Below are 72089 nucleotides of genomic sequence, written 5' to 3' on the forward strand. Positions count from 1 at the left end.
TGGCACACAATGAGAGACAGATACCACACACAGCAATGGCACGGAGGCAGACTTGCCAATATTTATCTCCCACTAATTTTTTTTTGGGAAAAGGGAGAATGTACCCCCCCCAAAAAAAAATGGCCAAGTATTACACAGTGTTTTCGGTGCCACACAATGACAGACAGATGCCACACACAGCAATGGCAGGGAGGCAGACTTGCCAATATTTATCTCCCACTAATTTTTTTTTGGGAAAAGGGAGAATGTACCCCAAAAAAATAAAAATGTCCAATTATTACACAGTGTTTTCGGTGCCACACAATGAGAGACAGATGCCACACACAGCAATGGCACGGAGGCAGACTTGCCAATATTTATCTCCCACTAATTTTTTTTTTGGAAAAGGGAGAATGTACCCCCCCCCCAAAAAAAAAATGGCCAAGTATTACACAGTGTTTTCGGTGCCACACAATGACAGACAGATGCCACACACAGCAATGGCACGGAGGCAGACTTGCCAATATTTATCTCCCACTAATTTTTTTTTTGGAAAAGGGAGAATTTAGCAAAAAAAAAAAAAAATGGCCAAGTATTACACAGTGTTTTCGGTGGCACACAATGAGAGACAGATACCACACACAGCAATGGCACGGAGGCAGATTTGCCAATATTTATCTCCCACTAATTTTTTTTTTGGAAAAGGGAGAATTTAGCAAAAAAAAAAAAAATGGCCAAGTATTACACAGTGTTTTCAGTGGCACACAATGAGAGACAGATACCACACACAGCAATGGCACGGAGGCAGACTTGCCAATATTTATCTCCCACTAATTTTTTTTTTGGAAAAGGGAGAATGTACCCCCCCCAAAAAAAAAAATGGCCAAGTATTACACAGTGTTTTCGGTGCCACACAATGACAGACAGATGCCAAACACAGCAATGGCACAGAGGTAGACTTGCCAATATTTATCTCCCACTAATTTGTTTTTTGGAAAAGGGAGAATGTACCCAAAAAAAATAAAAATGTCCAAGTATTACACAGTGTTTTCGGTGCCACACAATGAGAGACAGATGCCACACACAGCAATGGCACGGAAGCAGACTTGCCAATATTTATCTCCCACTAATTTTTTTTTTGGAAAAGGGAGAATGTACCCCCCCCAAAAAAAAATGGCTAATTATTACACAGTGTTTTCGGTGCCACACAATGACAAACAGATGCCACACACAGCAATGGCACGGAGGCAGACTTGCCAATATTTATCTCCCACTAATTTTTTTTGGGGAAAAGGGAGAATTTAGCAAAAAAAAAAAAAAATGGCCAAGTATTACACAGTGTTTTCGGTGGCACACAATGAGAGGCAGATGCCACACACAGCAATGGCACGGAGGCAGACTTGCCAATATTTATCTCCCACTAATTTTTTTTTTGGAAAAGGGAGAATTTAGCAAAAAAAAAAAAGGGCCAAGTATTACACAGTGTTTTCGGTGGCACACAATGAGAGACAGATACCACACACAGCAATGGCACGGAGGCAGACTTGCCAATATTTATCTCCCACTAATGTTTTTTTTTGGGAAAAGGGAGCATGTACCGCCCCCCCAAAAAAATGGCCAAGTATTACACAGTGTTTTCGGTGCCACACAATGAGAGACAGATGCCACACACAGCAATGGCACGGAGGCAGACTTGCCAATATTTATCTCCCACTAATTTTTTTTTTGGAAAAGGGAGAATTTAGCAAAAAAAAATAAAAATGGCCAAGTATTACACAGTGTTTTCGGTGGCACACAATGAGAGACAGATACCACACACAGCAATGGCACGGAGGCAGACTTGCCAATATTTATCTCCCACTAATTTTTTTTTTGGAAAAGGGAGCATGTACCCCCCCCAAAAAAAATGGCCAAGTATTACACAGTGTTTTCGGTGCCACACAATGACAGACAGATGCCACACACAGCAATGGCACGGAGGCAGACTTGCCAATATTTATCTCCCACTAATTTTTTTTTTGAAAAGGGAGAATGTACCCAAAAAAAATAAAAATGTCCAAGTATTACACAGTGTTTTCGGTGCCACACAATGACAGACAGATGCCACACACAGCAATGGCACGGAGGCAGACTTGCCAATATTTATCTCCCACTAATTTTTTTTTTGGAAAAGGGAGAATGTACCCCCCCCAAAAAAATGGCCAAGTATTACACAGTGTTTTCGGTGCCACACAATGACAGACAGATGCCACACACAGCAATGGCACGGAGGCAGACTTGCCAATATTTATCTCCCACTAATTTTTTTTTTGGAAAAGGGAGAATGTACCCCCCCCCAAAAAATGGCCAAGTATTACACAGTGTTTTCGGTGCCACACAATGACAGACAGATGCCGCACACAGCAATGGCACGGAGGCAGACTTGCCAATATTTATCTCCCACTAATTTTTTTTTTTGGAAAAGGGAGAATGTACCCCCCCCAAAAAAAAATGGCCAAGTATTACACAGTGTTTTCGGTGGCGCACAATGAGAGACAGATACCACACACATCAATGGCACGGAGGCAGACTTGCCAATATTTATCTCCCACTAATTTTTTTTTTGGAAAAGGGGGAATGTACCCAAAAAAAATAAAAATGGCCAAGTATTACACAGTGTTTTCGGTGCCACACAATGACAGACAGATGCAACACACAGCAATGGCACGGAGGCAGACTTGCCAATATTTATCTCCCACTAATTTTTTTTTTGGAAGAGGGAGAATGTACCCCCCCCCCAAAAAAAAATGGCCAAGTATTACACAGTGGTTTTCGGTGGCACACAATGAGAGACAGATGCCACACACAGCAATGGCACAGAGGCAGACTTGCCAATATTTATCTCCCACTAATTTTTTTTTGGGAAAAGGGAGAATGTACCCCCCCCCAAAAAAAAATGGCCAAGTATTACACAGTGTTTTCGGTGCCACACAATGACAGACAGATGCCACACACAGCAATGGCACGGAGGCAGACTTGCCAATATTTATCTCCCAATAATTTTCTTTTTGGAAAAGGGAGAATTTAGCAAAAAAAAAAAAAAAAGGCCAAGTATTACACAGTGTTTTCGGTGGCACACAATGAGAGACAGATACCACACACAGCAATGGCACGGAGGCAGACTTGCCAATATTTATCTCCCTGCAGTTATCTCAGAAAAGTATGGCAGGCAGCTATAAAAAGGACTGCTGCACACAAAAGTGTGGACAAACACACAAGATAGCTGTGCAGAAAGGAAGGAAAAACAGGATTTGTGCTTTGAAAAAAGCAGTTGGTTTGCACAGCGGCGTACACACAGGCACAGCAACGCAGCTATCAAGGTCAGGGAGCCTTCTAGGGCAGCCCAATGAGCTACAGCGCTGAGGAAAAAAAAATGTAGCTTCCACTGTCCCTGCAATCAAAAGGTGGTGTTGGACAGTGGAAATCGCTACAGCACAAGCGGTTTGTAGCTTTATGTACCCTGCCTATCACTATCCCTGCTTCTGAAGAAGCTGCAGCAACCTCTCCCTACGCTCAGATCAGCAGCAGTAAGATGGCGGTCGGCAGGAACGCCCCTTTATAGCCCCTGTGACGCCACAGAAAGCAAGCCAATCACTGCAATGCCTTTCTCTAAGATGGTGGGGACTGAGATCTATGTCATCACGCTGCCCACACTCTGCGTCCACCTTCATTGGCTGAGAAATGGCGCTTTTAGCGTAATTGAAACGCGACTTTGGCACGAAAGTCGCGTACCGCATGGCAGACCCCACACAGGGATCGGCTCGGTTTCATGAGACGCCGACTTTGCCAAAAGTTGGCGACTTATGAAAATGAACGATCCGTTTCGCTCAACCCTACTGGTGACTACAACTGGTCACTACAGTGTACTGGTCACTTCAATGACAGTTTGCAATTTTCACTCGGCAACATTCATTGCTGCTTGTTTCTGCAAAATACGCAAGTCAAAATCGTCACTACACCTGTTGATAAATTTCCCAAGGGATATTATTTCCAAAATGGGGTCACTTGAGAGGGGATTCTGCTCTTCTAGCAATTAGCGACTCTGTATATCCCTCCTACACCCTTCACAGTCCGGTTTCTGCCCCCTACATTCTACAGAAACTGCACTCATCAAAGTGACCAATGACCTTCTGACAGCAAAACGTAATGGTGACCACTCTCATTCGACCCCCCGAGGAAGCCTAACGCGAAACGCGCGTCGGGGCCGCCGGACAACCACTGGCACTGACTTTATTGGGTAAGACAGATTCAGTCCTTTGTGTTACTTTTAAAGTGATCATACTTTTCGGCCTGATGTATCAAGTATAGGTGGCACCCATCTGCACTATATATTATATGGGAAAACTTTACTTGTCACCTCTAACTGACCTTTGTGTCTGTTATACAGATAGGTATGGTGATTTACCAGGCTTAAGTGGTACTTATCAGCACTATGCACTTTAAGGACATATTATTAATTTATGATACTTACCTGTCCTGGTTATTTATTGGCTATTCTCTGTCCCCCTGGTGCTATTTACAGTGGCTTTTGTCCGCCATACATGAACTATTTGTGTACCCTGTATGTCTAGTTTTGTATATATTTGTTTAATAATATTTCTAATAAAGAGTTGTCACTATTTTTACCTAGTAGTTTTTGGCGTATCCTTACTCCGTGGTTTGTTGTAGGAGATAATTAGTAGTGGAGTTCACGCCTCGTCATTTGTTTGACGTCCATGATAGGGTGCATCCCTATGATAGGTCTGCATTGATATGCATCAGTGTTATTTGTATAAAGCTATAAAGCTGTTAGTTCTTGATAGATAAGGTATAGTGTGGCATTATGGACATGGGGCAGTGGCAATTCACCCTTACCCTGGTATCCCGAACAGATCCCTTTAGGGGGTTAGTTTCAAACACCAATTGGCTCAGTGGGGGACAAAAAGACACCCCTCTGGGTATCTATGCCCTTACCATAGAAACCATAAAGGTAAACCTGGGTGTACATAGTGCCCATCAACATCCCAATCTAGCCCCATGCTGCAAATCATAAAGAAATTATTTAAGTAATGCTGTTTATTGGCTGACAAGCTACAGTGACAGACAAAAGGTATTTTTAATAAGGAAAATATTTTTCACAAAAACAGTTTTTTTGAAAAAAGTTTTTCTTAGTATAGCAGTGCAGCTTCCCAGACGAGTATGTATCCTCATAATGGGTTTTCATACGAAGGTGATCTGTGAAAAAAAAATATGCATTTTAAAATTCTTAAAATTCTTTTAAAAAAAGGAACATGGATACTTTATAAAAGATGTTACCAATATTCTTGGGGATCCTATGATCCCCATTATCCTACTGAGGGTGGGATAGAGGAAACTGGAGAGACCAAAGAGAATCTCATAATCTTCACATTACTGGGTTCATTTGACATTTAACATTTAAGCCCGCTGGTTTAAGTGAGTTTAGTTTGAGTATCCACCCCAGCTCTTTCCGATTCAAGAGACGAACTCTACCCCCCCCATTCTCTGTGGAGGGACTATATCAATAATTCTAAATTTCAGCTGTTTTCAGAGTGGTTCATTTCTACAAAATGTTTAGATACGGGGAGGTCCAGTCTCTTCTTCTGGATTGTATAGCGGTGGTGATTTATGCCGATCTTAAAATCACAGGTGGTTTCACCGACATACAACAGGGAACACGGACATTGTAGGAAGTAAACAACGCATTCTGCATTACAGGTTTAGTAATGTTCAATTTTGTAGTCGGATGGTAAAATGTCTAACCTTTCCACATTAAAGGACAATTCACACAGGCCAAACATGGGAAACAACCTTTTCTTTACAACCCTGTTAGGTATCTTTGTGATGACTTCTTAAAAGGGCCAATATCTGATTGTATCAACTGAAATTTAAGGTGGGTTAACAGTGGGGGGTGTTTAAACTCAACTTTTGGTAGGCATTTGGTTGCCATATTCCAGTGTTTTCTTATTACTTCCGCTATACTTTTACTCTCTTCTATTTAGGTCATTACTACTGGTATTCTCAAGAGTTCTTTTTTACTATTTTTATTATGTAGCAATGAATTCCTATTTTTACCTTATTTTTTTGTAGTGTCAACAATTTCTTAGGATATCCTCTGTCCCTAATTTTTTTCTACCAGTGTGCCCAAGGTTCTATGTAAGTTTTTTTCTTCAATTCTTATTCGTCTTATTCTGAGAAACTGGCTCAATGGTCAGTGGCGTAACTACAAAGTTATGGGCCCCGGTGCAAACTTTCAAATGGGCTCCCCCCATGCCAAAATATTTTCCACCCAAATTCACATTTTCACCAAATTCATTTTGCACACTATAGTTTTTTTGCAATGTTGTATATTCAGACCTAATACTGCACTGTAATCGCTGAGAAAAATGATTTTATACCTTACATGTCCCTATGCTAATTAGGGTGATGGCTTCGGAAGTGCAGACACTCTAGGCGTTCATGTCCTCCCTCGCTCCTATTCCAAGCATGAAGCGATGGCCGGGGGACCACCACGGTGCAGGAAGACTACTGTACACAAGATGAGGTGCAAACAACAAAGGGTAGATATATTGGAAGGCAAGGGATGAAGTGAATGAGGAAGATGCAAACAGGGGTATACAATGCAAAAGACAATTTACAAGAGTTATAAACTTTATATTTCCCGTAAAATAGCACGGTGCTCCAACTATTACAGACTCAAAATATGTCTAACCAGCAAATGCAAACAATAAACAAGTGATGATGCTACTCTACGTATAACCTCCCTGGCCTTTACTAAGCAGGCCACACGGCTCCCGTGTACTGACTACTGAAGTCTACACTAGGCCCTAACAGGTGCACCAAACAGGAACAAACTCACGGTGATGTTGGAGAATCAGCTCCAGTCCCAGGGAGGCCCCCAGCAGTCTAATATGGTGGTGTGCATGGCTTTCTGTCAGCTCTGTGAAGCGTGGTCTTCTCCTTGCTTCTGGATCCTAGGGATGCTCCGGGAAACTGTAAATCCCTTTCTCTGTATCTTCGTGGCTCTTTTGCAGCTATGTCAGGATACAGTTCTTCTCTCTTTCCGCTATCAGCACAAAAAGTCCTCTCTGCAGCAGCTGCTCCAGCTCCACACCTGCACTCTGCCAGACTAGTTCATCACACCGACTATTGCAGGGGAGAAGCAGAACATTCCATCACGCCAGACAAGGGGGTGCAGCCTCTTAAAGTGACAGCGTGTTCCTTACTGTCCATAACAGCACCACCCTCTTACATGCCTCCCTTCTTAATGATGGTCGTCCTCCACCATCACAGCATCAGGGTCAAAGTGTAATGGAGGAACATTCAATGCGGAAACAGCACCTATAGAGGAGGCAATAGAGTTGCAAAAACAGACAGAGCACACTTTTCTACATATCGGACTGGTGGAACCCCTGCATTAGACCTCTGGGATCTCCGAAGCTCTTGGCTGTCAGGCAAGGCTTGACTATCTTCCAGAGGAACACTTGTTGCAGGAGACATTGTGAGCTCTTGTCTGGTCTCATCCTCGCATGGCAGTACTGGTACATCCATGGGATTTCTGTCTCTGTGCGGCTGGGGACCCCCTCCTGTGTCAGGGACGGTCCACCACTCATCATCGATTTCACCATCAGGCATGACAGATTCAGGAAGTGGAGTAGCACCTTCAGGCGACAATGGCGTAGAACAGACCTCAGACCGGCAAGGCCGCAGCATATTTCTGTGAAGTACTCTAGGGGCAGATGCCCCAGTCTCAGTCTGTACCTGGTAGACTGGGCCGTTAGCATACACTCGCTCGATAACTTTGTACGGCTGTACTTCCCATCTCTCACTTAGTTTTCCCTTCGGGCGTTTCTCTCTGACTAATACTCGGTCTCCAGGTTGGAGGGGTAACTCTTGAGTCGGATTGCGGCCCGTATGTTCTTTTTCTTGCAGCTGCTGACCTGCCAACCGCCATATCGTTTGCAATCGTTGCTGATGCTCTTCCACCCATGAGGTGACAGTTCGCTCCATCAGCTCCTCTGGCTGTTCCAAATTCAGCTCAATGATCTCTTGTCCAGCTCTTCCAAACAACAGTAGATTGGGGGTATAACCCGTGGTGGAGTGGACCAGATTGTTGTAGGTCCAGACCAATTCCGGCAGATAGTCTGGCCAACACGCCTTCTTATCCTCCTCCAACGTTCTCAGCATTTGAAGTAAGGTTCGGTTGAAGCGTTCACAAGCTCCGTTGCCTTGAGGGTGGTAAGGGGTTGTCCGGGACCGCTCGATGCCATACATACGATACAATTCTTCCATCACCTTGCCTTGGAAACATGCGCCTTGGTCGGAGTGGATGCGCTTTGGGCACCCATACACCCGGATGAAGTCTTGACAGATGGCTCGCGCCGCCGATTCCACAGTCTGATCTCTAGTCGGAGTGACTACTGTGAACTTAGAGAAATGATCGGTCATCACCAAACATTATTGCAGCCCCCGGGCCGAGTGTCCCACGAGGAGATAGTTGATCATCAAGACTTCTAGCGGTTCCTTAGTTTGTATGGTTTGGATGGGTGCCCTCTGTTCGGTACTCTTAATGAGGTCACATACTCGACATTGCCGGCAAACCTCTTCCACCACAAACTCCAACCGGGGGCAATACACATACCGCTGTAACCATAGGTAGGTCTTTGTGGGGCCAAAGTGCGCTCCAAATTCGTGGGCTTCTTTAGCTACTTCTTGAGCCATTCTTCCTGGGATGACCACTTGCCACCTTAGTTCCATATCTTTTGGCTGTTGCCTCTTACGATATAGCACTGACTCTTGCACTTCCAGTCTATCCCACTGGTGTAACACACTCCGCATTTCAGAGTCCAGATCATCTCTCTCTTGTTTGCCAGGCTTCCGCTTTTGAGTTACCCACCATTTCATCTGTCTCAGCCCTTCGTCTTCATCCTGAACGTGTCCCCATTCCTCATTGGTTCTCCCCAGGGACCGGGGTAATGCGCAGGCCTCCCTTCTTGACTGGGCCACAACCATTGGGGGCTTAAACTTACGAAAGTCTGGGGTTTCTTCCTCTTAGAGTTGCTCATCAAGATCTCCCACTGGAGTCTCCACAGTCACTCTTGACAGCCCATCAGCATTTGCGTTTGCGGTAGCAGAGCGATAACGGATGGTAAAGTCGAACTTGGCTAGGCGAGCCACCCACCCTTGTTCCAAGGCCCCCAATTTAGCATTCTCAAGGTGGGCCAGGGGATTATTGTCTGTTCGAACTTGAACCTTGGTACCTGTCAGGAAGCCTGCAAACTTTTCTGTCATGGCCCACACCAGGGCCAGGAGCTCTAACCGGAAGGAGCTGTATTTGTGAGGGTTTCTTTCGCGGTCTCGCAGGGACCTGCTAGCATACCCGATGACTCTCTCATGTCCATCCTGTATCTGAGAAAGTACTGCACCGAGTCCATGAAGGCTACCATCTGTGTACAACAGGAATGGTTGATCAAAGTCTGCGTAGGCCAAAATCGGGGCTGAGGTAAGGGCATTCTTTATAGCCTAGAAGGCCTCGTCTTGTCCCTGTGCCCAGGGGATTTGGGTCTTCGGCCCTCCAGCGGTCCCCCTCAACAACTCATTAAGAGGACCCGCCACCTTCGCGAAGTCTTTAACAAACCGGCGGTAGTACGCAGCGAGTCCCAGGAAGGCCTGGAGTTCTCTCACTGCTCGAGGGACTGGCCACTTCTGGATAGCAGCCACTTTTTCTGGCGAGGGTAGAACTCCATCTTTTGACACTATGTGGCCCAGGTACTTGAAGAGGTGGCACTTCTTTGGCTTCACCTTCAGGTTATGAGCCCGCAGTCTTCCAAGTACCTGTCCAAGCCAGGCAAGGTGTACTTCAAATGAGGCCGAAAACACAATGATGTCATTCAGATAGATCAGGGTAGCCTCAAAATTTAAGTCTCCCAAACACTTTTCCATCAGCCGTTGAAATGTGCCTGGAGCATTGGAGAGCCAGAAGGGCATCCGGTTAAACTCGAACAGCCCCATAGGGAGGATGAAGGCGGTTTTCTCTTTGTCTTTCTCTGCCACGGCTACTTGCCAGTATCCGCTTGCTAGGTCCAGGGTGGAGAAGTACTTGGCTTTCCCCAACGCTGTCAAGGATTCCTCGATGCGGGGCAACGGGTACGAGTCTCGAACAGTGCAGGCATTGAGTTTCCTGTAACCTACACAGAACCGGATGGTCCCATCCTTTTTTTGACGAGCACCACCGGGGCTGCCCAAGGGCTCTGACTACTCTGCACCACTCCTGAATCCAGCATCTGCCTCAGTAATGTTTTCACCTCTTGATACATCTTGGGCGGGATCTGCCGGTATCGTTCTCGAATTGGACGAGCTTCCCCAGTCGGTATCTCATGCGTGATGGCTTCAGTACAGCCAAAATCTTCGGCGTGATGGGCGAATGCGGCCTGATTTTCCCACAGCGTAGTTTCTATTGCTTTCACATGCTCAGGGCCCAGAGCCTTTACATCCACTTCCATTTGATCAAGGATGACCCATCCACTCCACTCCGGGGATAGCGTCTCTTCATCCCCTGCAGCAACTGCTAGGGTCCACCCCGCACCTTCTTTCGGTGATAAAGACATCTCCTTCTGACTCACCACTTCACCCTTATGTAGGTACACCAGGGCCAGATCTGTCCCTCGTGGCAAGGTGACCTCCCCGGGGCCCACATTCAAAGCTCTTATGGGGGCATGTCCTCGCTGGACCACAGCTATTGTACGAGCTATCATGACTTCTTGGTCCACTCCTCCGCCTACCATGGACTGAACAACCACTTCCAACCCGTCAAGGTTGCGGTGAGTCCCCACTGGAAGGTATACTATAGTTTCTCGCTCGGGAGGTAGGATTACAGGTTCTTTGCCAGGGGCCCTGATGACCCTTACCGTCTGATAAGATGGCACATTCTTCTGCGTCCCACAGATGCGGATCAGTCGTTGAAGGGCTTCTTGAGTGGGCTTATGTGTAGTAGCCTTCTTCCAATATCCAGGTCCCCGTTTGGTAAACATAATCTGATCGAGTTCACGTAGGATATTCATTCCCAGTACTACAGGCACATCTTCCTTGATAGGCTCAGGGACTAGCAGGATCCCTTTTCTCCCAACTTCTTGCCCACAGATTCGAATATTCATCCACACGACCCCTGTGACCGGGATCGGTTGTTGGTTGACAGCAGACAACCGGATCAATGTCTCTTTTTCTGGCTTGGCCAGGTCCTGGAAATGCTGCATGAAATAGGCTTCTGGCATCGTTGTCACTAGGGTTGAGCGAAACGGGTCGATCATTTTCAAAAGTCGCCGACTTTTGGCTAAGTCGGCGTCTCATGAAACCCGATCCGACCCCTGTGCTTGTCGGCCATGCGGTACGCGACTTTCGCGCCAAAGTCGCGTTTCAATGACGCGAAAAGCGCCATTTCTCAGCCAATGAAGGTGAACGCAGAGTGTGGGCAGCGTGATGACATAGATCCTGGTCCCCACCATCTTAGAGAAGGGCATTGCAGTGATTGGCTTGCTGTCTGCGGCGTCACAGGGGCTATAAAGGGGCGTTCCCGCCGACCGCCATCTTACTGCTGCTGATCTGAGCTTAGGGAGAGGTTGCTGCCACTTCGTCAGAAGCAGGGAGAGCGTTAGGCAGGGTCCACTAACCACCAAACCGCTTGTGCTGTAGCGATTTCCACTGTCCAACACCACCTTCGGTGTGCAGGAACAGTGGAAGCTATTTTTTTTTTTTTTTCCTCAGCGCTGTAGCTCATTGGGCTGCCCTAGAAGGCTCCGTGATAGCTGTATTGCTGTGTGTACGCCACTGTGGAAACCAACTGCTTTTTTCAAAGCACATATCCTCTTGTTCCTTTCTGCACAGCTATCTTTTTTGTTTGTCCACACTTTTTATTTAATTTGTGCATCAGTCCACTCCTATTGCTGCCTGCCATACCTGGCTTAGATTACTGCAGGGAGATAGTAATTGTAGGACAGTCCCTGTTTTTTTTTTTTTTTTTTTGTGGGAGATTAAGATTGGCATTTCTGCTACAGTGCCATCCCTGTGTGTGCCATCTCTCACTGAGTGGGCCATAGAAAGCCTATTTATTTTTTCCGTGATTTGTGTTCTAAATTCTACCTCAACACAAAAACACTACATCAATCAGTGGTAGAAAAATATTGGCCTCAGTCAGGGCTTGTGTGCCACTGCTGTGTGTGCTATCTCTTATTCAGTGGGCTATAGAAAGCCTATTTATTTATTTATTTTTTTTCTTATTATTTGGTTTCTAAAGTCTCCCTGAAAAAAAAAAAAATAAATAAAAAAACAGTGGGAGAGTAATATTGCCCTTTCAGCTTGTGTGCCAGTCTTGACTCCTGGGTGTGCCACCTCTCTCTCTAATTGTGGGCCATAGAAAGCCTTTTTTTTTTTTTTTTTTTAAATATTATTGGGTTTCTAAAGTCTCCCTTAAAAAACAAAAAATACATAAAAAAACAGTGGGAGAGTAATATTGCCCTTTCAGCTTGTGTGCCAGTCTTGACTCCTGGGTGTGCCACCTCTCTCTCTCATTCAGTGGGCCATAGAAAGCCTTTTTTTTTTTTTTTTTTTTAAATATTATTGGGTTTCTAAAGTCTCCCTTAAAAAACAAAAAATACATAAAAAAACAGTGGGAGAGTAATATTGCCCTTTCAGCTTGTGTGCCAGTCTTGACTCCTGGGTGTGCCACCTCTCTCTCTCATTCAGTGGGCCATAGAAAGGCTATTTATTTTTTTGGTTTTTTTAATATTATTTGGTTTCTAAAGTCTCCCTGAAAAAAAAAAAAACATAAAAAAACAGTGGGAGAGTAATATTGCCCTTTCAGCTTGTGTGCCAGTCTTGACTCCTGGGTGTGCCACCTCTCTCTCTCATTCAGTGGGCCATAGAAAGGCTATTTATTTTTTTGGTTTTTTTAATATTATTTGGTTTCTAAAGTCTCCCTGAAAAAAAAAAAAACATAAAAAAACAGTGGGAGAGTAATATTGCCCTTTCAGCTTGTGTGCCAGTCTTGACTCCTGGGTGTGCCACCTCTCTCTCTCATTCAGTGGGCCATAGAAAGGCTATTTATTTTTTTGGTTTTTTTAATATTATTTGGTTTCTAAAGTCTCCCTGAAAAAAAAAAAAACATAAAAAAACAGTGGGAGAGTAATATTGCCCTTTCAGCTTGTGCGCCAGTCTTGACTCCTGGGTGTGCCACCTCTCTCTCTCATTCAGTGGGCCATAGAAAGGCTATTTATTTTTTTGGTTTTTTTAATATTATTTGGTTTCTAAAGTCTCCCTGAAAAAAAAAAAACATAAAAAAACAGTGGGAGAGTAATATTGCCCTTTCAGCTTGTGTGCCAGTCTTGACTCCTGGGTGTGCCACCTCTCTCTCTCATTCAGTGGGCCATAGAAAGGCTATTTATTTTTTTGGTTTTTTTAATATTATTTGGTTTCTAAAGTCTCCCTGAAAAAAAAAAAAACATAAAAAAACAGTGGGAGAGTAATATTGCCCTTTCAGCTTGTGTGCCAGTCTTGACTCCTGGGTGTGCCACCTCTCTCTCTCATTCAGTGGGCCATAGAAAGGCTATTTATTTTTTTGGTTTTTTTAATATTATTTGGTTTCTAAAGTCTCCCTGAAAAAAAAAAAAACATAAAAAAACAGTGGGAGAGTAATATTGCCCTTTCAGCTTGTGCGCCAGTCTTGACTCCTGGGTGTGCCACCTCTCTCTCTCTAATTGTGGGGCATAGAAAGCCTTTTTTTGTTTGTTTTTTTTAAAATATTATTTGGTTTCTAAAGTCTCCCTTAAAAAACAAAAAATACATAAAAAAACAGTGGGAGAGTAATATTGCCCTTTCAGCTTGTGTGCCAGTCTTGACTCCTGGGTGTGCCACCTCTCTCTCTAATTGTGGGCCATAGAAAGCCTTTTTTTTTTTTTTTTTTAAATATTATTGGGTTTCTAAAGTCTCCCTTAAAAAACAAAAAATACATAAAAAAACAGTGGGAGAGTAATATTGCCCTTTCAGCTTGTGTGCCAGTCTTGACTCCTGGGTGTGCCACCTCTCTCTCTCATTCAGTGGGCCATAGAAAGGCTATTTATTTTTTTGGTTTTTTTAATATTATTTGGTTTCTAAAGTCTCCCTGAAAAAAAAAAAAACATAAAAAAACAGTGGGAGAGTAATATTGCCCTTTCAGCTTGTGTGCCAGTCTTGACTCCTGGGTGTGCCACCTCTCTCTCTCATTCAGTGGGCCATAGAAAGGCTATTTATTTTTTTGGTTTTTTTAATATTATTTGGTTTCTAAAGTCTCCCTGAAAAAAAAAAAAACATAAAAAAACAGTGGGAGAGTAATATTGCCCTTTCAGCTTGTGTGCCAGTCTTGACTCCTGGGTGTGCCACCTCTCTCTCTCATTCAGTGGGCCATAGAAAGGCTATTTATTTTTTTGGTTTTTTTAATATTATTTGGTTTCTAAAGTCTCCCTGAAAAAAAAAAAAACATAAAAAAACAGTGGGAGAGTAATATTGCCCTTTCAGCTTGTGCGCCAGTCTTGACTCCTGGGTGTGCCACCTCTCTCTCTCTAATTGTGGGGCATAGAAAGCCTTTTTTTGTTTGTTTTTTTTTAAATATTATTTGGTTTCTAAAGTCTCCCTTAAAAAACAAAAAATACATAAAAAAACAGTGGGAGAGTAATATTGCCCTTTCAGCTTGTGTGCCAGTCTTGACTCCTGGGTGTGCCACCTCTCTCTCTAATTGTGGGCCATAGAAAGCCTTTTTTTTTTTTTTTTTTAAATATTATTGGGTTTCTAAAGTCTCCCTTAAAAAACAAAAAATACATAAAAAAACAGTGGGAGAGTAATATTGCCCTTTCAGCTTGTGTGCCAGTCTTGACTCCTGGGTGTGCCACCTCTCTCTCTCATTCAGTGGGCCATAGAAAGCCTTTTTTTTTTTTTTTTTTTAAATATTATTGGGTTTCTAAAGTCTCCCTTAAAAAACAAAAAATACATAAAAAAACAGTGGGAGAGTAATATTGCCCTTTCAGCTTGTGTGCCAGTCTTGACTCCTGGGTGTGCCACCTCTCTCTCTCATTCAGTGGGCCATAGAAAGGCTATTTATTTTTTTGTTTTTTTTAATATTATTTGGTTTCTAAAGTCTCCCTGAAAAAAAAAAAACATAAAAAAACAGTGGGAGAGTAATATTGCCCTTTCAGCTTGTGTGCCAGTCTTGACTCCTGGGTGTGCCCCCACTCTCTCTCATTCAGTGGGCCATAGAAAGGCTATTTATTTTTTTGGTTTTTTTAATATTATTTGGTTTCTAAAGTCTCCCTGAAAAAAAAAAAAACATAAAAAAACAGTGGGAGAGTAATATTGCCCTTTCAGCTTGTGTGCCAGTCTTGACTCCTGGGTGTGCCACCTCTCTCTCTCATTCAGTGGGCCATAGAAAGGCTATTTATTTTTTTGGTTTTTTTAATATTATTTGGTTTCTAAAGTCTCCCTGAAAAAAAAAAAAACATAAAAAAACAGTGGGAGAGTAATATTGCCCTTTCAGCTTGTGCGCCAGTCTTGACTCCTGGGTGTGCCACCTCTCTCTCTCTAATTGTGGGGCATAGAAAGCCTTTTTTTGTTTGTTTTTTTTTAAATATTATTTGGTTTCTAAAGTCTCCCTTAAAAAACAAAAAATACATAAAAAAACAGTGGGAGAGTAATATTGCCCTTTCAGCTTGTGTGCCAGTCTTGACTCCTGGGTGTGCCACCTCTCTCTCTAATTGTGGGCCATAGAAAGCCTTTTTTTTTTTTTTTTTTTAAATATTATTGGGTTTCTAAAGTCTCCCTTAAAAAACAAAAAATACATAAAAAAAACAGTGGGAGAGTAATATTGCCCTTTCAGCTTGTGTGCCAGTCTTGACTCCTGGGTGTGCCACCTCTCTCTCTCATTCAGTGGGCCATAGAAAGGCTATTTATTTTTTTGGTTTTTTTAATATTATTTGGTTTCTAAAGTCTCCCTGAAAAAAAAAAAAACATAAAAAAACAGTGGGAGAGTAATATTGCCCTTTCAGCTTGTGTGCCAGTCTTGACTCCTGGGTGTGCCACCTCTCTCTCTCATTCAGTGGGCCATAGAAAGGCTATTTATTTTTTTGGTTTTTTTAATATTATTTGGTTTCTAAAGTCTCCCTGAAAAAAAAAAAAACATAAAAAAACAGTGGGAGAGTAATATTGCCCTTTCAGCTTGTGTGCCAGTCTTGACTCCTGGGTGTGCCACCTCTCTCTCTCATTCAGTGGGCCATAGAAAGGCTATTTATTTTTTTGGTTTTTTTAATATTATTTGGTTTCTAAAGTCTCCCTGAAAAAAAAAAAAACATAAAAAAACAGTGGGAGAGTAATATTGCCCTTTCAGCTTGTGCGCCAGTCTTGACTCCTGGGTGTGCCACCTCTCTCTCTCTAATTGTGGGGCATAGAAAGCCTTTTTTTGTTTGTTTTTTTTTAAATATTATTTGGTTTCTAAAGTCTCCCTTAAAAAACAAAAAATACATAAAAAAACAGTGGGAGAGTAATATTGCCCTTTCAGCTTGTGTGCCAGTCTTGACTCCTGGGTGTGCCACCTCTCTCTCTAATTGTGGGCCATAGAAAGCCTTTTTTTTTTTTTTTTTTAAATATTATTGGGTTTCTAAAGTCTCCCTTAAAAAACAAAAAATACATAAAAAAACAGTGGGAGAGTAATATTGCCCTTTCAGCTTGTGTGCCAGTCTTGACTCCTGGGTGTGCCACCTCTCTCTCTCATTCAGTGGGCCATAGAAAGCCTTTTTTTTTTTTTTTTTTTAAATATTATTGGGTTTCTAAAGTCTCCCTTAAAAAACAAAAAATACATAAAAAAACAGTGGGAGAGTAATATTGCCCTTTCAGCTTGTGTGCCAGTCTTGACTCCTGGGTGTGCCACCTCTCTCTCTCATTCAGTGGGCCATAGAAAGGCTATTTATTTTTTTGTTTTTTTTAATATTATTTGGTTTCTAAAGTCTCCCTGAAAAAAAAAAAAACATAAAAAAACAGTGGGAGAGTAATATTGCCCTTTCAGCTTGTGTGCCAGTCTTGACTCCTGGGTGTGCCCCCACTCTCTCTCATTCAGTGGGCCATAGAAAGGCTATTTATTTTTTTGGTTTTTTTAATATTATTTGGTTTCTAAAGTCTCCCTGAAAAAAAAAAAAACATAAAAAAACAGTGGGAGAGTAATATTGCCCTTTCAGCTTGTGTGCCAGTCTTGACTCCTGGGTGTGCCACCTCTCTCTCTCATTCAGTGGGCCATAGAAAGGCTATTTATTTTTTTGGTTTTTTTAATATTATTTGGTTTCTAAAGTCTCCCTGAAAAAAAAAAAAACATAAAAAAACAGTGGGAGAGTAATATTGCCCTTTCAGCTTGTGCGCCAGTCTTGACTCCTGGGTGTGCCACCTCTCTCTCTCTAATTGTGGGGCATAGAAAGCCTTTTTTTGTTTGTTTTTTTTTAAATATTATTTGGTTTCTAAAGTCTCCCTTAAAAAACAAAAAATACATAAAAAAACAGTGGGAGAGTAATATTGCCCTTTCAGCTTGTGTGCCAGTCTTGACTCCTGGGTGTGCCACCTCTCTCTCTAATTGTGGGCCATAGAAAGCCTTTTTTTTTTTTTTTTTTTTAAATATTATTGGGTTTCTAAAGTCTCCCTTAAAAAACAAAAAATACATAAAAAAACAGTGGGAGAGTAATATTGCCCTTTCAGCTTGTGTGCCAGTCTTGACTCCTGGGTGTGCCACCTCTCTCTCTCATTCAGTGGGCCATAGAAAGGCTATTTATTTTTTTGGTTTTTTTAATATTATTTGGTTTCTAAAGTCTCCCTGAAAAAAAAAAAAAACATAAAAAAACAGTGGGAGAGTAATATTGCCCTTTCAGCTTGTGTGCCAGTCTTGACTCCTGGGTGTGCCACCTCTCTCTCTCATTCAGTGGGCCATAGAAAGGCTATTTATTTTTTTGGTTTTTTTAATATTATTTGGTTTCTAAAGTCTCCCTGAAAAAAAAAAAAACATAAAAAAACAGTGGGAGAGTAATATTGCCCTTTCAGCTTGTGTGCCAGTCTTGACTCCTGGGTGTGCCACCTCTCTCTCTCATTCAGTGGGCCATAGAAAGGCTATTTATTTTTTTGGTTTTTTTAATATTATTTGGTTTCTAAAGTCTCCCTGAAAATAAAAAAAAAAAAACTTAAAAAAACAGTGGGAGAGTAATATTGCCCTTTCAGCTTGTGTGCCAGTCTTGACTCCTGGGTGTGCCACCTCTCTCTCTCATTCAGTGGGCCATAGAAAGGCTATTTATTTTTTTGGTTTTTTTAATATTATTTGGTTTCTAAAGTCTCCCTGAAAAAAAAAAAAACATAAAAAAACAGTGGGAGAGTAATATTGCCCTTTCAGCTTGTGCGCCAGTCTTGACTCCTGGGTGTGCCACCTCTCTCTCTCTAATTGTGGGGCATAGAAAGCCTTTTTTTGTTTGTTTTTTTTTAAATATTATTTGGTTTCTAAAGTCTCCCTTAAAAAACAAAAAATACATAAAAAAACAGTGGGAGAGTAATATTGCCCTTTCAGCTTGTGTGCCAGTCTTGACTCCTGGGTGTGCCACCTCTCTCTCTAATTGTGGGCCATAGAAAGCCTTTTTTTTTTTTTTTTTTTAAATATTATTGGGTTTCTAAAGTCTCCCTTAAAAAACAAAAAATACATAAAAAAACAGTGGGAGAGTAATATTGCCCTTTCAGCTTGTGTGCCAGTCTTGACTCCTGGGTGTGCCACCTCTCTCTCTCATTCAGTGGGCCATAGAAAGGCTATTTATTTTTTTGGTTTTTTTAATATTATTTGGTTTCTAAAGTCTCCCTGAAAAAAAAAAAAAACATAAAAAAACAGTGGGAGAGTAATATTGCCCTTTCAGCTTGTGTGCCAGTCTTGACTCCTGGGTGTGCCACCTCTCTCTCTCATTCAGTGGGCCATAGAAAGGCTATTTATTTTTTTGGTTTTTTTAATATTATTTGGTTTCTAAAGTCTCCCTGAAAAAAAAAAAAACATAAAAAAACAGTGGGAGAGTAATATTGCCCTTTCAGCTTGTGTGCCAGTCTTGACTCCTGGGTGTGCCACCTCTCTCTCTCATTCAGTGGGCCATAGAAAGGCTATTTATTTTTTTGGTTTTTTTAATATTATTTGGTTTCTAAAGTCTCCCTGAAAATAAAAAAAAAAAAACTTAAAAAAACAGTGGGAGAGTAATATTGCCCTTTCAGCTTGTGTGCCAGTCTTGACTCCTGGGTGTGCCACCTCTCTCTCTCATTCAGTGGGCCATAGAAAGGCTATTTATTTTTTTGGTTTTTTTAATATTATTTGGTTTCTAAAGTCTCCCTGAAAATAAAAAAAAAAAAACTTAAAAAAACAGTGGGAGAGTAATATTGCCCTTTCAGCTTGTGTGCCAGTCTTGACTCCTGGGTGTGCCACCTCTCTCTCTCATTCAGTGGGCCATAGAAAGGCTATTTATTTTTTTGTTTTTTTTAATATTATTTGGTTTCTAAAGTCTCCCTGAAAATAAAAAAATAAAAACTTAAAAAAACAGTGGGAGAGTAATATTGCCCTTTCAGCTTGTGCGCCAGTCTTGACTCCTGGGTGTGCCACCTCTCTCTCTCATTCAGTGGGCCATAGAAAGCCTTTTTTTTTTTTTTTTTTTTTTAAATATTATTGGGTTTCTAAAGTCTCCCTTAAAAAACAAAAAATACATAAAAAAACAGTGGGAGAGTAATATTGCCCTTTCAGCTTGTGTGCCAGTCTTGACTCCTGGGTGTGCCACCTCTCTCTCTCATTCAGTGGGCCATAGAAAGCCTTTTTTTTTTTTTTTTTTTAAATATTATTGGGTTTCTAAAGTCTCCCTTAAAAAACAAAAAATACATAAAAAAACAGTGGGAGAGTAATATTGCCCTTTCAGCTTGTGTGCCAGTCTTGACTCCTGGGTGTGCCACCTCTCTCTCTCATTCAGTGGGCCATAGAAAGGCTATTTATTTTTTTGGTTTTTTTAATATTATTTGGTTTCTAAAGTCTCCCTGAAAATAATAAAAAAAAAACTTAAAAAAACAGTGGGAGAGTAATATTGCCCTTTCAGCTTGTGCGCCAGTCTTGACTCCTGGGTGTGCCACCTCTCTCTCACATTCAGTGGGCCATAGAAAGCCTTTTTTTTTTTTTTTTTTTAAATATTATTGGGTTTCTAAAGTCTCCCTTAAAAAACAAAAAATACATAAAAAAACAGTGGGAGAGTAATATTGCCCTTTCAGCTTGTGTGCCAGTCTTGACTCCTGGGTGTGCCACCTCTCTCTCTCATTCAGTGGGCCATAGAAAGCCTTTTTTTTTTTTTTTTTTAAATATTATTGGGTTTCTAAAGTCTCCCTTAAAAAACAAAAAATACATAAAAAAACAGTGGGAGAGTAATATTGCCCTTTCAGCTTGTGTGCCAGTCTTGACTCCAGGGTGTGCCACCTCTCTCTCTCATTCAGTGGGCCATAGAAAGGCTATTTATTTTTTTGGTTTTTTTAATATTATTTGGTTTCTAAAGTCTCCCTGAAAATAAAAAAAAAAAAACTTAAAAAAACAGTGGGAGAGTAATATTGCCCTTTCAGCTTGTGTGCCAGTCTTGACTCCTGGGTGTGCCACCTCTCTCTCTCATTCAGTGGGCCATAGAAAGGCTATTTATTTTTTTGGTTTTTTTAATATTATTTGGTTTCTAAAGTCTCCCTGAAAATAATTAAAAAAAAACTTAAAAAAACAGTGGGAGAGTAATATTGCCCTTTCAGCTTGTGCGCCAGTCTTGACTCCTGGGTGTGCCACCTCTCTCTCTCTAATTGTGGGCCATAGAAAGCCTTTTTTTTGTTGTTTTTTTTTTGTTTTTTTTTAAATATTATTTGGTTTCTAAAGTCTCCCTGAGAAAAAAAAATAAATAAATTAGGTGGGAGATTAATATTGACATTAGTGCTTGAGTGACAGTCCTGCGTGTGTGTCATCTCTGTGATTTTGTGCCACAGAAAACAGAGTGTGTAACATTGTGCCTGATTTTCCTTGTGGTCTCACCAACCTGTTAAGGGATATTGAAATCATACTGAAGTTATAGCTCACCGTGTAAGTTGTTTGACAGCAACAAATAAAGTTACTTTGGTTAAGATTTTAAAACAATGAGGAAGTCTGGTGCAAGAGGTCGTCGTGGGCGTTCATTGTCAGCTGGTAATGATGGTAGTGGTAGTGGAGCATCAGGTGGTCGTGGGGATAAAAATATTCCACCTAAGTCTGGAGCTGTGGAGCCAGTTTCGTCGTCAGGCTACACAAGGCCTCGAACGCTCTCTTTTCTGGGAGTAGGAAAACCGCTTTTAAAGGCGGAGCAGCAACAGCAAGTTTTGGCTTACATTGCAGACTCAGCCTCTAGCTCTTTTGCCTCCTCTTCCGAAACTGGTAAATGTAAAAGCAGCGCGTCGCTTGTGGATGTTCACGGTCAGGGACAAGTCGCTTCCTTGTCCTCCTCAGCAAAAACTACAACAAGAGAGAAGGATGCAGCAGGCGACACAACGGGTCACTCCATGGAGCTCTTTCCACATACCGTCCCTGGCTTAGAAAGTGAAACATTTAACAGGCCATGCCCATTACAAGTATATTCTGACATGGAGTGCACTGATGCACAGCCACAGCCAGAGTACTATGCTGCTCCTTTGACTCAGACCACCACATTGCCCTCTCAGGGTACAGATCCACAATCAGACCCTGATGAGACTATGTTGCCCCGCCACGAACGCTATACCACCGACCGACACAGTGACACAGACGAAGTTGCACACGAGCTCGAAGAGGAGGTAATAGATGACCCAGTTATTGACCCCGATTGGCAGCCATTGGGGGAACAGGGTGCAGGCGGCAGTAGTTCAGAAGCGGAGGTGGAGGAGGGGCCGCAGCAGGCATCAACATCGCAACAGGTTCCATCTGCCGGGCCCATATCTGGCCCAAAACGCGTGTCAAAGCCAAAACCTGTTGGAGGACAGCGTGGCCATCCGGTTAAAGCTCAGTCTGCAATCCCTGAAAAGGGATCTGAGTCTAGGAAGAGTGCAGTCTGGCATTTTTTTAAACCACATCCAACTGATCAGCGCAAAGTCATCTGTCAAAAATGTTCAACTAGCTTAAGCAGAGGTCAGAATCTGAAAAGTCTAAATACTAGTTGCATGCATAGACACTTAACCACCATGCATTTTCAAGCCTGGACTAACTACCAAACGTCCCTTAAGGTTGTAGCACCCTCGGCCAATGAAGCTAGTCAGCAACGCAACATCCCTTCCGTCACTGTAAGGCCACCATTTTCCGCACCACCGGCAGTATCTGTGCAGGTTTCTTTGCCAGCCAAAAGCAGTCAGGGTCAGGGAACCACCAGTTTTGTAGGAGGAAATATTGCATCTAGGGCACCAGCGGAAACAATACCGTCTCCAACCGTCTCTCAGTCTGCCATGTACACCGGCACACCCGAAAGTTCCACGATCTCCAGCTCTCCAGTCCAGCTCACCCTACATGAGACTCTGGTTAGAAAAAGGAAGTACTTATCCTCGCATCCGCGTACACAGGGTTTTAACGCCCACATAGCTAGACTAATCTCGTTAGAGATGATGCCCTACCGGTTAGTTGAAAGCGAAGCTTTCAAAGCCCTGATGGAGTACGCTGAACCACGATACGAGCTACCCAGTCGACACTTTTTTTCCAGAAAAGCCATCCCAGCCCTGCACCAGCATGTTAAACAGCGCATCGTCCATGCACTCAGGCAATCTGTGAGTACAAAGGTGCACCTGACAACAGATGCATGGACCAGTAGGCATGGCCAGGGACGTTATGTGTCCATCACGGCACACTGGGTGAATGTGGTGGATGCAGGGTCCACAGGCGACATCAATTTAGGGACAGTTGTGCCTAGCCCACGGTCTAGGAAACAGTTGGCTGTAGGCGTTCGCACCCCCTCCTCCTCCTTCTCCTCGTCCTCCTGCAGAAGCTAGAGCTCTTCCACAGAACGCAGTCTGCCAACCACTCCATCGGCAGATGACACTGTTGCACACCAGTTGTCCCATTATGGGCCAGCTACTGCCAAGCGTCAGCAGGCTGTATTGGCTATGAAGTGTTTGGGCGACAACAGACACACCGCGGAAGTTCTGTCCGAGTTCTTGCAACAAGAAACGCAGTCGTGGCTGGGCACAGTAGATCTTGAGGCAGGCAAGGTAGTGAGTGATAACGGAAGGAATTTCATGGCTGCCATCTCCCTTTCCCAACTGAAACACATTCCTTGCCTGGCTCACACCTTAAACCTGGTGGTGCAGTGCTTATTGAAAACTTATCCTGGGTTCTCCGACCTGCTCCTCAAAGTGCGTGCACTTTGCTCACATATCCGACGTTCGCCTGTACACGCCAGCCGTATGCAGACCTATCAGCGGTCTTTGAACCTTCCCCAGCATCGCCTCATCATAGACGTTGCAACAAGGTGGAACTCAACACTGCACATGCTTCAGAGACTGTGCGAACAGAGGCGTGCTGTTATTTATTTGTGGGAGGATACACGGGCAGGCAGTAGGATGGCAGACATGGAGTTGTCAGGTGTGCAGTGGTCTAAGATACAAGACATGTGTCAAGTCCTTCAGTGTTTTGAGGAATGCACACGGCTGGTTAGTGCAGACAACGCCGTAATAAGCATGAGCATCCCCCTAATGCGTCTGCTGATGCAAAGTTTGACGCACATAAAGGAGCAGGCGTCTGCACCAGAGGAAGAGGAAAGCCTTGATGACAGTCAGCCATTGTCTGGTCAGGGCAGTGTACAGGACGAGGTAGCGGGCGAAGAGGAGGTGGAGGACGAGGAGGATGATGGGGATGAGTATATTTTTAATGCCGAACCTTTCCCGGGGGCACAGGAAATTGGTTGCGTGTCACGGCCGGGTTCTGGTTTTTTGAGGGACACAAGTGACGTAGATTTGCCTGCAACTGCCCCTCAACCAATCACAACCGGAGATTTGACAACTGGAACTTTGGCCCACATGGCGGATTATGCCTTACGTATCCTAAAAAGGGACACACGCATTACGAAAATGATGAACGATGACGATTACTGGTTGGCCTGCCTCCTTGATCCACGCTATAAAGGCAAATTGCAAAATATTATGCCACATGAGAACTTGGAACTAATATTAGCAACCAAACAATCAACTCTTGTTGACCGTTTGCTTCAGGCATTCCCAGCACACAGCGCACGTGATCGTTCTCACACGAGCTCCAGGGGGCAGCAGACTAGGAGTGTTAGGGGTGCACACATCAGAAGTGGCGTTGGACAGAGGGGTTTTCTGACCAGGTTGTGGAGTGATTTTGCTATGACCGCAGACAGGACAGGTACTGCTGCATCAATTGAAAGTGACAGGAGACAACATTTGTCCAGTATGGTTACTAACTATTTTTCATCCCTTATCGATGTTCTCCCTCAACCGTCATTCCCATTTGATTACTGGGCCTCCAAATTAGACACCTGGCCAGAATTGGCAGAATATGCATTGCAGGAGCTTGCTTGCCCGGCAGCAAGTGTCCTATCAGAAAGAGTATTCAGTGCTGCAGGTTCAATATTAACCGAAAAAAGGACTCGTCTGGCTACCCAAAATGTTGACGATCTAACATTCATTAAAATGAACCACAACTGGATTTCGAAATCTTTTGCCCCACCTTGCCCGGCCGACACCTAGCTTTCCTATGAAAAGCTCTTGCCTGTGAATTACTTTTCTAATGTCTAATTTGCTGCAGCTGATTGTACAGCATACGACATGTTTACACCTCCCTAAATGGCAAAACTCCCCACACGGGGCCGTGGTATCGCGACTTGGCGCAAGCACCCGTGAGACTGCTGTTTGTCTGAAGAGGTGGGTGTGCTCGCTTTTGGTTGACGGCATTGCTACTGGGTCCCTCATAGTACAATGTAGTGTCTCTGGCGGTGGCGGTGCGCACCCAACGTCAGACACACCGTTGTAACATGAGGGGCCCTGGGGCGGTCCCGCCGGCCTCAAGAGAGTTCCCCCCTACCCCAGCTCAAACTGTGCTCTACCACGTGCAAAATTATGTCGCACAGCTCCACCAATCTTTAGTCTATTCGCTGACATCATTCAATGTCTGGCACTGACAATACAAATTTGTAGACATCTATGATGCAACTTAAAGTAGTCTGTGTCTGTGTCCTATATTGGCACCATTAAATAGTTACTGCCAAATTACTATGTCAGAAACTCAGTAGATGAGCCCACCCCTGTACCTAAGTATGCCACCTTTTTTTTTGTTTTGGTTGTTTTGCGAGACATTAACATCTATTTATATTTTGGGAGTACTGGGACAGACACTCCTTGCACTACTCCTCCACTCACCACCAAGCTGCCTGTGTATCCATGTAACCGCTGTAAAGCTGCCATTAACCTATTGTTTGTTATTTTAGGCCTTTGATAGCCTGTCTGCGGTCCCTACTTTAAATACTCCTCCACTCATCACCAGCTGCCTGCCCGTGTATCCATGTAACCGCTGTAAAACTGCCATGAGCCTATTGTTTGTTATTTTAGGCCTTTGATAGCCTGTCTGCGGTCCCTACTTTAAATACTCCTCCACTCATCACCAGCTGCCTGTGTATCCATGTAACCGCTGTAAAACTGCCATGAGCCTATTGTTTGTTATTTTAGGCCTTTGATAGCCTGTCTGCGGTCCCTACTTTAAATACTCCTCCACTCATCACCAGCTGCCTGCCCGTGTATCCATGTAACCGCTGTAAAACTGCCATGAGCCTATTGTTTGTTATTTTAGGCCTTTGATAGCCTGTCTGCGGTCCCTACTTTAAATACTCCTCCACTCATCACCAGCTGCCTGCCCGTGTATCCATGTAACCGCTGTAAAACTGCCATGAGCCTATTGTTTGTTATTTTAGGCCTTTGATAGCCTGTCTGCGGTCCCTACTTTAAATACTCCTCCACTCATCACCAGCTGCCTGCCCGTGTATCCATGTAACCGCTGTAAAACTGCCATGAGCCTATTGTTTGTTATTTTAGGCCTTTGATAGCCTGTCTGCGGTCCCTACTTTAAATACTCCTCCACTCACCACCAAGCTGCCTGTGTATCCATGTAACCGCTGTAAAACTGCCATGAGCCTATTGTTTGTTATTTTAGGCCTTTGATAGCCTGTCTGCGGTCCCTACTTTAAATACTCCTCCACTCATCACCAGCTGCCTGCCCGTGTATCCATGTAACCGCTGTAAAACTGCCATGAGCCTATTGTTTGTTATTTTAGGCCTTTGATAGCCTGTCTGCGGTCCCTACTTTAAATACTCCTCCACTCATCACCAGCTGCCTGTGTATCCATGTAACCGCTGTAAAACTGCCATGAGCCTATTGTTTGTTATTTTAGGCCTTTGATAGCCTGTCTGCGGTCCCTACTTTAAATACTCCTCCACTCATCACCAGCTGCCTGCCCGTGTATCCATGTAACCGCTGTAAAACTGCCATGAGCCTATTGTTTGTTATTTTAGGCCTTTGATAGCCTGTCTGCGGTCCCTACTTTAAATACTCCTCCACTCATCACCAGCTGCCTGCCCGTGTATCCATGTAACCGCTGTAAAACTGCCATGAGCCTATTGTTTGTTATTTTAGGCCTTTGATAGCCTGTCTGCGGTCCCTACTTTAAATACTCCTCCACTCATCACCAGCTGCCTGCCCGTGTATCCATGTAACCGCTGTAAAACTGCCATGAGCCTATTGTTTGTTATTTTAGGCCTTTGATAGCCTGTCTGCGGTCCCTACTTTAAATACTCCTCCACTCACCACCAAGCTGCCTGTGTATCCATGTAACCGCTGTAAAACTGCCATGAGCCTATTGTTTGTTATTTTAGGCCTTTGATAGCCTGTCTGCGGTCCCTACTTTAAATACTCCTCCACTCACCACCAAGCTGCCTGTGTATCCATGTAACCGCTGTAAAACTGCCATGAGCCTATTGTTTGTTATTTTATGCCTTTGATAGCCTGTCTGCGGTCCCTACTTTAAATACTCCTCCACTCATCACCAGCTGCCTGTGTATCCATGTAACCGCTGTAAAACTGCCATGAGCCTATTGTTTGTTATTTTAGGCCTTTGATAGCCTGTCTGCGGTCCCTACTTTAAATACTCCTCCACTCATCACCAGCTGCCTGCCCGTGTATCCATGTAACCGCTGTAAAACTGCCATGAGCCTATTGTTTGTTATTTTAGGCCTTTGATAGCCTGTCTGCGGTCCCTACTTTAAATACTCCTCCACTCATCACCAGCTGCCTGCCCGTGTATCCATGTAACCGCTGTAAAACTGCCATGAGCCTATTGTTTGTTATTTTAGGCCTTTGATAGCCTGTCTGCGGTCCCTCCTTCCACTAGGCCTCCACTGACCAGACCACTGCTGCCCGTGTACCCCTGGAACCAATTTTAAAGTGCCTACAGCCAGCCCATTTTATTGTGTTAGGCCTTCGAAGCCTGTCTGCGGTCCCTCCTTCCACTAGGCCTCCACTGACCAGACCACTGCTGCCCGTGTACCCCTGGAACCAATTTTAAAGTGCCTACAGCCAGCCCATTTTATTGTGTTAGGCCTTCGAAGCCTGTCTGCGGTCCCTCCTTCCACTAGGCCTCCACTGACCAGACCACTGCTGCCCGTGTACCCCTGGAACCAATTTTAAAGTGCCTACAGCCAGCCCATTTTATTGTGTTAGGCCTTCGAAGCCTGTCTGCGGTCCCTCCTTCCACTAGGCCTCCACTGACCAGACCACTGCTGCCCGTGTACCCCTGGAACCAATTTTAAAGTGCCTACAGCCAGCCCATTTTATTGTGTTAGGCCTTTGAAGCCTGTCTGCGGTCCCTCCTTCCAATAGGCCTACACTGACAAAGGTACACCTGACAACAGACACATGGACCTGTAGGCATGTCCACGGAAGGTTACGTGTCCTTTGTGGCTCAATGGGTTAATGTATTGGATGCATGGTCCACACAGGGGACAGCCTGCTAAGTCTGTATGCAGTCCCTAATTCAAGTTGTCCTCAACTGAATAAAGCTGAGCTTCTACCTTCTGGCTCTCATTAAGTGTTTTTTAAAAAACAAAATGGTGGTTCCGGCCTACTAACGGTGTCTGCCCCTGCCTGGTGTTGCCCTCAACTGAATAAAGCTGAGCTTCAACCTTCTGGCTCTCATTAAGTGTTTTTTAAAAAACAAAATGGTGGTTAGGGCCTACTAACGGCTTCTGTCCCTCCCTGGTGTTGCCCTCAACTGAATAAAGCTGAGCTTCTACCTTCCGGCTCTGATTAACTGCTGTTTTTAAACAAAATGGTGGTTCCGGCCTACTAACGGTGTCTGCCCCTGCCTGGTGTTGCCCTCAACTGAATAAAGCTGAGCTTCAACCTTCTGGCTCTCATTAAGTGTTTTTTAAAAAACAAAATGGTGGTTAGGGCCTACTAACGGCTTCTGCCCCTCCCTGGTGTTGCCCTCAACTGAATAAAGCTGAGCTTCTACCTTCCGGCTCTGATTAACTGCTGTTTTTAAACACATTGCTGGTTCCGGCCTACTAACGGTGTCTGCCCCTGCCTGGTGTTGCCCTCAACTGAATAAAGCTGAGCTTCAACCTTCTAGCTCTCATTAAGTGTTTTTTAAAAAACAAAATGGTGGTTAGGGCCTACTAACGGCTTCTGCCCCTCCCTGGTGTTGCCCTCAACTGAATAAAGCTGAGCTTCTACCTTCCGGCTCTGATTAACTGCTGTTTTTAAACACATTGCTGGTTCCGGCCTACTAACGGTGTCTGCCCCTGCCTGGTGTTGCCCTCAACTGAATAAAGCTGAGCTTCAACCTTCTGGCTCTCATTAAGTGTTTTTTAAAAAACAAAATGGTGGTTAGGGCCTACTAACGGCTTCTGTCCCTCCCTGGTGTTGCCCTCAACTGAATAAAGCTGAGCTTCTACCTTCCGGCTCTGATTAACTGCTGTTTTTAAACACATTGCTGGTTCCGGCCTACTAACGGTGTCTGCCCCTGCCTGGTGTTGCCCTCAACTGAATAAAGCTGAGCTTCAACCTTCTGGCTCTCATTAAGTGTTTTTTAAAAAACAAAATGGTGGTTCCGGCCTACTAACGGTGTCTGCCCCTGCCTGGTGTTGCCCTCAACTGAATAAAGCTGAGCTTCAACCTTCTGGCTCTCATTAAGTGTTTTTTAAAAAACAAAATGGTGGTTAGGGCCTACTAACGGCTTCTGTCCCTCCCTGGTGTTGCCCTCAACTGAATAAAGCTGAGCTTCTACCTTCCGGCTCTGATTAACTGCTGTTTTTAAACACATTGCTGGTTCCGGCCTACTAACGGTGTCTGCCCCTGCCTGGTGTTGCCCTCAACTGAATAAAGCTGAGCTTCAACCTTCTGGCTCTCATTAAGTGTTTTTTAAAAAACAAAATGGTGGTTCCGGCCTACTAACGGTGTCTGCCCCTGCCTGGTGTTGCCCTCAACTGAATAAAGCTGAGCTTCAACCTTCTGGCTCTCATTAAGTGTTTTTTAAAAAACAAAATGGTGGTTCCGGCCTACTAACGGTGTCTGCCCTGGCCTGGTGTTGCCCTCAACTGAATAAAGCTGAGCTTCAACCTTCTGGCTCTCATTAAGTGTTTTTTAAAAAACAAAATGGTGGTTAGGGCCTACTAACGGCTTCTGCCCCTCCCTGGTGTTGCCCTCAACTGAATAAAGCTGAGCTTCTACCTTCCGGCTCTGATTAACTGCTGTTTTTAAACAAAATGGTGGTTCCGGCCTACTAACGGTGTCTGCCCCTGCCTGGTGTTGCCCTCAACTGAATAAAGCTGAGCTTCAACCTTCTGGCTCTCATTAAGTGTTTTTTAAAAAACAAAATGGTGGTAAGGGCCTACTAACGGCTTCTGTCCCTCCCTGGTGTTGCCCTCAACTGAATAAAGCTGAGCTTCTACCTTCCGGCTCTGATTAACTGCTGTTTTTAAACACATTGCTGGTTCCGGCCTACTAACGGTGTCTGCCCCTGCCTGGTGTTGCCCTCAACTGAATAAAGCTGAGCTTCAACCTTCTGGCTCTCATTAAGTGTTTTTTAAAAAACAAAATGGTGGTTAGGGCCTACTAACGGCTTCTGCCCCTCCCTGGTGTTGCCCTCAACTGAATAAAGCTGAGCTTCTACCTTCCGGCTCTGATTAACTGCTGTTTTTAAACAAAATGGTGGTTCCGGCCTACTAACGGTGTCTGCCCCTGCCTGGTGTTGCCCTCAACTGAATAAAGCTGAGCTTCAACCTTCTGGCTCTCATTAAGTGTTTTTTAAAAAACAAAATGGTGGTTAGGGCCTACTAACGGCTTCTGTCCCTCCCTGGTGTTGCCCTCAACTGAATAAAGCTGAGCTTCTACCTTCCGGCTCTGATTAACTGCTGTTTTTAAACACATTGCTGGTTCCGGCCTACTAACGGTGTCTGCCCCTGCCTGGTGTTGCCCTCAACTGAATAAAGCTGAGCTTCAACCTTCTGGCTCTCATTAAGTGTTTTTTAAAAAACAAAATGGTGGTTCCGGCCTACTAACGGTGTCTGCCCCTCCCTGGTGTTGCCCTCAACTGAATAAAGCTGAGCTTCAACCTTCTGGCTCTCATTAAGTGTTTTTTAAAAAAAAAAATGGTGGTTAGGGCCTACTAACGGTGTCTGCCCCTCCCTGGTGTTGTCCTCAACTGAACAAAGCTGAGCTTCCACATTCTGGCTTTCGGCCTATACTATCAGATATTAAACTGCATTTGGCCTACTAGTGTGGTTAGGCCCTTGAAACAGTGTCTGCTGCTCTTGGGTTTGCTACTCCACTGAACAAAGCAATGCCGCCTGTTTAGTCCTGTTACCAATTTTGATCTGCATTTAGCCTACTTCATTCTTTGGCCCTATATCTGTTTCCTCATCATCCTGCCCATTGCCCAGCCACTGCTAGATGAGTCTGCTGGTACATTGACCTAGACCACTACATTCCCCTTGTACTCTACACAGCCAGAATCTGACCCTGCTGAAAGTAAGGTTCCCCTTCCCGCATATTATACCACCTTACACAGGGACAAAGAGGAAGGTGCAGATGAAAGTGCAGGTTCCTTCATCAGGTGGGGGGGCATACTCGTTGGCGACGTCACTGGCACAGGGCCACTCAGAGTACGCAAAAGTGTCGCTGCTGGTGGGAGGCGCCCCCGCCATGCAAACACACCGCCGTACTTTGAGGGGCCCTGTGCCAGTGCCAATGCGAACGAGTGGGCCCCCCCTGCTTGCTCAGGATCACAGCACTTGCAACGTTGAAATACTTACCTCTCCCTGCTCCACCGCCATGACGTAGTCCATGTTTCCTGGGCCCACTAAAACCTTGAACCAGCCCTACCCCCACAACTTTTGCCAAATGACCCCCAATTTCCAGTGCCCAACTATTATTATAAAGTTAATTAAGATTGACAAGCTTCAGAAAACAAGAATGGATGTTTTTGGCAGTAAAATGTGCACTGTAGGTGTTTTCCTGGCCTCCACTCACTGCCGGCTATGCTTCCCCATTGACTTGCATTGGGTTTCGTGTTTCGGTCGATCCCCGACTTTTAGCGATAATCGGCCGACTTCACTCGACTCGACTCTGGACTAAATCGGGTTTCACAAAACCAGACTCGATCTTAAAAAAATGAAAGTCGCTCAACCCTAGTTGTCACTTGTGACCCGGTATCTATCAGGCAATCCACTAGAACTCCTTCGAATTCAGCACGTAGGATGGGGCTCCCAGCAATCAAGTGTTCGTTATGATATGGAGCGGCCTCTCTTCTCACCTCCCCCGCAAAGTGCCGCACTACTGCGTGGGTTGGTAGTTTAACGGAGGCTTCCGCTGACCTTGAGTATAGTTCCGACAGTCTCTGGCAAGGTGCCCCCGTCCTCCACATTCCCAGCATTGGATGCCTCCTCCTCGCCGGGGGGTACCTCGAGCCTGTCCTCGTGCCTCCGATGATGGGAGGGGGCTTGCTCCCACTGATCCCTTATCGGTCGGGCTGAAGAATGGTTGCATGAGTACGTTGGGTCAGACTGTTGTAGTTCCCCCACTCTTCGCTCCATCTGGGTCAGTTTCTCTTTCACGTTGACAAGGGACCGCTGCAAGTCCTGCACCACCTGGACCAGCACCTCCTGATGGTTTGGGTCCCCTCTGGTATTGGCGCCCTGGACACGCATCACCCCAGACTCATAGCTCTCTTCTTTACTTCGGGCCACTGTTTGTAGGCAGACATTTCTACGGGCTTCTCCCTCTAGGGCAGTTAACGCAATGTCCACTTCGAGGTGTGGGCTGATGTTATAAATCCTCAGGGTGCTTTGCAGCCGGGACACCCAGTCGGACAGTGGCATATTCTTGCCATCAAACTTTGGTAGCACACTAAATATGGTGCCCATAGGGAGTGTCCTTGCAGGGGTTCCACCAATGCCCACAGCATCTCCATTAACAATAGCATTCCCGCCATTGCTGTCTGCTGCCTCCATCTTAGTGACAGTACCCTGCTCGCAGCGCCACTTGAAGCGATGGCCGGGGGACCACCACGGTGCAGGAAGACTACTGTACACAAGATGAGGTGCAAACAACAAAGGGTTGATTTATTGGAAGTCAAGGGATGAAGTGAAAGAGGAAGATGCAAACTGGGGTATACAATGCAAAAGACAATTTACAAGAGTTATAAACTTTATCTTTCCCGTAAAATAGCATGGTGCTCCAACTATTACAGACTCAAAATATGTCTAACCAGCAAATGCAAACAATAAACAAGTGATGATGCTACTCTACGTATAACCTCCCTGGCCTTTACTAAGCAGGCCACACGGCTCCCGTGTACTGACTATTGAAGCCTACACTAGGCCCTAACAGGTGCACCAAACAGGAACAAACTCACGGTGATGTTGGAGAATCAGCTCCAGTCACAGTGGGGCCCCCAGCAGTCTAATATGGTGATGCGCACGGCTTTCTGTCAGCTCTGTGAAGCGTGGTCTTCTCCATGCTTCTGGATCCTAGGGATGCTCCGGGAAACTGTAAATCCCTTTCTCTGTATCTTCGTGGCTCTCTTGCAGCTATGTCAGAACACAATTCTTCTCTCTTTCAGCTATCAGCACAAAAAGTCCTCTCTGCAGCAGCCTCACCTCACACATGCTGCTCCAGCTCCACACCTGCACTCTGCCAGACTAGTTCATCACACTGACTATTGCAGGGGAGAAGCAGAACATTCCATCACGCCAGACAAGGGGGTGCAGCCTCTTAAAGTGACAGTGTGTTCCTTACTGTCCATAACAGCACCACCCTCTTACAAGCGCACTCCCGGCGTTTGAAATCTGTGTGCTGTTTCTTCCTGGTATGACCCTGCACCGCTTCATTATCGGTCCTGTGCAGTGTGGGGGTGAATTGGGTGTACTGGTCAGCTCCGGAGCATGCACACTGCACATTCTGAAGCTGGCGAGTACACCCAATACTCCCCCACACTGCACAGGATTGGAAATGACTTGGACGCGTGTCATACCAGGAAGAAACGGCACACAGATTTCAAACGTCTAAGTGCACTTGAAATTGGAGCGAGGGAGGACATAAACACCCAGAGCTGGGCGCAGAGGTGTATCTAGGTTTTCTAGCACATGGGGCAAGAAGCAAGAATTCAGTTTGGCGCCCCTTTCCCCAGCACACATGCAATTTTCACACTTAGTCATGTACCCACAAGCTGCTCTCCCTAATACTCTCAATGATCAGTGAAAAACAAAGAAGCAGTAAGAGAAGCTCATTGCCACAGTACAATAAGTATTAAAGTCACATGAGTGACTTGTCCATTTGATGACTGCTGGAACCTGCAGAGCTGAATCCTGACATTGCAGCTTCTGAATTTTCACAACTAATGCACTGCACACTTTTAGGATTCTCCCTTGCCAGTGGACAGTCATGTCAGCAGAAGCATGCGATTTGTATACTTCTGACCACATTCCGACTAGACGTGCCTGGCCTCACTCAGTTCATTTTCATTGAGTGAGGCAACATATGTCTAGTTAGCACGTGACTGCATGTATCATGTAAATCACCGGCAGGAGAGAATCCTGACAGCGTGCAGTGCGCATTGTGAGAATTCAGAAGTCTGCAGTCACAAAGTATGACTGCAGACTCATCACAAACCTGGCCAGTCCCTTTAAAGCTCCTAACATAAATAAAAACATGAGAATTAGTCAGCAATAACACATCAGTCACAAATAACATTTACATTGAGGTACCTTATAGATGTCGTCGTCTCTGGAGTCGTTCTCCTTCTTTTCTTCATCTTGTCCAGACCCCATGATGAGTTTTCTCATCCACAGCTTGTCTCTGCAGACTTCCATCTTCTCCGCTCTTCCGCAGCAAATCTCCACATGACGCCCTTAAAGATAGAAGTGTCATTATAATGTTCCTGAATAAAAAATTGCCCCTCACTATATTGTCTGCACAAAATATGACCCCCACACTGTCCCTCTTATGGTAAATGCTCTTTACACTGACCTCTCCTTTCCATATTGGACCCCTGTTCACACTGTCCTCTCACACTGTGTCCTCCCTACAGGGCCCAGTCTCTATACTGTACTCTGTCATCACACTCCCCCTCCTTGGTATACTGTCATCTCCTGGCTGTACCCTTACACTGTCCCTCCATGCTACGCACCCACTACTTAGTTTCTATTCTTTGCCCACTCAGTTTTCTCCCCCATTCTGTCTCCTCACACTATTCCCCTCCCTCCTTATACTATCTCCTCTCACATCCTCCCTGTTCACCATACTGTTTCCTGGTATATTTACTTCCTCACTTTCTATACTGCCTGCTCACATATACCCCTCACACATACCCCCACTATGTCTGCACACATTCTATCACCCACACTCCCCGTGCTCTGTCCACATTTTCACATCGCTACTCATACTGTGTCCACATATATTCCTCTGTTTACTCCCCATACTGTCTGCACCCATCCCCACTCACCATACTGTGTCTGCACCCATCCCCCATGCTGTTTCCTCATACATGCCCCCCATTCCCCTCTACTGTTTCCTCATACATGCCCCTCATTCTCCTGTACTGTTTCCTCATACATGCCCTGCATCTCTCCCTTTGCTCCTCATTTTGTGTCATCAAATCTCCCCACACACATTAAATTCCACTATCCCCACTCCAAATCTCCCCACACATTAAATCCCCCTATCCCCACTCCAAATCTCCCCCCACACATTAAACACCCCCAACCCCACATTAAATCCCCCCATCTCCACTCCAAATCTCCCCCACACATGAAACACCCCCATCCCCACTCCAGATCTCCCCACACACATTAAATCCCCCATCCCCACTCCAAATCTCCCCCCACACATTAAATCCCCCATCCCCACTCCAAATTTCCCCCCACACATTAACCCCTTTCTGCCATCGGACGGAATAGTACGTCCGATGGCAGAACTCCCTCTTTAATGTGGGCTGCGGCGGTGAGCCCACATCAAAGCCAGGAAATGTGAGCTGGGTTTGAACAGCTGACATGTGCCCGCAATAGGCACGGGCGGATCGCCAAAATTATACTATAGTCCCTGACTGAAGTAACAATTCTGGTGAAGTGCACAGAAACACAACCCAGTGTTAAGATTTGTCTAATTCATTAATTAATGAATTGCGCCTTATTAAGATACTTCTAATTTTCTTAATTAATTAGGCACATCTTACTCCAGAATGATCCTTCATTAAAACTGACGTGTACAATGCTAGTCTTAATGAATCAGGCACTTTTTTTTTACGTGGAATTTGTAGTGGGCAAAAAACTACAAATTGGCCACTCAAGCATAAAAACACCCTATGCTCTAATGCAGTGTCAAAACGGCAAGAAAAAATGCATCAAGTTTCCAAGGCAAAATATTCTAGTGCAAAATCCTTGTAAAAAATTTGTTTTGTATTTTTCATATCTGACACTACACCTATAATACATTTTAAAGTATGCCAAATGACATATGTTAAAATTAGTGGTGTTGTTTTTACAGTATTCAATACCACAGCATATCTTCTAGCAAATAGTAAAAATCCTATCTATAAAGCAGCAAACATATTTCACAACATTTTGCTATTTGAAAACAAAACGGTAAAATGGCAAATAATGAGACTAATCATCAACACAAGAAGAAATTAACTATCCACTTAAAAGCAGGGGAATAACGACTGCAGACATAAAGTATGGGGCCCACCGACGCCAGCAGCTATTTCAACTGGATGTGCATTCGAGGATGGGCATTAAGCTGAAATGTTTGCAGCACAGAGACCCACGGGGTCCCCGCCCTGCAATACACGCTGCCGGCCAGTTAGAGGCCGGCACCTGACGTCGGCGTGCAAGTCACTAGTGGCGCATGGCAGTGATGTCATGCGCTGCCCATTGCTTACACATTGAAGTCAGCAGCTGGCTTTTGTGCCAGCTATGGAAGAGGACACCACATGTCATGGGAGTGAGGGGGAAGATGCAAGGAATCATTTTTTTAATATTTGTTGGAGAAGAGCCGCAGAATAGGAACATTATTACTGAATGATACTGAAAGAAGCCCAGGATGGGGCACATTATACCAGGGTGGGGGACATATACTTCCGGAAGGGGCCCAGGATGAGGGCATTATACCAACACGAGTGACATATGTTACTGAAAGGGGCCCAGGATGGGGGACATCATTCCAGGAATAGGCCTATGATGGAGGACATTGTCCCAGGAAAGGAAGACATTATACCAGGATGGGGCCCATTATGGAGACATTATACCAGGATAGAGGGCATTATTACTGAAACATGTCCAGGATGGAGGACATTATACCACAAAAAGGTCCAGGATGGATAATATTAGACCAGGAAGGAACACAAGCTGGGGGAGGGGTGACATTATTACAGAAAAGGGCCAGGATGGAGGACATTATTACAGGAAATAGGCAGGATGGAGGACATTATTACAGGAAGGGACCAGGATGGAGGACATTATTACAGGAAATAGGCAGGATGGAGGACATTATTACAGGAAGGGACCAGGATAGAGGACATTATTACAGGAAATGGGCAGGAAAGTGGACATTATTACAGGAAAGAGGTAGGATGGAGGACATTATTACAGGATGGAACACATTATTACAGGAAAGGGGCAGGATAGTGGACATTATTACAGGAAAGGGCACAGGATGGGGACATTATTACAGGAAGGGGAAGATTGTTACATGTGAGGGTGATCCTGTCTTCACAGGATATGGAACTCTACAGGGGATCATAAATCTGACGAACATGCAGGGAGGGGTCCAGGTCCAAATTGTGCATTGGCACCTATCAGACTCTAGTTACGCCACTGCTTAAAAGTATATTACCATTAATAAAGAAAAGCAATTATAATGCAGTAGTGTGCAGAATAATAATTTTCCTAAACAACTTTTAAAATGACAGCTTCTGCTCTAATTACATACTATTGAGCTTTGGATGGAAAACAAGGCGGCCAAATGTAAACCTCTTCTGGTCCATGCTGCTATTGAGTGCAAAATTGCTAAATAAGTGTTCTTTAAAAACAATTATTTTTCATGCTCATGCACAATAGTTGCTTTTTGGCCTGAATGGAGGTACACTTTACAGGGGTTGTCCACCGTTTTTTTTTCTTTGGTGGTCTGTCAATGAACCCGCACTATTCCTTGGTAATGCTGCCAATGTCTCCTTCCTTTCTCTTCTGGAAGGTGAAATCACATAGCTGCTGCAGCCAATCATTGGCCGCAGTGATGACCAATGTGTCAGTAATGCAGCTACTGATTGGATGCGGTTCTCACATTCCATCTGAGCCAGAAGAAAGAGCATGTCCCTTAATGAAACAAGTAGTAAGGAGAAGGGCATGAGACATGGGCTGCACTAACAAAGAATGTCATGTGTCCAATAGGTGAGTATGTTATTATTTCCATTTTCAGAACACCATGGGCCCATTTTTTTTTTTTTTTTAGGAGTGGGCAACCCCTTTAAAATAGCATCAGCCATATGCTTGATTACTATGAATGGATGTACAGGCTGTTTGAGGGGAGAATAAGGCTGTGTGCACACTATACATTTATGATGCTTTTTCTTTATGTTTTTTCCACGCGGAAATGGGTCAAAAGCGCTATGGAATCCTAAGGCATATGGCAGCTTCTTATCATCAGTCTGTACTAACTAAAGATCGGCAATGTCTAAATCCAACCTGTTTATTTCTTCTTTCGCCTGATATCTGCCATTTGGGAAAATCAGGAGATTTCCATACATTTAGGCTAATTGTCAGGTTCTGCCATTTATTTAATATATCTAAAAATGAATATAAAAATGATGAACATTAACTTACCGTTAAAAACAAGTTGAAGTCTATAACTTTAATACACAGCAGCATAACAGTAAAAACTATTTTTATGTGTATATGCATATATAAGTATATTAAACATAAGTATATATAAGAATATATATATATAGCAGCTGATAAGAAGTGACTGTGCAATACGATCCCTTCTTTCAACTCCCTACAGCCCCCTGCTGGCTCAGTGTCTGTAGAGAGCATATGTGAATGCAGCATTTTTCTCTGAGCAATTTACAAAAATTGGAAGTAGAAAGTAATCTATATTGCCTACGTTAGTGTGGAAATAAGGCTTTTCCTAAGTGCAACATTTTATTCTGCACAATGAAAAATAATATTAGAAGAAACGGTTGAGAAAAGTAACTGCAAAGTCTCTTATATGTAGAATTAGGTTAGAAAATGATATTCAACAAACCCTTAGAAAACAGGACACAGCGGTGTGGCACTTTAGAACAATTAAACTTGATGACCTGTTAATGAATCTGTTAGCTTTTAATATGAGAAGTCTCCTGAGATCTGATTTTGTTGTAGGAAGTTGCCATGATTGGATCATTTAATACAGACTAGATGTAGCTACATGGACAGTACATGGACATCCTGACTCAGCGCAAGAGCCATTGCTTGTTATCATCTCTTCACTCTGGCACAAAGAGGAAGGTCCCGGACAGCATCACTCTTTGTAATAAGTCATGTAGGACACTTGTTGTCATGGCCAAAGCTTGTTGGGCACTGTGGCTTTTACTATATCTAGGAATACTGTACCTGTCAATATTTTGAGAGGCACTGTGGCTGTCACTCTATTTGAAGGCTTCTAAGTTGCTACAGTATCAAGAGACACAGTCACAAACACAATATCTTAGAGAAATGTGTTGCCACTCTATTTGGGACAGTCACTATATATGGAGGCACTGTCATGCACAGTGTAGAACAGACTAAATGCAACATAAAGGGATGAGTGGAAAGCGAACCAAACACTAGAGAAGGGGGGAGTGGAGTCCCCTAGACAGATCTAGTATCACCCTGTCTGTCCTATCATCCCTATATTGGTTCCGCACCTATCGCCGAGGAGGTAGAATGAAGAAAAAACAAAAATTCAAGAATTTTTTTTTTTTGTTATGCCGTTCCTCATGTGGTTGATAAGGTGGCTTTTTTGGGAGGGGGGGGGGCAGTACGATTACAGCAATACCTTATTTATAAAGTTTTTTTGTGTTTTGGCAATTTTCCACAATAAAAACTATTTCATAGAAAAAATAATTATTTTTGCGTCGCTTTATTCTCATAGCTATAACTTTTTATTTTTCCGCTGACTGAGCTATTTGGCAACTTTATGTTTTGCAGGACTAGATGACGTTTTCAGAGATACTATTTTTATTTACTTCCATATTTTTGATGATTTTTTTGTTTTTGTTTTTACATAGATACATATATTTATTTGATTAATATTGCCTGGAAGCAGTTCAGGATTCCCCTAGCCAGGTGGGGTTGGAAGCCTCCCTACTGCGCTCCTCTGTGGGTTCCTGATGCTTGTAGTTCACCTCAAGTCCCTCTCTCAGTACGTCCAATTAGTGAAACACCCGCATAGCAGGCAGCTTGAGCCAGTTTAAAGTGTCACTCCCTTGTGGTGACTCCGGGCTCTGGTTTGCGGCTGTGCCTTTGGATGTCAGTTGTGGCCAGGAGACCTGCAATCTCCTGTCCTCCGGATTTGGCTGTGGGGCCTGTAGTTGCCAAACAACCACGGACTCCGGTGTCCGCTCTGTTGTGCTCATTCCTGGGATGAACTCTGTCGCAGCTCCACTCCCAGGCTTCTCCTCACATGCTTCCTTTCCCTTCAATGTCTCACACCACTCTGAACTCACTAACCCCGCCTCCAGGCCAGAATTTATAGGGAAGCTACCCTGAAACAGGGTTTAAAGCTCCCCCTTCTGGTCTGGAGTCAGGAAAGGTGTTGTATGCCAGCATACCTGCTAAGGGAATCCCTTCTTGCTTCCAGGCATGGCATTACCCCCTGTGAGGGAGGCAATGCCACTCTGGCAACCGGACTCCTGGGGTGCCACATATGTGGCACATGTTATGAAGGAGTTAATAAAGAAAAAAACAATCATGCAATATTTTACTTCATTTACCGATCCCAGTAAATAATCTGATCGCTGTGTTGTGCAGGTCGTTATGATTACAAAGATACCAAATATGTCTGTGTTGTTTGCCGATTTATGATATTTATTATTTTTTGAAAAATATGCATTAAAAATGACTTTTTTTCAAGTGTTTTTCATGATTGTTTTTTAGTAATTTTATAGGATGAAAAAATCTCTTCTCAGTCTAAAATACAAATACATATATTGTACATAGCAATGTTCTTCTATTAGTACAATTTACCTGTGGAGTCAGAGCCTGCAGTACAGATCAGGTACACAGAATCGTCTCCATTGTATCATCAGGGCTTGTGGCTTATCTGTCTGTAATGTTATGGTTGTGGATTTGAGACCTGTGGAGAGTCATGGAAAAAAAAAGACATTTCTGTAATTGCTTATTATTTTTACTACTTTTATAGGAATAAAAAAACTATTTTTCTTCACTTCAGTATACAGAGACCATAGAAATACACTGCTCAAAATCCCACTAAAATCTTACATCCTAGGTATCACTGAATGAAATATTACATTACACATTCCATAGTGGAATGTGTTGAGAACAATAAAACCTAAAAATGATCAACGTAAATCACAACTAATATCCCATGGAGGTCTGGAGTTGGAATGATGCTCAAAAGGGGAAAATGAAGTTACAGGCTGATCCAACTTCAGTGGAAAGGCCTCAAGACAAGGAAACGATGCTCAGTAGTGTGCGTGGCCTCCATGCCCCTGTGTGATCTACCTACAATGCCTGGGCATGCTCCTGATGAGGCGGGGGAAGGTCTCTTGAGGGATCTCCTCCCAGACCTGGACTAAATCATCCGCCAACTCCTGGACAGTCTGTGGTGCAACGTGAAGTTGGTGGATGGTATGAGACATGATGTCCCAGATGTGTTCAATTGGATTCAGGTCTGGGGAACGGGCGGGCCAGTCCATAGCTTCAGTGCCTTCATCTTGCAGGAACTGCTGACACACTCCAGACACATGAGGTCTGGAATTGTCCTGCATTAGGAGGAACCCAGGGGCAACCGCACCAGCATATGGTTTCACTAGGGGTCTGAGGATCTCATCTTGGTACCTAATGACAGTCAGGCTACCTTTGGCGAGCACATGGAGGGCTGTGCGGCCCTCCAAAGAAATGCCACCCCACACCATTACTAAACCACTGCCAAACCGGTCATGCTGAAGGATGTTGCAGGCAGCAGATCGCTCTCCACAGCGTTTCCAGACTCTGTCACGTCTGTCACATGTGCTCAGTGTGAACCTGCTTTCATCTGTGAAGAGCACAGGGCGCCAGTGGCAAATTTGCCAATCCTGGTGTTCTGTGGCAAATGCCAAGCATCCTGCACGGTGTTGGGCTGTGAGCACAACCCCCATCTGTGGACGTTGGGCACTCAGACCATCCTCTTGTAGTCGGTTTCTAACCGTTTGTGCAGACACATGCACATTTGTGGCCTGCTGGAGGTCATTTTGCAGGGCTCTGGCAGTGCTCTTCCTGTTCCTGGCCTGTATCCTGGTAGCACCTCCATCCTCTGGACACTACGCTGACAGACACCACAAACCTTCTTGCCACAGCTCACATTGATGTTCCATCCAGGATGAGCTGCACTACCTGAGCCACTTGTGTGGGTTGTAGAGTCCGTCTCATGCTACCATGAGTGTGAAAGCACAACCAACATTCAAAAGTTACCAAAACATCAGCCAGAAAGCATTGGTACTGAGATGAGGTCTGTGGTCCCCACCTGCAGAACCACTCCTTTATTGAGTGTGTCTTGATAATTGCCAATAATTTCCATCTGTTATCTATTCCATTTGCACAACAGCATGTGAAATTGATTGTCAAACAGTGTTGTTTCCTAAGTGGACAGTTTGATTTCACAGAAGCTTGATTTACTTGGAGTTATTTTCTGTTGTTTACGTGTTCCCTTTATTTTTTTGAGCAGTGTATATTGCTATATATACAAAATATCTCTATTGACATGTATAACCTGCTTCTGGGTTCCTTGCCTGCAATATAGGGCAACGTAACAAAATTCTCCAGTGTACTGTACGTCATTACAAGCTGTGGTTCATTGGTAGAGCTGCAGCTTGCAAACATGGAGCTGTGAGTTCAAGTCCCAGGTAAACCCAAACACAGGAAGGAGAAGCAGTGAGTGTATAATATAATTCATATGCTGAACAGAGAGATGAGGCCCCTCCTCCCGAGGAGGAGCTATATTGAACAATGAAGACATCGGAGAGAGGATATAAGAAGGGACAAATGCTCTTATGTGACGTGATGGTACTTGGGACAATCCCGCTGAATCCGAGATGGTTAAGAGCTATGCACAAATTCAAGTTTTAGATTACTGGTAGTACAATGCTCGTTTGCTGTTTTATGGCCCATTCAATTTCAATAACATGGAGATCCAGTATTTTCAAACATTTAACAACACAATGCCAGTAGGGTTGAGCGAAACGGATCGTTCATTTTCATAAGTCGCCGACTTTTGGCAAAGTCGGCGTCTCATGAAACCGAGCCGATCCCTGTGTGGGGTCTGCCATGCGGTACGCGACTTTCGCTCCAAAGTCGCGTTTCAATTACGCTAAAAGCGCCATTTCTCAGCCAATGAAGGTGGACGCAGAGTGTGGGCAGCGTGATGACATAGATCTCAGTCCCCACCATCTTAGAGAAGGGCATTGCAGTGATTGGCTTGCTTTCTGCGGCGTCACAGGGGCTATAAAGGGGTGTTCCCGCCAACCGCCATCTTACTGCTGCTGATCTGAGCGTAGGGAGAGGTTGCTGCCGCTTCTTCAGAAGCAGGGATAGTGATAGGCAGGGTACATAAAGCCACAAACCGCTTGTGCTGTAGCGATTTCCACTGTCCAACACCACCTTTTGTTTGCAGGGACAGTGGAAGCTACATTTTTTTTCCCTCAGCGCTGTAGCTCATTGGGCTGCCCTAGAAGGCTCCCTGATAGCTGCGTTGCTGTGTGTGTACGCCGGTGTGCAAACTAACTGCTTTTTTCAAAGCACAAATCCTGTTTTTCCTTCCTTTCTGCACAGCTATCTTGTGTGTTTGTCCACACTTTTGTGTGCAGCAGTCCTTTTTATAGCTGCCTGCCATACTTTTCTGACATTACTGCAGGGAGATAAATATTGGCAAGTCTGCCTCTGTGCCAGTCCTGTGTGTGGCATCTGTCTCTCATTGTGTGCCACCGAAAACCACTGTGTAATACTTGGCCATTTTTTTTTGGGGGGGGTAAATTCTCCCTTTTCAAAAGAAAATAATTAGTGGGAGATAAAGATTGGCAAGTCTGCCTCTGTGCCAGTCCTGTGTGTGGCATCTGTCTCTCATTGTGTGCCACCAAAAACCACTGTGTAATACTTGGCCATTTTTTGGGGGGGGGTAAATTCTCCCTTTTCAAAAAAAATAATTAGTGGGAGATAAATATTGGCAAGTCTGCCTCTGTGCCATTGCTGTGTGTGGCATCTGTCTCTCATTGTGTGCCACCGAAAACCACTGTGTAATACTTGGCCATTTTTTGGGGGGGGGTAAATTCTCCCTTTTCAAAAAAAAATAATTAGTGGGAGATAACTATTGGCAAGTCTGCCTCTGTGCCATTGCTGTGTGTGGCATCTGTCTCTCATTGTGTGCCACCGAAAACCACTGTGTAATACTTGGCCATTTTTTTTTTTTTTTTTACAAATTCTCCCTTTTCAAAAAAAAATAATTAGTGGGAGATAAATATTGGCAAGTCTGCCTCTGTGCCATTGCTGTGTGTGGCATCTGTCTCTCATTGTGTGCCACCGAAAACCACTGTGTAATACTTGGCCTTTTTTTGGGGAGGGGGGTAAATTCTCCCTTTTCAAAAAAAAATAATTAGTGGGAGATAAATATTGGCAAGTCTGCCTCTGTGCCATTGCTGTGTGTGGCATCTGTCTCTCATTGTGTGCCACCGAAAACCACTGTGTAATACTTGGCCTTTTTTTGGGGGGGGGGGTAAATTCTCCCTTTTCAAAAAAAAGTAATTAGTGGGAGATAAATATTGGCAAGTCTGCCTCTGTGCCATTGCTGTGTGTGGCATCTGTCTCTCATTGTGTGCCACTGAAAACCACTGTGTAATACTTGGCCATTTTTTTTTTTTTTACAAATTCTCCCTTTTCACAAAAAAATAATTAGTGGGAGATAAATATTGGCAAGTCTGCCTCTGTGCCATTGCTGTGTGTGGCATCTGTCTCTCATTGTGTGCCACTGAAAACCACTGTGTAATACTTGGCCATTTTTTTTTTTTTTTACAAATTCTCCCTTTTCACAAAAAAATAATTAGTGGGAGATAAATATTGGCAAGTCTGCCTCTGTGCCATTGCTGTGTGTGGCATCTGTCTCTCATTGTGTGCCACCGAAAACCACTGTGTAATACTTGGCCATTTTTTTGGGGGGGGTAAATTCTCCCTTTTCAAAAAAAATAATTAGTGAGAGATAAATATTGGCAAGTCTGCCTCTGTGCCATTGCTGTGTGTGGCATCTGTCTCTCATTGTGTGCCACCGAAAACCACTGTGTAATACTTGGCCTTTTTTTTTTGGGGGGGGGTAAATTCTCCCTTTTCAAAAAAAAATAATTGGTGTGAGATAAATATTGGCAAGTCTGCCTCTGTGCCATTGCTGTGTGTGGCATCTGTCTCTCATTGTGTGCCACCGAAAACCACTGTGTAATACTTGGCCATTTTTTTGGGGGGGGGTAAATTCTCCCTTTTCAAAAAAAAATAATTAGTGGGAGATAAATATTGGCAAGTCTGCCTCTGTGCCATTGCTGTGTTTGGCATCTGTCTCTCATTGTGTGCCACCGAAAACCACTGTGTAATACTTGGCCTTTTTTTTGGGGGGGGGGGTAAATTCTCCCTTTTCAAAAAAAAATAATTAGTGGGAGATAAATATTGGCAAGTCTGCCTCTGTGCCATTGCTGTGTGTGGCATCTGTCTCTCATTGTGTGCCACCGAAAACCACTGTGTAATACTTGGCCATTTTTTTTGGGGGGGGGGTAAATTCTCCCTTTTCAAAAAAAAATAATTAGTGGGAGATAAATATTGGCAAGTCTGCCTCTGTGCCATTGCTGTGTGTGGCATCTGTCTCTCATTGTGTGCCACCGAAAACCACTGTGTAATACTTGGCCTTTTTTTTGGGGGGGGGGGGGTAAATTCTCCCTTTTCAAAAAAAAATAGTTAGTGGGAGATAAATATTGGCAAGTCTGCCTCTGTGCCAGTCCTGTGTGTGGCATCTGTCTCTCATTGTGTGCCACCGAAATCCAGTGTGTAATATTGGGCCATTTTTTATTTTGCGTAAATTCTCCCTGTACAAAAAAAAATTAATAGTGGGAGATAAAGATTGGCATTTCTGCTTGAGTGCCGGTCCTGTGTGTGCCATCTGTCTCAAATTATTGGGGCACAGAAAACCTAGTGTGTAACATTGGGCCTGATTTTCCTTTCAGTGTCAGGCACCTATAAAGGTATATATAAATCCTACAGAAGTTTGAGTTCACCTTATAAGTTGTTTTACAGTAACAAATACCGTTACTTTGGTTACATTTTGCAAACAATGAGGAAGTCTAGTGGAAGAGTTCGTGGCCGTGGGCGGTCATTGTCAGCTGGTAATGATGGTAGTGGTGGTGGAGCATCAGGTGGTCATGGTAAAAGCAGTACAGCACCTAAGTCTCGAGTTGTTGAGCCAGGTTCGTCGTCTGGCTACACAAGGCCTCGAACGCTCTCTTTTCTGGGAGTAGGAAAACCACTTTTGAAGCCGGAGCAGGAGGAACAAGTCTTGGCTTTCATTGCTGACTCTGCCTCTAGCTCTTTCGCCTCCTCCACGGAAAGTGCCAAATGTCAGAGCAGTGCATCGTCAGTGGATGCTCCCGGTCAGGAACAAGTCGCTTCCTTGTGTCCTTCACCCAGAACAACAGTGAAGGATGCGTCAGTCGACACAACAGGTTGCTCTATGGAGCTCTTTACACATACCGTTCCTGGGTTAGACAGTGAAACAGTTAACAGGCCATGCCCATTAGAAGTTGAATCGGACATGGAGTGCACAGATGCACAGCCACAGCCAGATTACTATGCTGTTCCTTTGACTCAGACCAGAACATTGCCCTCGCAGTGTACTGAGGCAGAATCAAACCCAGCGGAGACTATGGTGCCCCGTCACGAACGCTATACCACCGGCTTACACGGTGACACAGACGAAGTTGCACACGACATAGAAGAGGAGGTCATAGATGACCCAGTTGTTGACCCCGATTGGCAGCCATTGGGGGAACAGGGTGCAGGCGGCAGTAGTTCTGAAGCGGAGGAGGAGGAGCCACAGCAGGCATCAACATCACAACAGGTTCCATCTACCGGGCCCGTATCTGGCCAAAAACGCGTGGCAAAACCAAAACCTGTTGGAGGACAGTGTGGCCATCCGGTTAAAGAAGCTCAGTCTGCAATGCCTGAAAGGTATCCGATAGTAGAAAGAGTGCAGTCTGGCATTTTTTTAAACAACATCCAAATGATCAGCGCAAAGTCATCTGTCAAAAATGTTCAACTACCTTAAGCAGAGGTCAGAATCTTAAAAGTCTAAATACAAGTTGCATGCATAGACATTTATCCACCATGCATTTGCAAGCCTGGACTAACTACCAAACATCCCTAAAGGTTGCAGCACCCTCGGCCAATGAAGCTAGTCAGCAACGCTACATCCCTTCCCTCACTGTAAACCCACCATTTCCCGCACCACCTGCAGTATGTGTGCAGCTTTCGTCGCCAGGCCAAAGCAGTCAGGGAATCACCAGGTTTGCAGTAGGAAACACTGCATGTAGGGCACCGGCAAGAATAACATCTCCAACCCTCTGTCACTCACCCATGTCCACCAGCACCAACGCTAGTTCCACGATCTCCAGCTCTCCAGTCCAGCTCACCCTACATGAGACTCTTGTTAGGAAAAGGAAGTACTCATCCGCGCATCCGCGTACACAGGGTTTGAACGCCCACATTGCTAGACTAATCTCATTAGAGATGATGCCCTACCGGTTAGTTGAAAGCGAAGCTTTCAAAGCGCTGATGGACTACGCTGTACCATGCTACGAGCTACCCAGTCAGCACTTCTTTTCTAGAAAAGCCATCCCAGCCCTCCAACAGCATGTTAAAGACCGCATCGTCCATGCACTCAGGCAGTCTGTGACTGCAATCATGACACACCGTGAATCATGGCACACTGGGTGAATGTGGTGGATGCAGGGTCCACAGGGGACAGCAATATTGGGAGAGTTCTGTCTAGCCCACGGTCAAGGAAAGAGTTGGCTGTATGCGTTCGCCCCCCCTCCTCCTCTTCCTCCTCCTCCTGCAGAAGCAAGAGCTCGTCCACAGACCGCAGTCGCACATCCACTCCATCCGCAGCTGCCACTGTTGCACACCAGGTGTGCCATTATGGGACAGCTAGTGGCAAGCGTCAGCAGGCTGTATTGGCAATGAAGTGTTTGGGCGACAACAGACACACCGCGGAAGTTCTGTCCGAGTTCTTGCACCAAGAAACTCAGTCATGGCTGGGCACTGTACATCTTGAGGCAGGCAAGGTAGTGAGTGATAACGGAAGGAATTTCATGGCTGCCATAGCCCTTTTCCAAATGAAACACATTCCTTGCCTGGCTCACACCTTAAACCTGGTGGTGCAGTGCTTCCTGAAAAGTTATCCAGGGTTACCCGACCTGCTCCTCAAAGTGCGCAGACTTTGCTCGCATATCCGCCGTTCGCCCGTACACTACAGCCGTATGCAGAACTATCAGCGTTCTTTGAACCTTCCTCAGCATCGCCTAATTCTCGACGTTGCAACAAGGTGGAACTCCACACTGCACATGCTTCAGAGAGTGTGCGAACAGAGGCGTGCTGTTATGTATTTGTGGGAGGATACACGGGCAGGCAGTTGGATGGCAGACATGGAGTTGTCAGGTGTGCAGTGGTCGAAGCTACAAGACCTGTCTCAAGTCCTTCAGTGTTTTGAGGAATGCACACGGCTGGTTAGTGCAGACAACGCCATAATAAGCATGAGCATCCCCCTAATGCATCTGCTGATGCAAAGTTTGACGCACATAAAGGAGCAGGCGTCTGCAGCCGAGGAAGAGGAAAGCCTTGATGACAGTCAGCCATTGTCTGGTCAGGGCCATGTAGAGGACGCGGTAGCGGGCGAAGAGGAGGAGGTGGACGAGGAGGATGATGGGGATGAGTACTTTTTTAATGAGGAAGCTTCTCCTGGGCCAACAGAAATTAGTGGCGTTGCAAGGCCGGGTTCTGTTTTTTTAAGGGAGACAAGTGACGTAGATTTGCCTGTAACTGCCCCTCAAACCAGCACAACCGCAGATTTGACAACTGGAACTTTGGCCCATATGGCGGATTATGCCTTACGTATACTCAAAAAGGACACACGCATTATTAAAATGATGAGCGCCGATGACGATTACTGGTTGGCCTGCATCCTTGACCCTCGCTATAAAGGCAAATTGCTAAATATTATGCCACATGAGAACCTCGAACAAATATTAGCAACCAAACAAGCTACTCTTGTAGACCGTTTGATTCAGGCGTTCCCAGCACACAGCGCGGGTGATGGTTCTCACACGAGCTGCAGGGGGCTTGTTATGATCCGGTGGTAGGATCTCAAAACTGACCTGACACATATGACCAGAATATAGGACAAGTTCTGGGGATGTGGAAGCTATACTGACCGCAATCCTGATCCTATCCACAAACACTAAAGGTAGCTGTGAAGCGTTCCTAAAATCCTAGACGCCTCGTTCACAGCCTGAGAAACTGACTACCCCTAGAGAGAAAGCAAAGACCTCACTTGCCTCAGAGAAATAACCCCAAAGTTATAGTCAGCCCCCCACAAATAATAACGGTGAGTTAAGGGGAAAAGACAAACCTAGAAATGAAACAGGTTCAGCAAATGAGGCCCGCTAACACTAGATAGACTGAAAATAGATAGGAGTCTGTGCGGTCAGTACAAAAACTATCAAAAATAAACCACGCAGAGAATACAAGAACCCCCACACCGACTCACGATGTGAGGGGCGCACTCTGCACCCCAGAACTAACCAGCAAGCGAAAAATCACATATAAGCAAGCTGGACTGAACTCATCATATACAGAGAAACATTTTCAAGGAAATAATGAGCAAAATGAACAAACAAACTTAACTTCTCTAGCAGGAGACTGGTCACAAGGAATATTCAGGAGCTCTCAGAAACAGGACTGAATACACCGACAGCAGGCAACAAATGAAGGGCCAGGTGAATTAAATAGGCCCAGCATAGCAGGAAATGAATCAGCAGAGCCCAGCCAAGACCAGCCATATCGCTAAAGGCCACCAGAGGGAGCCCTAGAACAAACTCACACAGTACCGCTCATGACCACAGGAGGGAGCCCGAGAACGGAATTCACAACAGTACCCCCCCCTTGAGAAGGGGTCACCGAACCCTCACCAGAGCTCCCAGGCCGATCAGGACGAGCCGAATGAAAGGCACAAACCAAATCGGCCGCATGGACATCGGAGGCGACAACCCAGGAATTATCCTCCTGACCATAGCCCTTCCATTTAACCAAGTACTGAAGCTTCCGTCTCGAAACACGAGAATCCAAGGTCTTCTCCACCACATACTCCAACTCCCCCTCAACCAAGACCGGAGCAGGAGGATCAACAGAAGGGACCACAGGCACCACGTATCTCCGCAACAATGACCTATGGAACACATTATGAATGGCAAACGATGTTGGGAGGTCCAAACGAAATGACACAGGGTTGAGGATTTCCAAAATCTTATAAGGACCGATGAAACGAGGCTTGAACTTAGGAGAGGAAACCTTCATCGGAACAAAACGAGAAGACAACCATACCAAATCCCCCACGCGAAGTCGGGGACCCACACAGCGACGGCGGTTAGCAAAGCGCTGAGCCTTCACCTGTGATAACGTCAAATTGTCCACTACGTGGTTCCAAATCTGCTGAAACCTATCCACCACGGAATCCACCCCAGGACAGTCAGAGGGCTCAACCTGACCCGAGGAAAAACGAGGATGAAAACCAGAATTGCAAAAGAACGGAGAAACCAAAGTAGCAGAATTAGCCCGATTATTGAGGGCGAACTCAGCCAATGGCAAAAAAAGTCACCCAATCATCCTGATCAGCAGAAACAAAACATCTCAAATAAGTTTCCAAGGTCTGATTAGTTCGTTCGGTTTGGCCATTCGTCCGAGGATGGAAGGCCGACGAAAAAGACAATTCAATGCCCATCTTAGCACAAAAGGACCGCCAAAATCTGGACACAAACTGGGATCCTCTGTCAGACACAATGTTCTCCGGAATACCATGTAAACGAACCACATTCTGAAAAAACAGTGGCACCAAATCGGAAGAGGAAGGCAGCTTAGGCAAGGGTACCAAATGGACCATTTTAGAAAAACGATCACAAACCACCCAGATGACAGACATCCTCTGAGAGACAGGGAGATCCGAAATAAAATCCATGGAAATATGCGTCCAAGGCCTCTTCGGGACAGGCAAGGGCAAAAGCAATCCACTGGCACGAGAACAGCAAGGCTTGGCCCGAGCACAAATCCCACAGGATTGCACAAAGGAACGCACATCCCGCGACAAGGAAGGCCACCAAAAGGACCTCGCCACCAAATCCCTGGTACCAAAAATCCCAGGATGACCTGCCAACACCGAAGAATGAACCTCGGAAATAACTCTACTGGTCCATCTGTCCGGGACAAACAATCTCTCTGGTGGACAACGGTCAGGTCTATTGGCCTGAAACTCCTGCAACACCCGTCGCAGATCAGGAGAGATGGCAGACAAAATCACCCCCTCTTTGAGGACACCAGTAGGTTCAGAAACTTCCGGGGAGTCAGGCATAAAACTCCTAGAAAGGGCATCAGCCTTCACGTTTTTCGAACCCAGAAGATAAGAAACCACGAAATCGAAACGAGAGAAAAACAGCGACCATCGAGCCTGTCTCGGATTCAACCGTTTGGCTGACTCGAGATAAGTCAAATTCTTGTGATCCATCAAGACCACCACACGATGCTTGGCTCCTTCAAGCCAATGTCGCCACTCCTCAAATGCCCACTTCATTGCCAACAACTCACAATTACCAACATCATAATTCCGCTCGGCAGGCGAAAACTTTCTTGAAAAGAAAGCACATGGTCTCATCACAGAGCCATCAGAACTTCTCTGCGACAAGACAGCCCCTGCTCCAATCTCAGAAGCATCAACCTCGACCTGAAAGGGAAGAGACACATCGGGCTGGCGCAAAGACAGCAGCCGAAGAAAACCGACGTTTCAGCTCCTGAAAGGCCTCCATGGCCGCAGGAGACCAATTCGTCACATCAGAACCCTTCTTGGTCAAATCCGTCAAAGGCTTAACCACGCTAGAAAAATTAGTGATGAAGCGACGGTAAAAATTAGCAAAACCCAAGAACTTCTGAAGACTCTTCACAGATGTAGGTTGAGTCCAGTCATGAATAGCCTGGACCTCGACTGGATCCATCTCAATAGTAGAAGGAGAAAAAATAAAGCCCAAAAAGGAAATCTTCTGGACTCCGAAGAGACATTTAGAGCCCTTCACAAACAAGGCATTGGCACGCAGGACCTGAAATACCATCCTGACCTGCTTCACATGAGACTCCCAATCATCAGAAAAGACCAAAATATCATCCAGGTACACAATCATAAATCTATCCAGATACTTTCGGAAGATGTCGTGCATGAAGGACTGAAACACAGAGGGGGCATTAGAAAGCCCAAAAGGCATCACCAGGTACTCAAAATGGCCTTCGGGCGTATTAAATGCGGTTTTCCATTCATCGCCCAGCTTTATGCGCACAAGATTATACGCTCCACGAAGATCTATCTTGGTGAACCAACTGGCCCCCCTAATCCGGGCAAACAGATCGGACAACAGTGGCAAGGGGTACTGAAATTTGACCGTGATGTTATTTAGAAGGTGATAATCTATACAGGGTCTCACTGAACCATCCTTCTTGGCCACAAAAAAGAATCCCGCACCCAAAGGGGACGAGGACGGGCGAATGTGCCCCTTCTCCAAGGACTCCTTTATATAACTCCGCATAGCGGTATGTTCAGGTACAGATAAATTAAAAAGTCGTCCCTTAGGGAACTTACTACCAGGAATCAGATTTATGGCACAATCACAATCCCTATGAGGAGGTAGGGCACTGGATTTGGGCTCATCAAATACATCCTGGTAGTCCGACAAAAATTCAGGGACTTCAGAAGGAGTAGAAGAAGCAATTGACACCAAAGGGGCATCGCCATGAATTCCCTGGCAACCCCAACTTGACACAGACATTGCTTTCCAATCCAGGACTGGATTATGAGCCTGCAGCCATGGCAGACCCAACACGACAACATCATGCAAATTATGTAGCACAAGAAAGCGAATCACCTCCTGATGTGCAGGAGCCATGCACATGGTCACTTGAGTCCAGTACTGAGGTTTATTCTTGGCCAATGGCGTAGCATCAATTCCCTTTAGTGGAATAGGAAATTGTAAAGGCTCCAAGATAAAACCACAGCGCCTGGCAAATGACAAATCCATCAAATTCAGGGCGGCACCTGAATCCACAAAAGCCATAACTGCGTAGGATGACAGAGAGCAAATCAAAGTAACAGACAAAATGAATTTAGGTTGTACAGTACCAATGGTGACAGACTTGGTGAACCTTTTTGTGCGCTTAGAACACTCTGAGATAACATGAGCAGAATCACCACAGTAAAAGCACAACCCATTCTGACGTCTGTGGTTTTGCCGTTCAACTCTGGTCAGAATCCTGTCGCATTGCATAGGCTCAGGTTTCTGCTCAGAAAATTCCGCCAGATGGTGCACACCCCTGTACCTAAGTATGCCACCTTTTTTTTGTTTTTGTTTTGTTTTGCGAGACATTAACATCTATTTATTTTTTGTGAGTACTAACTGTGTCAGACACTCCTTGCAATCCTCCTCCGCTGACCACAATGCTGCCTGTGTATCCATGTAACCGATTTAAAACTGCCATGAGCCTATTTTTTGTTATGTTAGGCCTTCGTTAGCCTGTCTGCGGTCACTCCTTGCAATACTCCTCCACTGACCACAATGCTGCCTGTGTATCCATGTAACCTATTTAAAAATGTCATGATCCTATTTTTTGTTATTTTAGGCCTTTGTTAGCCTGTCTGCGGTCACTCTTTGCAATACTCCTCCACTGACCACAATGCTGCCTGTGTATCCATGTAACCTATTTAAAAATGCCATGATCCTATTTTTTGTTATTTTAGGCCTTCGTTAGCCTGTCTGCGGTCACTCCTTGCAATACTCCTCCACTGACCACAATGCTGCCTGTGTATCCATGTAACCTATTTAAAAATACCATGATCCTATTTTTTTTTATTTTAGGCCTTCGTTAGCCTGTCTGCGGTCACTCCTTGCAATACTCCTCCACTGACCACAATGCTGCCTGTGTATCCATGTAACCTATTTAAAAATGCCATGATCCTATTTTTTGTTATTTTAGGCCTTCATTAGCCTGTCTGCGGTCACTCCTTGCAATCCTCCTCCGCTGACCACAATGCTGCCTGTGTATCCATGTAACCGATTTAAAACTGCCATGAGCCTATTTTTTGTTATGTTAGGCCTTCGTTAGCCTGTCTGCGGTCCCTCCTTGCAATACTCCTCCACTGACCACAATGCTGCCTGTGTATCCATGTAACCTATTTAAAACTGCCATGAGCCTATTTTTTGTTATGTTAGGCCTTCGCTAGCCTGTCTGCGGTCCCTCCTTGCAATACTCCTCTACTGACCACAATGCTGCCTGTGTATCCATGTAACCTATTTAAAAATGCCATGATCCTATTTTTTGTTATTTTAGGCCTTTGTTAGCCTGTCTGCGGTCCCTCCTTGCAATACTCCTCCACTGACCACACCAATGCTGCCCGTGTACCCCTGGAACCTATTTAAAAGTTCATAGAGCCTATTTATATATTTTTTTTAATATTAATAAAGCCATGATGGACTACGCTGTACCACGCCACGAGCTACCCAGTCGGCACTTCTTTTCTAGAAAAGCCATCCCAACCCTCCACCAGCATGTAAAAGACCACATTGTCCATGCACTCTGGCAATCTGTGAGTACAAAGGTGCACCTGACAACAGACGCATGGACCTGTAGGCATGGCCACGGAAGGTTACGTGTCCATTACGGCGCAATGGGTTAATGTGGTGGATGCATGGTCCACAGGGGACAGCCTACTAAGTCTGTCTGCAGTCCCTAATTCAAATTGTCCTTCACTGTCTAAATCTGAGCTTCAACCTTCAGGCTCTCATTAAGTGCTTTTTTAACCAAAAATTGGTGGTTGGGGCCTACTAACGGTGTCTGTCCCTCCCTGGTGTTTTTCCTCAACTGAATAAAGCTGAGCTTCAACCTTCTGGCTCTCATTAAGTGCTGTTTTTTAAAAAATTGGTGGTTAGGGCCTACTAACGGTGTCTGCCCCTCCCTGGTGTTTTTCCTCAACTGAATAAAGCTGAGCTTCAACCTTCTGGCTTTCGGCCTATAGTATCAGATATTAAACTGCATTTGGCCTTCAACTTTGGTTACGGCCTACTAACGGTGTCTGCCCCTCCCTGGTGTTTTTCCTCAACTGAATAAAGCTGAGCTTCAACCTTCTGGCTCTCATTAAGTGCTGTTTTTTAAAAAATTGGTGGTTAGGGCCTACTAACGGTGTCTGCCCCTCCCTGGTGCTTTCCCTCAACTGAATAAAGCTGAGCTTCAACCTTCTGGCTTTTGGCCTACAGTAGCAGATATTAAACTGCATTTGGCCTACTAGTGTGGTTGGGCCCTTAAAACAGTGTCTGCTGCTCCTGGGTTTACTACTCCACTGAACAAAGCAATGCCGCCTGTTTAGTCCTGTTACCAATTTTGAACTGCATTTAGCCTACTTTATTCTTTGGCCCTATATCTCTTTCCTCCTCATCCTGCCCAGCCACTGCTAGATGAGTCTGCTGGTACATTGACCTAGACCACTACATTCCCCTTGCACTCTACACAGCCAGAATCTGACCCTGCTGAAAGTAAGGTTCCCCTTCCCGCATGTTATACCACCTTACACAGGGACAAAGAGGAAGGTGCAGATGAAAGTGCAGGTTCCTTCATCAGGTGGGGGGGCATACTCTTTGGCGACGTCACTGGCACAGGGCCCCTCAGAGTACGCAAAAGTGACGCTGCTGGTGGGAGGCGCCCCCGCAATGCAAACACACCGCTGTACTTTGAGGGGCCCTGTGCCAGTGCCAATGCGAATGAGTGGGCCCCCCCTGCTTGCTCAGGATCACAGCACTTGCAACGTTGAAATACTTACCTCTCCCTGCTCCACCGCCGTGACGTAGTCCACGTTTCCTGGGCCCACTAAAACCTTGAACCAGCCCTACCCCCCACAACTTTTGCCAAATGACCCCCAAGTTCCAATGCCCAACTATTATTATAAAGTTAATTAAGATTGACAAGCTTCAGAAACACTGTAGGTGTTTTCCTGGTCTCCACTCACTGCCGACTAGGGTTGAGCGAAACGGGTCGTTCATTTTCAAAAGTCGCCGACTTTTGGCTAAGTCGGCGTCTCATGAAACCCGATCTGACCCCTGTGCTTGTCGGCCATGCGGTACGCGACTTTCGCGCCAAAGTCGCGTTTCAATGACGCGAAAAGCGCCATTTCTCAGCCAATGAAGGTGAACGCAGAGTGTGGGCAGCGTGATGACATAGGTCCTGGTCCCCACCATCTTAGAGAAGGGCATTGCAGTGATTGGCTTGCTGTCTGCGGCGTCACAGGGGCTATAAAGGGGCGTTCCCGCCGACCGCCATCTCACTGCTGCTGATCTGAGCTTAGGGAGAGGTTGCTGCCGCTTCGTCACAAGCAGGGAGAGCGTTAGGCAGGGTCCATAAACCACCAAACCGCTTGTGCTGTAGCGATTTCCACTGTCCAACACCACCTTCGGTGTGCAGGGACAGTGGAAGCTAATTTTTTTTTTTTTTTCTCTCAGCGCTGTAGCTCATTGGGCTGCCCTAGAAGGCTCCGTGATAGCTGTATTGCTGTGTGTACGCCACTGTGGAAACCAACTGCTTTTTTCAAAGCACATATCCTCTTGTTCCTTCCTTTCTGCACAGCTATCTTTTTTGTTTGTCCACACTTTTTATTTAATTTGTGCATCAGTCCACTCCTATTGCTGCCTGCCATACCTGGCTGAGATTACTGCAGGGAGATAGTAATTGTAGGACAGTCCCTGTTTTTTTTTTGTTTTTTTTGTGGGAGATTAAGATTGGCATTTCTGCTAGAGTGCCATCCCTGTGTGTGCCATCTCTCACTCAGTGGGCCATAGAAAGCCTATTTATTTTTTTCCTTGATTTGGGTTCGAAAATCTACCTGAAAAAAAAACACTACATCAATCAGTGGTAGAAAAATATTGGCCTCAGTCAGGGCTTGTGTGCCACTCCTGTGTGTGCCATCTCTCATTCAGTGGGCCATAGAAAGCCTTTTTTTTTTTTTTTTTTTATTATTTGGTTTCTAAAGTCTCCCTGAAAAAAAAAAAAAAAAAAAAAAAAAACAGTGGGAGATTAATATTGCCCTTTCAGCTTGTGTGCCAGTCTTGACTCCTGGGTGTGCCACCTCTCTCTCTCAAATTGTGGGCCATAGAAAGCCTATTTATTTTTTTCCTTGATTTGGGTTCGAAAATCTACCTTAAAAAAAAAACACTCCATCAATCAGTGGGAGAAAAATATTGGCCTCAGTCAGGGCTTGTGTGTCACTCCTGTGTGTGCCATCTCTCACTCAGTGGGCCATAGAAAGCCTATTTATTTTTTTGCTTGATTTGGGTTCTAAAATCTACCTTAAAAAAAAACACTACATCAATCAGTGGGAGAAACATATTGGCCTCAGTCAGGGCTTGTGTGCCACTCCTGTGTGTGCCATCTCTCACTCAGTGGGCCATAGAAAGCCTATTTATTTTTTGCTTGATTTGGGTTCTAAAATCTACCTTTAAAAAAATCACTACATCAATCAGTGGTAGAAAAATATTGGCCTCAGTCAGGGCTTGTGTGCCACTCCTGACTCCTGTGTGTGCCATCTCTCACTCAGTGGGCCATAGAAAGCCTATTTATTTTTTTCCTTGATTTGGGTTCGAAAATCTACCTTAACAAAAAAACACTACATCAATCAGTGGGAGAAAAATATTGGCCTCAGTCAGGGCTTGTGTGCCACTCCTGTGTGTGCCATCTCTCACTCAGTGGGCCATAGAAAGCCTATTTATTTTTTTCCTTGATTTGGGTTCGAAAATCTACCTGAAAAAAAAACACTACATCAATCAGTGGTAGAAAAATATTGGCCTCAGTCAGGGCTTGTGTGCCACTCCTGTGTGTGCCATCTCTCACTCAGTGGGCCATAGAAAGCCTATTTATTTTTTTCCTTGATTTGGGTTCGAAAATCTACCTGAAAAAAAAACACTACATCAATCAGTGGTAGAAAAATATTGGCCTCAGTCAGGGCTTGTGTGCCACTCCTGTGTGTGCCATCTCTCATTCAGTGGGCCATAGAAAGCCTTTGTTTTTTATTATTATTATTTGGTTTCTAAAGTCTCCCTGAAAAAAAAAAAATTAAAAAAAAAACAGTGGGAGATTAATATTGCCCTTTCAGCTTGTGTGCCAGTCTTGACTCCTGGGTGTGCCACCTCTCTCTCTCAAATTGTGGGCCATAGAAAGCCTATTTATTTTTTTCCTTGATTTGGGTTCGAAAATCTACCTTAAAAAAAAAACACTCCATCAATCAGTGGGAGAAAAATATTGGCCTCAGTCAGGGCTTGTGTGTCACTCCTGTGTGTGCCATCTCTCACTCAGTGGGCCATAGAAAGCCTATTTATTTTTTTGCTTGATTTGGGTTCGAAAATCTACCTTAAAAAAAAACACTACATCAATCAGTGGGAGAAACATATTGGCCTCAGTCAGGGCTTGTGTGCCACTCCTGACTCCTGTGTGTGCCATCTCTCACTCAGTGGGCCATAGAAAGCCTATTTATTTTTTGCTTGATTTGGGTTCTAAAATCTACCTTTAAAAAAAACACTACATCAATCAGTGGGAGAAAAATATTGGCCTCAGTCAGGGCTTGTGTGCCACTCCTGTGTGTGCCATCTCTCATTCAGTGGGCCATAGAAAGCCTTTTTTTTTTTTTATTTTATTATTTGGTTTCTAAAGTCTCCCTGAAAAAAACATTTTATCTTATTTGGTTTCTAAAGTCTCCCTGAGGAAAAAAAAAAAAAAAAATAGGTGGGAGATTAATATTGACATTTGTGCTTGAGTGACAGTCCTGCGTGTGTGGCATCTCTGTGATTTGGTGCCACAGAAAACAGAGTGTGTAACATTGTGCCTGATTTTCCTTGTGGTCTCACCAACCTGTTAAGGGATATTGAAATCATACTGAAGTTATAGCTCACCATGTAAGTTGTTTGACAGCAACAAATAAAGTTACTTTGGTTAAGTTTTTAAAACAATGAGGAAGTCTGGTGCAAGAGGTCGTCGTGGCCGTGGGCGTTCATTGTCAGCTGGTAATGATGGTAGTGGTAGTGGAGCATCAGGTGGTCGTGGGGATAAAAATATTCCACCTAAGTCTGGAGCTGTGGAGCCAGTTTCGTTGTCTGGCTACACAAGGCCTCGAACGCTCTCTTTTCTGGGAGTACGAAAACCGCTTTTAAAGGCGGAGCAGCAACAGCAAGTTTTGGCTTACATTGCAGACTCAGCCTCTAGCTCTTTTGCCTCCTCTTCTGAAACTGGTAAATGTAAAAGCAGCGCGTCGCTTGTGGATGTTCACGGTCAGGGACAAGTCGCTTCCTTGTCCTCTTCAGCAAAAACTACAACAAGAGAGAAGGATGCAGCAGGCGACACAACGGGTTACTCCATGGAGCTCTTTACACATACCGTCCCTGGCTTAGAAAGTGAAACACTTAACAGGCCATGCCCATTACAAGTAGATTCTGACATGGAGTGCACTGATGCACAGCCACAGCCAGAGTACTATGCTGCTCCTTTGACTCAGACCACCACATTGCCCTCTCAGGGTACTGATCCACAATCAGACCCTGATGAGACTATGTTGCCCCGCCACGAACGCTATACCACCGACCGACACAGTGACACAGACGAAGTTGCACACAAGCTCGAAGAGGAGGTAATAGATGACCCAGTTGTTGACCCCGATTGGCAGCCATTGGGGGAACAGGGTGCAGGCGGCAGTAGTTCAGAAGCGGAGGTGGAGGAGGGGCCGCAGCAGGCATCAACATCGCAACAGGTTCCATCTGCCGGGCCCGTATCTGGCCCAAAACGCGTGTCAAAGCCAAAACCTGTTGGAGGACAGCGTGGCCATCCGGTTAAAGCTCAGTCTGCAATCCCTGAAAAGGGATCCGATGCTAGGAAGAGTGCAGTCTGGCATTTTTTTAAACAACATCCAATTGATCAGCGCAAAGTCATCTGTCAAAAATGTTCAACTAGCTTAAGCAGAGGTCAGAATCTGAAAAGTCTCAATACTAGTTGCATGCATAGACACTTAACCACCATGCATTTTCAAGCCTGGACTAACTACCAAATGTCCCTTAAGGTTGTAGCACCCTCGGCCAATGAAGCTAGTCAGCAACGCAACATCCCTTCCGTCACTGTAAGGCCACCATTTTCCGCACCACCGGCAGTATCTGTGCAGGTTTCTTTGCCAGCCAAAAGCAGTCAGGGTCAGGGAATCACCAGTTTTTTTTTTTTTTTTTTTTGTAGGAGGAAATATTGCATCTAGGGCACCGGCGGAAACAATACCGTCTCCAACCGTCTCTCAGTCTGCCATGTCCACCGGCACACCCGAAAGTTCCACGATCTCCAGCTCTCCAGTCCAGCTCACAGTACATGAGACTCTGGTTAGAAAAAGGAAGTACTTATCCTCGCATCCGCGTACACAGGGTTTTAACGCCCACATAGCTAGACTAATCTCGTTAGAGATGATGCCCTACCGGTTAGTTGAAAGCGAAGCTTTCAAAGCCCTGATGGAGTACGCTGAACCACGATACGAGCTACCCAGTCGACACTTTTTTTCAAGAAAAGCCATCCCAGCCCTGCACCAGCACGTTAAACAGCGCATCATCCATGCACTCAGGCAATCTGTGAGTACAAAGGTGCACCTGACTACAGATGCATGGACCAGTAGGCATGGCCAGGGACGTTATGTGTCCATCACGGCACACTGGGTGAATGTGGTGGATGCAGGGTCCACAGGGGACATCAATTTCGGGACAGTTGTGCCTAGCCCACGGTCTAGGAAACAGTTGGCTGTAGGCGTTCGCACCCCCTCCTCCTCCTCCTCCTCGTCCTCCTGCAGAAGCTACAGCTCTTCCACAGACCGCAGTCGGCCAACCACTCAATCGGCAGATGACACTGTTGCACACCAGTTGTCCCATTATGGGCCAGCTACTGGCAAGCGTCAGCAGGCTGTATTGGCTATGAAGTGTTTGGGCGACAACAGACACACCGCGGAAGTTCTGTCCGAGTTCTTGCAACTAGAAACGCAGTCGTGGCTGGGCACAGTAGATCTTGAGGCAGGCAAGGTAGTGAGTGATAACGGAAGGAATTTCATGGCTGCCATCTCCCTTTCCCAACTGAAACACATTCCTTGCCTGGCTCACACCTTAAACCTGGTGGTGCAGTGCTTATTGAAAACTTATCCTGGGTTCTCCGACCTGCTCCTCAAAGTGCGTGGACTTTGCTCACATATCCGACGTTCGCCTGTACACGCCAGCCGTATGCAGACCTATCAGCAGTCTTTGAACCTTCCCCAGCATCGCCTAATCATAGACGTTGCAACAAGGTGGAACTCAACACTGCACATGCTTCAGAGACTGTGCCAACAGAGGCGGGCTGTTATGTTTTTGTGGGAGGATACACATACACGGGCAGGCAGTAGGATGGCAGACATGGAGTTGTCAGGTGTGCAGTGGTCCAAGATACAAGACATGTGTCAAGTCCTTCAGTGTTTTGAAGAATGCACATGGCTGGTTAGTGCAGACAACGCCGTAATAAGCATGAGCATCCCCCTAATGCGTCTGCTGATGCAAAGTTTGACGCACATAAAGGAGCAGGCGTCTGCACCAGAGGAAGAGGAAAGCCTTGATGACAGTCAGCCATTGTCTGGTCAGGGCAGTGTACAGGACGAGGTAGCGGGCGAAGAGGAGGTGGAGGACGAGGAGGATGATGGGGATGAGTATATTTTTAATGCGGAAGCTTTCCCGGGGGCACTAGAAATTGGTTGCGTGGCAAGGCCGGGTTCTGGTTTTTTGAGGGACACAAGTGACGTAGATTTGCCTGAAACTGCCCCTCAACCAATCACAACCGGAGATTTGACAACTGGAACTTTGGCCCACATGGCGGATTATGCCTTACGTATCCTAAAAAGGGACACACGCATTACGAAAATGATGAACGATGACGATTACTGGTTGGCCTGCCTCCTTGATCCACGCTATAAAGGCAAATTGCAAAATATTATGCCACATGAGAACTTGGAACTAATATTAGCAACCAAACAATAAACTCTTGTTGACCGTTTGCTTCAGGCATTCCCAGCACACAGCGCACGTGATCGTTCTCACACGAGCTCCAGGGGGCAGCAGACTAGGAGTGTTAGGGGTGCACACATCAGAAGTGGCGTTGGACAGAGGGGTTTTCTGACCAGGTTGTGGAGTGATTTTGCTATGACCGCAGACAGGACAGGTACTGCTGCATCAATTGAAAGTGACAGGAGACAACATTTGTCCAGTATGGTTACTAACTATTTTTCATCCCTTATCGATGTTCTCCCTCAACCGTCATTCCCATTTGATTACTGGGCATCAAAATTAGACACCTGGCCAGAATTGGCAGAATATGCATTGCAGGAGCTTGCTTGCCCGGCAGCAAGTGTCCTATCAGAAAGAGTATTCAGTGCTGCAGGTTCAATATTAACCGAAAAAAGGACTCGTCTGGCTACCCAAAATGTTGACGATCTAACATTCATTAAAATGAACCACAACTGGATTTCGAAATCTTTTGCCCCACCTTGCCCGGCCGACACCTAGCTTTCCTATGAAAAGCTCTTGCCTGTGAATTACTTTTCTAATGTCTAATTTGCTGCAGCTGATTGTACAGCATACGACATGTTTACACCTCCCTAAATGGCCAAACTCCCCACACGGGGCCGTGGTATCGCGACTTGGCGCAAGCACCCGTGAGACTGCTGTTTGTCTGAAGAGGTGGGTGTGCTCGCTTTTGGTTGACGGCATTGCTACTGGGTCCCTCATAGTACAATGTAGTGTCTCTGGCGGTGGTGGTGCGCACCCAACGTCAGACACACCGTTGTAACATGAGGGGCCCTGGGGCGGTCCCGCCGGCCTCAAGAGAGTTCCCCCCTCCCCCAGCTCAAACTGTGCTCTACCACGTGCAAAATTATGTCGCACAGCTCCACCAATCTTTAGTCTATTCGCTGACATCATTCAATGTCTGGCACTGACAATACAAATTTGTAGACATCTATGATGCAACTTAAAGTAGTCTGTGTCTGTGTCCTATATTGGCACCATTAAATAGTTACTGCCAAATTACTATGTCAGAAACTCAGCAGATGAGCCCACCCCTGTACCTAAGTATGCCACCTTTTTTTTTTTTTGGTTGTTTTGCGAGACATTAACATCTATTTATATTTTGGGAGTACTGGGACAGACACTCCTTGCAATACTCCTCCACTGACCACAATGCTGCCTGTGTATCCATGTAACCGATGTAAAACTGCCATGAGCCTATTGTTTGTTATTTTAGGCCTTTGATAGCCTGTCTGCGGTCCCTACTTTAAATACTCCTCCACTGACCACCAAGCTGCCCGTGTATCCATGTAACCGATGTAAAACTGCCATGAGCCTATTGTTTGTTATTTTAGGCCTTTGATAGCCTGTCTGCGGTCCCTACTTTAAATACTCCTCCACTGACCACCAAGCTGCCTGTGTATCCATGTAACCGATGTAAAACTGCCATGAGCCTATTGTTTGTTATTTTAGGCCTTTGATAGCCTGTCTGCGGTCCCTACTTTAAATACTCCTCCACTGACCACCAAGCTGCCTGTGTATCCATGTAACCGATGTAAAACTGCCATGAGCCTATTGTTTGTTATTTTAGGCCTTTGATAGCCTGTCTGCGGTCCCTACTTTAAATACTCCTCCACTGACCACCAAGCTGCCCGTGTATCCATGTAACCGATGTAAAACTGCCATGAGCCTATTGTTTGTTATTTTAGGCCTTTGATAGTCTGTCTGCGGTCCCTACTTTAAATACTCCTCCACTGACCACCAAGCTGCCTGTGTATCCATGTAACCGATGTAAAACTGCCATGAGCCTATTGTTTGTTATTTTAGGCCTTTGATAGCCTGTCTGCGGTCCCTACTTTAAATACTCCTCCACTGACCACCAAGCTGCCTGCCCGTGTATCCATGTAACCGATGTAAACTGCCATGAGCCTATTGTTTGTTATTTTAGGCCTTTGATAGCCTGTCTGCGGTCCCTACTTTAAATACTCCTCCACTGACCACCAAGCTGCCTGCCCGTGTATCCATGTAACCGATGTAAAACTGCCATGAGCCTATTGTTTGTTATTTTAGGCCTTTGATAGCCTGTCTGCGGTCCCTACTTTAAATACTCCTCCACTGACCACCAAGCTGCCTGCCCGTGTATCCATGTAACCGATGTAAAACTGCCATGAGCCTATTGTTTGTTATTTTAGGCCTTTGATAGCCTGTCTGCGGTCCCTACTTTAAATGCTCCTCCACTGACCACCAAGCTGCCAGTGTATCCATGTAACCGATGTAAAACTGCCATGAGCGTATTGTTTGTTATTTTAGGCCTTTGATAGCCTGTCTGCGGTCCCTACTTTAAATACTCCTCCACTGACCACCAAGCTGCCTGTGTATCCATGTAACCGATGTAAAACTGCCATGAGCCTATTGTTTGTTATTTTAGGCCTTTGATAGCCTGTCTGCGGTCCCTACTTTAAATACTCCTCCACTGACCACCAAGCTGCCTGTGTATCCATGTAACCGATGTAAAACTGCCATGAGCCTATTGTTTGTTATTTTAGGCCTTTGATAGCCTGTCTGCGGTCCCTACTTTAAATACTCCTCCACTGACCACCAAGCTGCCTGTGTATCCATGTAATCGATGTAAAACTGCCATGAGCCTATTGTTTGTTATTTTAGGCCTTTGATAGCCTGTCTGCGGTCCCTACTTTAAATACTCCTCCACTGACCACCAAGCTGCCTGTGTATCCATGTAACCAATGTAAAACTGCCATGAGCCTATTGTTTGTTATTTTAGGCCTTTGATAGCCTGTCTGCGGTCCCTACTTTAAATACTCCTCCACTGACCACCAAGCTGCCTGCCCGTGTATCCATGTAACCGATGTAAAACTGCCATGAGCCTATTGTTTGTTATTTTAGGCCTTTGATAGCCTGTCTGCGGTCCCTACTTTAAATACTCCTCCACTGACCACCAAGCTGCCCGTGTATCCATGTAACCGATGTAAAACTGCCATGAGCCTATTGTTTGTTATTTTAGGCCTTTGATAGCCTGTCTGCGGTCCCTACTTTAAATACTCCTCCACTGACCACCAAGCTGCCTGCCCGTGTATCCATGTAACCGATGTAAAACTGCCATGAGCCTATTGTTTGTTATTTTAGGCCTTTGATAGCCTGTCTGCGGTCCCTACTTTAAATACTCCTCCACTGACCACCAAGCTGCCTGCCCGTGTATCCATGTAACCGATGTAAAACTGCAGTATTTTGCTTATAAAAAAGAAAATACTGGAGAGATATCAAATGCAGACATTTTAACATTAAAAACAAAAACACATACAACAAAAAAATGGTACAGTACAAAAATTGGCCACCAGCTACAAAAACTTTCTCCTGCAAGTAGTTAAATGAAAGGTTTTTTTCCATTGAAAACACAGATATGGCATCCACCGAGTGTTGTCCTGTCGCGTCTTCTTTATATTATTGCCAAGAAGCTGCAACTGAATAAAGCTGAGCTTCTACCTTCGGCCTCTTATTAACTGCTTTTTTTAAAAAAAATTGGCCACCAGCTACAAAAACTTTCTCCTGCAAGTAGTTAACTGAAAGGTTTTTTTCCATTGAAAACACAGATATGGCATCCACCGAGTGTTGTCCTGTCGCGTCTTCTTTATATTATTGCTAAGAAGCTGCAACTGAATAAAGCTGAGCTTCTACCTTCGGCCTCTTATTAACTGCTGTTTTTTTAAAAAATTGGCTGTTCCGGCCTACTAAAGGTGTCTGCCCCTGCCTGGTGTTGTCCTCAACTGAATAAAGCTGAGCTTCTACCTTCTGCCTCTTATTAACTGCTGTTTTTTAAAAAAATTGGCTGTTCCGGCCTACTAAAGGTGTCTGCCCCTGCCTGGTGTTGTCCTCAACTGAATAAAGCTGTGCTTCAACCTTCTGTTCCAAATTACGATTGTTAAAAATGAAATTGGCTGTTCCGGCCTACTAAAGGTGTCTGCCCCTGCCTGGTGTTGTCCTCAACTGAATAAAGCTGTGCTTTAACCTTCTGTTCCAAATTACGATTGTTAAAAATGAAATTGGCTGTTCCGGCCTACTAAAGGTGTCTGCCCCTGCCTGGTGTTGTCCTCAACTGAATAAAGCTGTGCTTCAACCTTCTGTTCCAAATTACGATTGTTAAAAATGAAATTGGCTGTTCCGACCTACTAAAGGTGTCTGCCCCTGCCTGGTGTTGTCCTCAACTGAATAAAGCTGAGCTTCTACCTTCTGCCTCTTATTAACTGCTTTTTTTAAAAAAAATTGGCCACCAGCTACAAAAACTTTCTCCTGCAAGTAGTTAACTGAAAGGTTTTTTTCCATTGAAAACACAGATATGGCATCCACCGAGTGTTGTCCTGTCGCGTCTTCTTTATATTATTGCCAAGAAGCTGCAACTGAATAAAGCTGAGCTTCTACCTTCGGACTCTTATTAACTGCTTTTTTTTAAAAAAAATTGGCCACCAGCTACAAAAACTTTCTCCTGCAAGTAGTTAACTGAAAGGTTTTTTTCCATTGAAAACACAGATATGGCATCCACCGAGTGTTGTCCTGTCGCGTCTTCTTTATATTATTGCCAAGAAGCTGCAACTGAATAAAGCTGAGCTTCTACCTTCGGCCTCTTATTAACTGCTGTTTTTTTAAAAAATTGGCTGTTCCGGCCTACTAAAGGTCTCTGCCCCTGCCTGGTGTTGTCCTCAACTGAATAAAGCTGTGCTTCAACCTTCTGTTCCAAATTACGATTTTTAAAAATGAAATTGGCTGTTCCGGCCTACTAAAGGTGTCTGCCCCTGCCTGGTGTTGTCCTCAACTGAATAAAGCTGTGCATCAACCTTCTGCCTCTTACTAACTGCTGTTTTTTTTAAAAATTGGCTGTTCCGGCCTACTAAAGGTGTCTGCCCCTGCCTGGTGTTGTCCTCAACTGAATAAAGCTGAGCTTCTACCTTCTGCCTCTTATTAACTGCTGTTTTTTTAAAAAATTGGCTGTTCCGGCCTACTAAAGGTGTCTGCCCCTGCCTGGTGTTGTCCTCAACTGAATAAAGCTGTGCTTCAACCTTCTGTTCCAAATTACGATTGTTAAAAATGAAATTGGCTGTTCCGGCCTACTAAAGGTGTCTGCCCCTGCCTGGTGTTGTCCTCAACTGAATTAAGCTGAGCTTCTACCTTCTGCCTCTTATTAACTGCTGTTTTTTTAAAAAAATTGGCTGTTCCGGCCTACTAAAGGTGTCTGCCCCTGCCTGGTGTTGTCCTCAACTGAATAAAGCTGAGCATCTACCTTCTGCCTCTTATTAACTGCTGTTTTTTTAAAAAATTGGCTGTTCCGGCCTACTAAAGGTGTCTGCCCCTGCCTGGTGTTGTCCTCAACTGAATAAAGCTGAGCATCTACCTTCTTCCTCTTATTAACTGCTGTTTTTTTTTTAAATTGGCTGTTCCAGCCTACTAAAGGTGTCTGCCCCTGCCTGGTGTTGTCCTCAACTGAATAAAGCTGTGCTTCAACCTTCTGTTCCAAATTACGATTGTTAAAAATGAAATTGGCTGTTCCGGCCTACTAAAGGTGTCTGCCCCTGCCTGGTGTTTTCCTCAACTGAATAAAGCTGTGCTTCAACCTTCTGTTCCAAATTACGATTGTTAAAAATGAAATTGGCTGTTCCGGCCTACTAAAGGTGTCTGCCCCTGCCTGGTGTTGTCCTCAACTGAATAAAGCTGAGCTTCTACCTTCTGCCTCTTATTAACTGCTGTTTTTTTAAAAAATTGGCTGTTCCGGCCTACTAAAGGTGTCTGCCCCTGCCTGGTGTTGTCCTCAACTGAATAAAGCTGAGCTTCTACCTTCTGCCTCTTATTAACTGCTTTTTTTAAAACAAAATTGGCCACCAGCTACAAAAACTTTCTCCTGCAAGTAGTTAACTGAAAGGTTTTTTTCCAATGAAAACACAGATATGGCATCCACCGAGTGTTGTCCTGTCGCGTCTTCTTTATATTATTGCCAAGAAGCTGCAACTGAATAAAGCTGAGCTTCTACCTTCGGCCTCTTATTAACTGCTGTTTTTTTAAAAAATTGGCTGTTCCGGCCTACTAAAGGTGTCTGCCCCTGCCTGGTGTTGTCCTCAACTGAATAAAGCTGTGCTTCAACCTTCTGTTCCAAATTACGATTGTTAAAAATGAAATTGGCTGTTCCGGCCTACTAAAGGTGTCTGCCCCTGCCTGGTGTTGTCCTCAACTGAATAAAGCTGAGCTTCTACCTTCTGCCTCTTATTAACTGCTGTTTTTTTAAAAAATTGGCTGTTCCGGCCTACTAAAGGTGTCTGCCCCTGCCTGGTGTTGTCCTCAACTGAATAAAGCTGAGCTTCTACCTTCTGCCTCTTATTAACTGCTGTTTTTTAAAAAAATTGGCTGTTCCGGCCTACTAAAGGTGTCTGCCCCTGCCTGGTGTTGTCCTCAACTGAATAAAGCTGTGCTTCAACCTTCTGTTCCAAATTACGATTGTTAAAAATGAAATTGGCTGTTCCGGCCTACTAAAGGTGTCTGCCCCTGCCTGGTGTTGTCCTCAACTGAATAAAGCTGTGCTTTAACCTTCTGTTCCAAATTACGATTGTTAAAAATGAAATTGGCTGTTCCGGCCTACTAAAGGTGTCTGCCCCTGCCTGGTGTTGTCCTCAACTGAATAAAGCTGTGCTTCAACCTTCTGTTCCAAATTACGATTGTTAAAAATGAAATTGGCTGTTCCGACCTACTAAAGGTGTCTGCCCCTGCCTGGTGTTGTCCTCAACTGAATAAAGCTGAGCTTCTACCTTCTGCCTCTTATTAACTGCTTTTTTTAAAAAAAATTGGCCACCAGCTACAAAAACTTTCTCCTGCAAGTAGTTAACTGAAAGGTTTTTTTCCATTGAAAACACAGATATGGCATCCACCGAGTGTTGTCCTGTCGCGTCTTCTTTATATTATTGCCAAGAAGCTGCAACTGAATAAAGCTGAGCTTCTACCTTCGGACTCTTATTAACTGCTTTTTTTTAAAAAAAATTGGCCACCAGCTACAAAAACTTTCTCCTGCAAGTAGTTAACTGAAAGGTTTTTTTCCATTGAAAACACAGATATGGCATCCACCGAGTGTTGTCCTGTCGCGTCTTCTTTATATTATTGCCAAGAAGCTGCAACTGAATAAAGCTGAGCTTCTACCTTCGGCCTCTTATTAACTGCTGTTTTTTTAAAAAATTGGCTGTTCCGGCCTACTAAAGGTCTCTGCCCCTGCCTGGTGTTGTCCTCAACTGAATAAAGCTGTGCTTCAACCTTCTGTTCCAAATTACGATTTTTAAAAATGAAATTGGCTGTTCCGGCCTACTAAAGGTGTCTGCCCCTGCCTGGTGTTGTCCTCAACTGAATAAAGCTGTGCATCAACCTTCTGCCTCTTACTAACTGCTGTTTTTTTTAAAAATTGGCTGTTCCGGCCTACTAAAGGTGTCTGCCCCTGCCTGGTGTTGTCCTCAACTGAATAAAGCTGAGCTTCTACCTTCTGCCTCTTATTAACTGCTGTTTTTTTAAAAAATTGGCTGTTCCGGCCTACTAAAGGTGTCTGCCCCTGCCTGGTGTTGTCCTCAACTGAATAAAGCTGTGCTTCAACCTTCTGTTCCAAATTACGATTGTTAAAAATGAAATTGGCTGTTCCGGCCTACTAAAGGTGTCTGCCCCTGCCTGGTGTTGTCCTCAACTGAATTAAGCTGAGCTTCTACCTTCTGCCTCTTATTAACTGCTGTTTTTTTAAAAAAATTGGCTGTTCCGGCCTACTAAAGGTGTCTGCCCCTGCCTGGTGTTGTCCTCAACTGAATAAAGCTGAGCATCTACCTTCTGCCTCTTATTAACTGCTGTTTTTTTAAAAAATTGGCTGTTCCGGCCTACTAAAGGTGTCTGCCCCTGCCTGGTGTTGTCCTCAACTGAATAAAGCTGAGCTTCTACCTTCTTCCTCTTATTAACTGCTGGTTTTTTTTTTAAATTGGCTGTTCCGGCCTACTAAAGGTGTCTGCCCCTGCCTGGTGTTGTCCTCAACTGAATAAAGCTGTGCTTCAACCTTCTGTTCCAAATTACGATTGTTAAAAATGAAATTGGCTGTTCCGGCCTACTAAAGGTGTCTGCCCCTGCCTGGTGTTTTCCTCAACTGAATAAAGCTGTGCTTCAACCTTCTGTTCCAAATTACGATTGTTAAAAATGAAATTGGCTGTTCCGGCCTACTAAAGGTGTCTGCCCCTGCCTGGTGTTGTCCTCAACTGAATAAAGCTGAGCTTCTACCTTCTGCCTCTTATTAACTGCTGTTTTTTTAAAAAATTGGCTGTTCCGGCCTACTAAAGGTGTCTGCCCCTGCCTGGTGTTGTCCTCAACTGAATAAAGCTGAGCTTCTACCTTCTGCCTCTTATTAACTGCTGTTTTTTTAAAAAAATTGGCTGTTCCGGCCTACTAAAGGTGTCTGCCCCTGCCTGGTGTTGTCCTCAACTGAATTAAGCTGAGCTTCTACCTTCTGCCTCTTATTAACTGCTGTTTTTTTAAAAAAATTGGCTGTTCCGGCCTACTAAAGGTGTCTGCCCCTGCCTGGTGTTGTCCTCAACTGAATTAAGCTGAGCTTCTACCTTCTGCCTCTTATTAACTGCTGTTTTTTTAAAAAAATTGGCTGTTCCGGCCTACTAAAGGTGTCTGCCCCTGCCTGGTGTTGTCCTCAACTGAATAAAGCTGAGCATCTACCTTCTGCCTCTTATTAACTGCTGTTTTTTTAAAAAATTGGCTGTTCCGGCCTACTAAAGGTGTCTGCCCCTGCCTGGTGTTGTCCTCAACTGAATAAAGCTGAGCTTCTACCTTCTTCCTCTTATTAACTGCTGTTTTTTTTTTAAATTGGCTGTTCCGGCCTACTAAAGGTGTCTGCCCCTGCCTGGTGTTGTCCTCAACTGAATAAAGCTGTGCTTCAACCTTCTGTTCCAAATTACGATTGTTAAAAATGAAATTGGCTGTTCCGGCCTACTAAAGGTGTCTGCCCCTGCCTGGTGTTTTCCTCAACTGAATAAAGCTGTGCTTCAACCTTCTGTTCCAAATTACGATTGTTAAAAATGAAATTGGCTGTTCCGGCCTACTAAAGGTGTCTGCCCCTGCCTGGTGTTGTCCTCAACTGAATAAAGCTGAGCTTCTACCTTCTGCCTCTTATTAACTGCTGTTTTTTTAAAAAATTGGCTGTTCCGGCCTACTAAAGGTGTCTGCCCCTGCCTGGTGTTGTCCTCAACTGAATAAAGCTGAGCTTCTACCTTCTGCCTCTTATTAACTGCTTTTTTTAAAACAAAATTGGCCACCAGCTACAAAAACTTTCTCCTGCAAGTAGTTAACTGAAAGGTTTTTTTCCAATGAAAACACAGATATGGCATCCACCGAGTGTTGTCCTGTCGCGTCTTCTTTATATTATTGCCAAGAAGCTGCAACTGAATAAAGCTGAGCTTCTACCTTCGGCCTCTTATTAACTGCTGTTTTTTTAAAAAATTGGCTGTTCCGGCCTACTAAAGGTGTCTGCCCCTGCCTGGTGTTGTCCTCAACTGAATAAAGCTGTGCTTCAACCTTCTGTTCCAAATTACGATTGTTAAAAATGAAATTGGCTGTTCCGGCCTACTAAAGGTGTCTGCCCCTGCCTGGTGTTGTCCTCAACTGAATAAAGCTGAGCTTCTACCTTCTGCCTCTTATTAACTGCTGTTTTTTTAAAAAATTGGCTGTTCCGGCCTACTAAAGGTGTCTGCCCCTGCCTGGTGTTGTCCTCAACTGAATAAAGCT

This window comes from Ranitomeya variabilis, chromosome 1 (genome assembly GCF_051348905.1).
Source record: "Ranitomeya variabilis isolate aRanVar5 chromosome 1, aRanVar5.hap1, whole genome shotgun sequence".
Taxonomy (NCBI): Eukaryota; Metazoa; Chordata; class Amphibia; order Anura; family Dendrobatidae; genus Ranitomeya; species Ranitomeya variabilis.